This window comes from Python bivittatus, unplaced genomic scaffold, assembly GCF_059951505.1.
Source record: "Python bivittatus isolate LINGU-HERP-01145 unplaced genomic scaffold, Pbiv_v1 ctg000480_np1212, whole genome shotgun sequence".
NCBI classification, from domain to species: Eukaryota; Metazoa; Chordata; class Lepidosauria; order Squamata; family Pythonidae; genus Python; species Python bivittatus.
In genome coordinates, this window is record NW_028277075.1 from 31,384,280 (window position 1) to 31,456,368 (window position 72,089).

At 39.1% G+C, this 72,089-nt stretch overlaps 1 long non-coding RNA gene across 1 annotated transcript; it reads left to right on the plus strand.

The window, feature by feature from the left end:
- Window positions 1-16,537: 16,537 nt before the first annotated feature.
- On the plus strand, window positions 16,538-45,732 carry LOC148214945 (uncharacterized). The gene is made up of 3 exons (XR_015796887.1): window positions 16,538-16,745; window positions 42,782-42,947; window positions 44,223-45,732. It is a non-coding gene; the product is annotated as an uncharacterized LOC148214945 (long non-coding RNA).
- The last annotated feature ends 26,357 nt before the right edge of the window (window positions 45,733-72,089 follow it).

Genomic DNA, 72,089 nt, shown 5'->3' on the forward strand with positions numbered 1-72,089 from the left:
CAATGGAATCAGTCATAGAATATTAGCACCAAGCTACAAATGAATTGACTGGAAAGTTTGTTCAGAGTTTCAAGAATACCACAAGCAGTGTCTGGCAAAAACTGCTCCCTGAACCAAAAGCTTGCAAATTTTCTATCTGTATATCACAACACATACAATAGCAAATCAAACAGCAACCATCTCATTTTTAGGTTGTAACTTATGTTCAAGGGTGGATCTTCTCAAACCTAATTTGAGAAGTGTTCAGGACAAACAACAAATTGAGTCACCCTTTTTATACTGAAACATGATATTTTTCCGTTGAACAAACTGTACTAGCTAGAGCCCATGCAGGGGAGTTTAGGTGGACAACTGGAAAAATCGAAGAAAGAACCAGACATTTTTCTTATACTGGAGACTAGCAGCTACCTCCAAAGTAGACTTACAACCAGTGGTTGTTCCATGTTTTTCATAATGTGGTCACCCTGAGTATTCCTGCTTGATGTGGCAGATGTTATCAGCTTTGCATAAGCACAAAAGTAACCACATCTCCTAGAATATAATATGGATTTGGATTTGTACATTGTATCCAGTTATTCTTGTCATTGATTAAGTATGCCAGCAATTTTGTGTTGTTTGATTAACTTGGGCTGCCTATATATGTTGAAATTCTTGCAGGCTCACTGGGGTTAGTTCTTCTAGAAGTTTCAGCAAAGCAAGTAGAACTGACTCTAGCGTCTTTTATTTGATTAGTACAAAAGGTACAGTAGTATCTGTTTCTGTCAAGAGCAACCAGGGAAGTGATTGCTGAGTGGAGGTGATTGAAGGTATGTGGAGGCTGATGGAGAAGATAGGTTAGTAGGAGAGCACTCCCCTGAGAGCAAGGAAGGGAATGGGACTTTTGGGAGGTGGGGAGGTGAGGGCTTATAAGGCTTCTGGCTTCTGCAGCTGTGGCTGAGTGTGGTTTGGAAACAATTATGGCTTAGTGCAATGTGTAAGCCCAGCTAACCATGGTTTCTTCAATGAACAATGGTTATGGAAATAAGGAGTCAATGAGTTCTTTGAGTCCTGTCAGGTTCGTTGTGCAAACTCTGCACCTCAGAACTGTTTCCTGACCCCAAACGTGCTATATACAAGAAACAGAAGATGCCACCTTTATATGAGCTGAAACCCTAAAAAAAATGAAATTGTTGTAAAGATTAGTTGAAAGTTGACCCACAAGCATTAGAAGGATTATAAAATTCTTAGTGGAACTGCTAAGAAAATGTTTGAGTCCCTATGTGTCACAGACCATTTGCCAGATCAGTGATGCAAGATTTATTCCTCAAGAAATGGGTCATATTCCCTACTGGGTTAGGCTATCTCTCTTGCTTTTTTCACCATGATCCCAGTTCTATGAAATAAACAATGTCTTCTTAGAAAAGGTTCATACTTATCATAATTGTCAGAATCTAAAAGAGCAAATGATTGCCCAACTGATCAGGATTCCTACAGTATTGGCAAGGTCCTGAGACTTACAGGATTGCGGTGTCTCTCACCGGCATTGGCTGCTTCTTGAAGAGATGGAGAAGACAGAGGAGGAGGCAGTGTGATAGAAAGTGAAGGCAGGGGAGCAGGGGAGGACTAACGGCAAGGCTGAAGGTTAACTCACACAGAGTGCTGCTTCCATCCATTTTGTTTACTAATGTTTGTTCTCTGGAGACCAAAATGGATTATTTAAAGTTGGATTTTACAACAAAGCGTGAGGTGAGAGACTGTTGTGTTATAGTGCTGATGGAGACATGGTTAAAATCATCTGTTCCTGAGAAGGCTGTTGGTATGGAGGGGCTAATGATGTTCCCTCTGGACAGGAGTCTCGCTCTTAGTGGAAAAACTTGAGGTGGTGGTGTATGCATTTATATCAATAACAGATGGTGCATTAACTCAAAGGTGGTTTCAACTTATTGTTTGCTTGATGGAGAGTTGTTGACTATCAAATGCAGACCTTTTTAATCTGCCCAGGAACTTCACGGTTAGTATTATTACAGCTGTGTATATACCCCCCTTTGCAAATACGAAGGAGATTTTGAAAGTCCTTTATCACACCATCAGTGACTTGCAAACTATCCACCTGGAGGGTGTGTTTATTGTACTTGGAGCCTTTAATCAGGCTAATTTGAAAACAGTCCTCCCTCATTTCCATCAATATGTGGATTTTGCAACTAGGAGTAGGAACACATTGGATTTAACCTATTCTAACATCAAGAGTGCATTTAAGGCTTTTCCCCACCCCAATCTCGGTTCCTCAGACCATCTCACTGTAATGCTAATTCCAGCATATAGGCCTTTGTTAATTAGAGAAAAACCAATTGTGAAGCAGGCAAGAGTTTGGCCTGAGGGAGCAATGGAAGCATTACAAGGCTGTTTTGAGTGTACAGGCTGGGATATATTTAGGGAAGCTGCAGCGAATAACCAACATACGAATGTGGAGGAATATGTTTCATCTGTAACTGCATATATTCAGAAGTGTATGGCGGATGTCAGTGTTACTAAGAACATTATCTTATGGGTAAATCAAAAAGCTTGGATGACTCATGAAGTATGTGAAGTTGAAAGTGAGGAACGCTGCTTTTAAGTCTGGTGATATGGGGGCTCTTAGAACAGCCAGAGCTGATCTGAACTGGGCTATAAGAACAGCAAAGTAGGCTTATGGTCAGAAAGTTCAGAATTTCTTTCAAGATCCTACAGATACCAGGCGGATGTGGCAGGGTATTCAGACTATTACAGATTATAAGGCTACTCTGACATCATGTTAGGAGAATATAGATTTTCTTAATGAACTTAATAGATTTTTTGGTAGGTTTGAAGCATTTAACAATACTCCTGTGAGGAAGGTTGTATCTCATCCTGACGAGCAGGCACCTACCCTTGATATAGCCTTGATGTTCTGAGGACCCTGAGAAAAATTAATATTTGAAAAGTAGTGGGCCCAGATAATATTCCAGGGCAGGTACTGAGGGACTGTGCTGAACAGCTGGCCAGTGTCCTCACAGACATATTCAATATTTCCTTGTACCAGGCTGTGGTCCCAGTAGGCTTTAAGACTGCGACTATTATACCTGTGCCTAAAAAATGTACGATCACGTGTCTTAATGATTATCACCCGATAGCATTCACTCCCATTGTGATGAAATGTTTTGAGAGACTGATGAAGGATTACATTGTTTCCAGACTCCCTCCTTTTTTTGATCCACTTCAATTTGCTTATCGGCGGAATCGCTCCGTAGAGGATGCAATCTGTTCTGTTCTTCATTCGAGTCTGGTACATCTTGAGGAGAAGAACAGTTATGTGAGATTACTGTTTGTAGATTTCAGCTCAGCATTTAATGCAATTGTTCCCCACCATTTGGTGGACAAACTGGGTTCACTGGGTTTTAGTACTCCCTTGTGTAACTGGCTACTTGACTTCCTTACTGAGAGGTCTCAGTCAGTGCGAGTTGGAAATAATATCTCTAGCTCTATCTCTCTGAGCATTAGCTCCCCACAGGGCTGTGTCCTTTGCCCATTGCTGTTTACTCTGATGACCCATGACTGTTGTGCTAGGTTCACCACCAATTCCGTTGTGAAATATGCAGATGATACAATGGTGGTAGGTCTTATCAGGGATGACAATGAGTGGGCTTATAGGGAGGAGGTGAAGGGCTTGGTGGAGTGGTATAATAAAAACAGCTTGGTCTTAAAGTTTTTCTTAAAGGAAAAAACTAAGGAGATTATTATAGATTTCAGGAAGAACTGGTGTAGTCACACTCCACTTTTTATTAATAATATAGCTGTGGAGTCAGTCAGTAGTATTAGATTCCTAGGGGTGCAGCTAACGAATAGTCTGACCTGGTCCCTTAACACCGCATTTTTGGTAAAACGAGCACAGCAACGTTTACATTTTTTGCGCCGGAAGAGGAAAGTACATCTCTCATCTTCCATTCTCCTTGCTTTCTATAGAGGCACTATAGAGAGTGTCTTTACTAATTGTAGTTCCATCTGGTATGGAGGCTGTAGTGCCTCAGACAGAAAGTCTGTGCAGAGGGTAGTAAGGGCAGCAGAGAAGATAATTGGGATCTCTCTGCCTCTCATCCAAGACCTAGCATATGCGCGCTGTCTGTCTAGAGCTCAAAAGATCGTCAGTGATCCCTCCCATCCTCATCATGGCCTGTTTTTTTTGTTACCCTCTGGGAAGAGGTTCCGTTGTATCTGATGTAGAACACCCAGATTGGGAAATAGCTTTGTCCCCTAGGCTATTAGATGTTGAATGTTTAATGTCAAATGTGTATAGAATGTATATTTTATAGCAACTATGGTATCTCAATTGTTTTTTAGTGTATGATTGTAAGCCAACTGCAACGGAATTTCCTTTTATTATGCACTTGCTATATAGTGTATAGTGGAATGACAATAAAGCTATTCTATTCTATTCTATTCTATTCTATTCTATTCTATTCTATTCTATTCTATTCTATTCTATTCTATTCTATTCTATTCTATATAGATCCACCAAATTGGGCCTGCAAAACTCCAGTGGAGTACTAGATGGCAAGCAGAGATCCAGAAAACACTTAAGTCTTCCCTGCCATCTAGTGATCATTTGAATGTTGCAGATCAGATCTGGTAGCCCTGTGCTTTTTGCAATGAAAGACCTGCCCAGATAAAAATACCTTTAAGCAGCCACTGAAATATTCACTCTTATGCTTCCACACATTGTGTCTGATTGGCAGAAAAAGGGGTGAGAGAAGGGCTTCTTCCAAGGTTCTTAAAAGCAAACAAATGTATAAGGGAGAGTGTAATCTTTCAAACAGCTTTTCAAGTAGCTTTTTAAAATCTTACCCAGCTGGCTATTTTGGATAATTATTTAGTATCATTACTGATGATTGTTGAAGTGATGCAACAATATGGTTTCTATTGTTTTGGCTACCTTATTAATTTGCAAAAACATCTAATTTTCTTCCTGTAAGATAAAAAGTATTGATAGACTGTTGTAAGAAATTGGGCTTTATAATTTGTACAGACTGAATAATGTATTTGGGATTGTAATTTTCTAAAAATACTGTATATCACATTATTTTTGAATTAAATATGTCTACATGTAGGGATATGATTACAGGGGATACAAGTTGTTAGTTAAAATTGCCACTGAGTCTCTGGGGCAAGATTAATGTAATTAAAATGGATAATGCATCTAGAGGGATTCCAGTGTTAATTCCTATTAAATATTTTACAGATATTGTACAGATAAATTATTGAGAAAAAAATTATGAGAAGCTAAGACCCCCTCAGATCTCTTTGGCTGAATTGAGGTTTCTGATAATGATGATAGCTATATCTTCCAGGCTGGTTCTTTATTTTAACATCTATATTTCTGCAGAATGAGAGGTTTTCTGAGTATTTTATTTATGTATGTATTTAATGTATTTCTATCCTGCTACAATCAAAAAGACACTTGACAAGCATTTCTAGAATAAACAGTACAATTTTAAAAACCCCACAGTATAAATAGGAACAATAAAACAACACTAAAACAAAAATAATAACACCATAAATAAAATCAAGATGACAACATCAAATCAAGAGAAGGTTCTTGGTTTGGTTTTCTTTTTCTTTCTTTTTCATAATTTTTATTAAATATTTTAATTATAAGAAAACAGCTTGGTTTTCAAGAGTTGTTGAAAGATCAGTTAAGAGCAGGCCAACCGGATCTCCAGAGGGAGGCTATTCATACGATTGTCCCAGAGAAGCAACATCTCCTTGCTTCAGCCCCCCTCTCCCCCGCAAATTCCCAGAAGTGTGGAACTTGTAGTAGTTTCTCCCTAGTAGATCTAACCCATTGGGTCAGTACTGGCTGGAGTAGGCAGTTCTGCAGGTATCTGGGTGCCAAGCCACAAAAGCTCAAACTCTGCACCTTACTTTGGACCCAGAATATTGTCCTCTTTGGGCTCAATTAGAGAGTAAGTGGGTGATTCCTTTGAAATCTTAGCAAACTTTCTGGCTTTTTTACAAGTCCACCAGGCATGATGAAACGACCCTTCATGTTGTCTACATTTCCAACATAAATTTGAAGTACCTTTATACATTCTAGATAATTTTTCCAGAGTCATATACCAATGGTAGATCATCTTATAAAAATTCTCTTTTAAATTATAACAATGTAAATTTCAGTCCCTTGAACCACATATTTTCCTACTCTTCTATCAATATGTTATGTCCAAAGTGCTTAGCTTATTTTATCATACACTCTTTCACTTGTTTTTCTTCCGTTTCAAATTTCAATAAAAGTTTACTCATTTTAGTTTACATGTTCATCATCTGTGCACAGTTCAGTTTCAAATTATGTCTTCTGCTGCTCAATTCCAAATGTCCTATTATCTGCCTAATATCTTTCTCTTAACTGTGCATTTGAAAACCATTGAAAACTAAATCCCTCTGCAGCTACCTGTTCTTTTCAAAATAAATGTTCTTTATCAATGTTTGAAATATCTTTATATTCTAAACATGAGAAGATGGAACTACTGTATATATTTCAATATGGTCTAGATTTATGAATAAGCTTTATCATTAAATTAATTTTATATTAATATTTTGGATCCTTTTTTAAAATTTCTTTTTCTCCTTTTATGATTAGTTTATTTCAATCCCTGTAATGAATTTTTTTTTTAAATTGTAATTTCACTGAAGTATTTTTATTGCTTTTAAAAAATACTTTACTAATAGAGTAAATCTTATCCAGCATTCTGAATTGTACTTAGACCAGGAGAACTGTGGAGACAAATGTTCCTTATAAATGGCCTTGGCCAAGAGTGGCCTCATTAGTATAGCAAACTAAGATGATGAAAAGAACAATGAAAGGGGGTGATGTGATGTCACAATGCAACCACCAGCCTTTCTTACTAGCATTCCAACATCAAACACAAGTACGTAACTCAGGTAGGTTATATTGTGATGCATATTTCATCCTTCGCTTCCTTTACCGCAAACTGTGGACACGTATGCATTGTAGGCTAGCAACATTAATTCTCCAGTAGTAGGTACCTTCATTCATCTAGCTGTGCTGCACCTTGGAAGTAACACTGTATTCCTAGACGGGTAGCTAGATTAGTTTCAAAGGAATCAATATCACATATTCATATGTTTTCCTGCAAGCTTACTAATAAGGGAGAAAATGGCACAGAGACCAATTCCTGCAGAGGGCAGCAGTTCTTCAAATTTCAGCCACGGCCTGTAAACAGTTATAAATGGAGAATGGTTGTCACAGTGTATTTTTTATCTGAATACTAAATAATTCAAAAAAGTTGACAAAAGTTGACAAAGCATCTGACAACCCCACCATCATTACCAACCCTTTTCTGATACTTGTTGTTGTTGTTCAGTCGTTAAGTCATGTCTGACTCTTCGTGACCCCATTTTCTGATACTAAGAGGAGACAAAACGAAAATACATCAGTTCTGAGCTTAAGTCTATATGCTTCCTAGATCTTGCCATTTTAAACAGGCAGTACTTCTAATATGTGTAAAATCACACTCCATTTTCAAAATTCACCCATTGTTTCATCTAAAGAACCACCTACAGAATAATCCCATGCATTTGTCAAGAAGGAAAACCTATTGTGTTGAAAGTCAATATGATGTAGTGGCTAGAATGCTGAACTAGAACGAGGGAGACTATTTCAATTCACCATTCAGCCATGAATCTCACCTGGAGACTTTGGACCAGTAATTACCTCTCAGCTTAATTTATCTCACCAGGTTGTTGTAAGGGTGAAATTGCAGGGTTTATGTGTGCTCTGTATGCTACCTTGAGTTCCTGGAGGAAAGGAAGGATATAACCATCATAACTATTCCCATCCCAAGATAAATTTCAACCACTCCGGCAAAAGAAATAGAAAGAGGTAGTGAGGGAGGCAAAAAGAAATTTTGAGGAACGTATTGCCAAAACTGTGGAGACAGATAATAAAAGATTCCTCAGATACATTAGAAACAGGAAGCCAGCCAGGGAGGCTGTTGGTCCCTTGGATGAAGAAGGAGTCAAAGGTGTGCTAAGAAAATAAAGGGAAATTGGAGAGAAGCTCAATGAATTATTTGCCTCTGTCTCCATAGGAAAAAAATTGGGGCAGATCCCTGAATCTGAGCTCCTACTCTCAGGAAGGGAGTCAGATGAACTGAGATAAACATACAGTGGTGACATGAGAAGAAGTGCTAGACCTTATTGTAGTGTTTCTCAACCTTGGTAACTTTAAGATGTATGGACTTTAACTCCCAGAATTCCCCAGCCAGCAAGGAATTCAAGGCTGGCTGGGGAATTCTGGGAATTGAAGTCCACACATCTTAAAGTTGCCAAGGTTGAGAAACACTGCCTTATTGACAAATTGAACATCAACAAATTATTAGGCTGTGATGGCATCCACTCAAGGGCTATTAAGGAACTTCAAGCTGACATTGTGGACATTCTAACTAAAATATGCAACCTGTCTTTACACTTGGCTTCTGTAGTTGAGGACTGGAAGGTGGCCAACATAACTCCAATTTTTAAGAAGCACTCATGGGGAGATCCAGGAAATTATAGGCCTGTGAGATTAACATCTGTTCCAGGGTAGACAGTGGAAACTGCTATTAAAGATAAAATTACCAAACATTTGGAGACACAGGCCTTGCTCAAGGATACCTAATATGGCTTCACTAAGGAAAGGTCCTGTCTAACTAATCTATTAGAGTTTTCCAAGGGTGTTAATAAACATGTGGATAAGTGTGAGCCAGTAGATATCATCTACTTAGATGTTCAAAAAGTCTTTGGTCAAATCTTTCATCAAAGACTTCTCAGTAAGCTTAACTGCCATGGAATAGAAAGGCAGGTCCTCTTCTATTCTGGCTAAAGAACAGAAAACAAAGAGAAGGAGTAAACGGACATTTCTCACAATGGAGGGATGTAACTAGTAGGGTTCCCCAGTGTTCTGTCCTAGGACTGATGCTTTTTAACATACAGGTATTTATCAATAATATGGAATTGGATGTGACTAGTGGTATAGCTGAGTTTGCTGATGACATTATATCGTTCAGAGTGATAAAATCAATAAGGGACTGTGAAGAGCTCCAAAAGAATCTCTGCACATCAGGGGAGTGGGTATCAAAATAACAGGTATCATTCAATGTGAGCAAGTGTAATGTAATGTACACTGGAGGCAAAAATCCTAACTACTCATACAGACTAATGGGATCAGAGCTAATAGTGACTGATGAGGAAGGAGTTCTTGGAGTAACAATGAACAGTTCAATGAAGGTGTTGACACAGTGTGCATCTGCTATAATAAAGGTCAACAGTGTGCTAGGGATAAAAAGAAATGTTATTGAAAATAGAGATGCCAATACTATAATGCCTGTATATAAATCAATGGTGCAACTATATCTGGAATATTATATGCAGTTCTGGTTGCTGCACCTTGAAAAGGATATCTTTGTAATGTCTGGTTTTTATAACTTTTAATTATGTATTTCTGATTTTAGTTTGTTGTAAGCCACCCACAGTCCCCCGTTGTGGGGAGATGGGCGGGGACAAGTCTATTAAATAAATAAATAAAATAAATATAGTGGACCTAGAGAAAGTTCACTAAGATGATCAAGAGGCTGGAACAGCTTCCCTGTGAAGAATGGATGCAACATTTGAGGCCTTTTAGTTTAGAAAGGAGGCGAATGAGAAGGGACATGATTGAGGTGTTCAAATTATGCCTGGTGTGGATAAAGTGGACAAGGAGAAACTATTTTCCCTTTTCTAAAATACTAGAACCAGAAGTCACCCAATGAAATTGAATCCTGGAAGAATGAGAACAGACAGAAGGATTTTTTTTATACAATGTGTAATTGTATTTTGGAATTCACTATCACAAGATGTTATGTGCTTACTGTTTTGCACATTCATAGATGTTTATAAATGACTTCTCATTAGTTAAGACAGCACTGTCAGGAAAAGTTGAAAAAGTTAAGAGTGCTTACAGTAGTCTGCTAGCAAGAAGATATCCATCACCACATATCTGAAGGCTCTGTCACCAGAGTTGATGAAGCAGACTTGCTTTCTCTTCTTCCAGAGAGTAGAGCCAAAATTAAAAGGTTCAAATGGGAAAAAAAAGTAATCAAGTAGAATTTTAGAAAAATTTCTGATGATACAAATTATTTGATGGTGGAGAACACTGCTTTGAAGAGTAATGCACTATCCTTCATTAAAGGATTTTATGCAGAGTTTGGATAAATTATAACTTTGGAAAGCTGTAATAGAGTATTTCCATTTATGTAATTCCCAATATTATGATTCCATATGTGTGGTCATCCATTTGCTAGCATTTGTTTTCTGGCAGTGGTAATTCAGTGAAAAAGCAGTGATATAACAGTAATATTACTTGCGATCCTTAAGACATAACCTGGAGATTTAGGTATGGAAAGCCACTGAACCTGTCTTCTTGCAATGCTTTCCTAATTTCCCCCTTTTACGAACATATTATTCTATTTTTAGTCACTGGAATGTAGGGTGCTTGATTAGACTTGAGGATCCAGTCTGTCTATCCATCCATACGCGCATGTATGAAGCCTACACTATGGCTTCATAATCTGCTTGATTTATTGCTATAATCCTACCATATTCTTCTCTTGTCCTGACAGATTTAGGAGGTAGCCTCCATTGTGAGTGGATATTTTGGTGGCTCATAAAGTCCTTATTTCATTAATGGATTTCTCATAGCATAATAGCAGCTCTACTGCAGCATGTAGTTATGAAAAATTGCTGTAATCTACATCTAACAACGTTAGGAAAAACTTTTTCTGGTGTATGCTTTCTAAATCAGTATACAGGTATGTGTGCTTTGGTAGATAACATGGTACAGCATTCTTCTGGAATTTTTGAGAAGAAAAAATCTCTCTCCAAGTGCAATGCAACTGGGGCCTTGAAACAGAGAACATTCTACATTTGCCCTAGTTTGGAATGCTGTGCCTACCAGGGACACTGCACTCTCAGTGGAAAATTCAGGGTGACATTTACTATTTTGATAACGGGCTGAAGAAAATACTCTTCCCTGACAAACAAGTTACCCCTGATGTAGAAGAAAACTTATGTGAGGAGCAGATCTGTTGAAAAGAAGTGTGAAAGTCATCAGCAAAAGTGCATTTGATTAATTCCTTGATAGGTCTGCTCCCTATATTACCTTTTTTGGGGCTGTTGTTTTGCTTCTCTTCAGGCTGGGAATAATTGCAGGCTGTCACACAGATCCCCCAGTGATTAATTTCTTCAAGGAGGTTACAGCACAGACCAGGGCATTAGAAGGAAGGGTGCAGGTGTCGGTAGAGAGAAACAGAGGTTGCTCTAGGTTGGAATCTAGGCCATTCTTTGTGGGAGCTAGATGATAATGAACGTAATGTGACACCTAGGAGTGGAACGCTTTTTGTTTGATAAAAAGTCCCGCTATATATCCAGCATTCTTTTTCGAGATGATAAAGTGCTTGTCTTTTGAAAGGGGAGAGAGAGAAAAATATAATTGCAATGACACCTGATTTCTTGATTTTCACAACTTTCAGCCTTTCTACATTTCAGAGTAAGCCTATTGAAACAGATCAGCTTTCTAATGACTATTACCTATCCCTACAAGCACTGGAGTGTGTGTGTGTGTGTGTTTTAATATTGTCAAAAATCTAACCATTGCCAAAGATCCATGGAAATAAGATATGTAGGTACTGTTTTGGGAGGAGCAAGAATGCTCACATAAATGCACTGTATGTAAGCCAGTGCTATAATTAATTTCTCTTTCCCCATTTTCTCTAAATGGCTTCTAATTGAGGCTTTGCCAAATATACCATCAGCCTAGTTAACTTTAGCCAGAGGAGAAGTGGCGTTTTTGATCTCTTAATGCAACTAGTACTAACCAAAGACCTTATGAAGGTTCAAGCCTACTCTTGTCATGGAATTGCAGGCTTTACTAATGACTCTGAGATAATGTTCTATACAGTATTAAAATGCAGAGTGTGGAGCCACCCAGTGGGCTTTAGGATAGATGACAAGCATGTTTGTAAAGCAGGTTGTGCTTGCAACTATCATTTGAATGTCTTTCTGATGAAATATACAGCAAGGACGGTCTTATACAGCCAGGATGGTCTTTTGTTCTGCAAGCCTCTGAATGTCTGCTCAGACATTTGTTGAGTGGGACTTACTTCTCAATAAGGGATTTGCAACCCAAATCACTAAATACTCAATAAATGAAAACCAAGAATTTTTATGACCAAAAGCAAAACAACAGAAGCCAAGGCTGAATCACTGGAAACATAACATTAGATTTAAAGAACAGTCAGATGTGAGGAAATAGCTTAACTCTTTCTCACTGAGAAAAGAAAATGAGAATCCCATGGCTGTGAATTAAGTAGCTCCGAATGCCTCCTACTGTATATATAATTATATAGTCTGTCTATAGACTACTGCAATGCGCTCTACATGGGGCTGCCCTTGAAGAGTATCCGGAAACTTCGGCTGGTGCAAAATGCAGCGGCATGAGCAGTTATGTATATTTCTAGTAGAACATATGTTATACCTCTGCTTTGTGAGCTGCATTGGTTACCAGTTTGTTTCCAGGTCCAATTCAAGGTGCTGGTGTTGACCTTTAAAGCCCTTCATGGAATGGGACTGGGCTATCTGAGGGACCGCGTCTCCCTGATTTCATCTGCCCGTCCTACCAGATGCAGCAGAGAGGGCATATCATGGGTTCCATCGCCTAGGGAGATACATGTGGCAGGCCCCAGTTGGCGGGCCTTTTCTGCTGTGGCACCTGCACTGTGGAATCTTCTCCCCCCTGAGGTGAGGTTGGCCTCATCACTGTTGAGCTTCCGGAGGTCCCTCAAGACCTGGTTGTGCCAACAGGCCTGGGGACTCCAGGGGACGGGGGAATTAGTGAGGTGGCTCCCTTATTTTTAACTTCTTTTTATTCTCTATTTTATTTTGTTTTTATATTTTTAATGTATTTGACTGTTTTTAGCTTTGTTGTACACCGCCCAGAGTCACCTGTGGTGAGATGGGTGGCTATATAAATTGGTTTAATAAATAAATAATAAATTTCAGATAATGCATAATAATACTCACATAGTCTTTCAGAACTGTCAAAGATATCGGGAACAAGAATACACAGGGTAAAAGCAGTCATGAGCCAAAGTTGCCCAAGATTACTTTTCACTTTAACATACTTTTATTCCACTGAAAAACTGGTAAGTGAGCAGATTGCACCCAAAATTGGAATGAGGCTTATTTGAGAGAAATTGTACTTCCATACTTTCTTTATTTAACTTTGTCTCATAACAGTATGCAAAACATTTTAAGGCCCAGGAAGTGCGAGTCATATGCTTTGTTTAGTGCAAGGGGGTCCAATGGCGTGGTTAAAAAAGTCACGATGGTGGCCATAATGGTGCAATTGAAGTTCTACTTGGTTTTTATGCATGTGTGATAAACAAGCAGAACTTTGTTTGCACTGTTGCAGCTGCCATCTTGACATTTTTCTTACCATGCCCTATAGATACCTCTGATTTAGTGAGACAGTGATTGAGATCTTTGTTTATCTGTTTTATTCCCCCGCAAGGAAAACACATAATTTTCTCCACCTCTACAACTTAAATTCATAACTGTCATATTTCTCCTACTTCTAGGATTTTAAATGTTTCAAGATGATGAATAGTCTATATGAATGTTCTTTTGAAATTCCTCCAGACTCACCTCCACATTTCAACTGTTGTGATTTGTCTGCTTTGCTGCAGGTCAAATGTTCTTTTAAACAGGTTTTATTAGATAAAGTATTATATGGCAGGGTAATTTTGATCATGTAGACCTCGGGCTCCTAGGAGTGTTATACTGTTATGTCTCCCTTCGAATCTCTGTAACTCTGAGATTAAATGGATTAAAAAAAATAATCTTAGAATATGAGGTACTTAAAGCACTATTTAATGAGCTGCCAACATATATGGTATGTTTAATGCAGAACCATCTTAATTTAGCAGTTTCATAAATACACAAAAGAATGAGAGACAACTGCAGTTTCTTCTCAGCCATTGCATGTTACATTTTATATTCAAGAACCTATATCCAACTCCAGGGTAAATGCAATCAGTGCCATTTATTAATGGCTATCAAAAATATAAATACAGTAGAGTCTCGTTTAACCGACCTTCGCTTATCCGACATTCCGTCTTATCCGACGCCCCTAAAAAAAACACAACACGCATAAATTGGCGACGAGAAAAGTGTGCCACTTGTTTGCGAGCGTGCGTGTACTCTTTCTTGTTGCTCCTGATGCGCCGCAACACAAAAATCGATTGCAACAGGCGCAGCGGATCATTTTTTTTTTTTTTTTTACTGCACTCAATCATTACTGTGTGTTATCCGACATTTTTGCTTATCCGACGTTCTGCTGGCCCATTTATGTCAGATAAGCGAGACTCTACTGTACTAGTTTTTCTAGCAAAATATATTTGAAAGAAAGCCCAGTGAGAATATGGCCCCAGTGCAAGAAAGGAAGCTGTGCTGAATATTAATCAGACTCAAATGACCTTGTGATGGCAGGTAATGACTATAACTGTTGTCTCACTAAATCTTGTCAGTTTCATCTTAATTTGATGCTCTCCATGTTCTAGCCATATTTGATTGGAGGTGTATCACCTTTAATTGGGCTTTTTTTATATGAAAAAGTGACAAAGTCTGCTTTTAGGACAATCTTAGATTATTTCACATATTGCTACCAAATGTACACTCAAACAGCTCATTGGCTTCTGGATGAAAGTACCAGGTATCTCACCAGGAGATTTCACCAAGATGTCCTGGGGGGATATGGTAGAGCACATCTTTTGTATGCCAAAGTTTTTATGTTCAGTCCTTGTTATCTATGAATCAGGTGGCAAATGACATCTGTGCAAGTTCCTGGACAGCTGCTTTCCATAGGAGTACATAGTATTGAGCAGGGTGGCAAACAATCTGTCTGGCATAAGGGAACTAAAAATTTGGCACTCATTGATCAACACTGTGGCAGTCTACGGTTGCAACTAAAATTAATCTTATTAGTACCTGGTTTAAGGTATTTGTTGTTTTCAAGGCAATTCCCAAAGTCATTTTGCTGCCATGGAATAGTATAAGGCACCCTCTCATCACCAAAGTCACCCAAATTATGTTGGCATATGTGGTAGAAACCTCACAACCACTGTCTTCATATGTAATGGTATGTGGGAATGACCTTGGGAGACTGGAGGAAGATCTGCAGCCTAGGGAATGGTCGGAGATGAGGCAGGTGGGAAAAAAGCATGGGAAGCATTTCAGGAGGAACCTTCCCCAGTTTTCTGGAGACTAAAAAAGAGAGGAGGGGAGAAATATAGTAATACCTCAGTTCATGAATGCTTCTGTTCACAAACAATTCAGTTCGCGAACAGCAGCGTTTGGAAATTTTGCTTCTGTTAGCGAACTCCGCATTGGGTGACGAACACGACCCATGGCTATCTTCCCTGCTCTGACACGTGGTCGTGGCTTCTTCTAGGTGAGATCGCAATCGCAGACAGACACTTGCTGTGAAGCTTTTTGGTGTCGCTTCAAGCAAGGCTAGTGTTCTCTCTCTTCATACTGTACTATACTGTACTTTGTTTCATATTTTTGTGGTTAAAAAAAAAAATACATATGGTTCAGAACGGATTAACCTTATTTACATTGAACCTTATGGGGAAATTTGATTCAGTTCGCGACCAGAATGGTGGAACGAATTAAGTTTGTGAACTGAGTTCAATCTTGCAAGATTCTGTTAATGTAACCTTACAATAAAGTAGGATTAGTTCATCTGGGTATGCTTCTTGTCTGGATTACCTCACAAGGCTGACATTATCTCTAGCAATTTGCTGTTCTTTCCTGACACTTAAATTTTCTGGCTGAGCTGATTACTGTACTCATCCTAATTATGAGGCCAGTCCTGGGAACTTCTCTTCCTTACTGCCCCTGAATAGTTTGCCATACCTCCCAAAACAAGAGATTACAAGAAACAAGAACAAAACAATTATAGAGAGTTCTGGTTTCTCTCATCTCTCTTGCACTCACCTCCCTCCCTCCCTTCCTCCCCCCCCCGCCTCTTCTATCAGTTCTGCTGTGTCCATGCTGAGAACAAGTCCTGTGCCCTTGTGCGAGAATCAGCACTGCTATTTTCCATTTTTCTTAATCTGTTGTGCTACTTTAGCAACTTGACAGGCCAGTTAGCTCCCCTTGCACAAAACATATTGGGAGTTTTTTGGCTTGTCTTTGTGTGAGCTTTGAAGTTCTGGCTTTTGTGCCTGAGATTGCTGGCATTTTGTCATCTCCATGAAATAACTTACTATTTTCTGATAGATAGCCTTTCAGTTAATTAAAATGTTTCACTGTAGCATAGATGCTGAGGTGACGTCTTGGCCAAAGATACTTCCTTCCTTCCTTTGTACATATATTTATTCTCACTGACAAGTTCTTAGAAAAATCTGAGAAAGGCTAATTACATGTCTTTTCTCTCTTTTTCAGGGATGCATCATCTACCTTAAGAAGTACTTGTTTTATCTTTCCTCTTTTGTTAAGAAGGCCTATGGAACCATCACAACATGTGCAGCTTTCTGAAGGATTAATTCCAGTTCAGATCAGCAAGCTGGTGAAACTATGGACAAGTAGGCCTTCCTGTACAGTAGTCACCATTTCTAGATTCATAAACTTTTAGCTGTATCCTTGATTGCTGAGCCCAGGTAAGTCAAAATAAAATTAATCTTTCTCTTAGGGCTACATGCATACTCAGGCCATTTCCTGACTGCAGGAATGGATGATAACAACCTCTATCTATTCTCAGCTCATCACGAAGGCACATCCCACCCATGTTTTGAAGCTCTGCTTCAAAAATACTTTTTTCTATCCTAAACTACCTTCAGCCTTTCAAAGGTGTTAGTCTAGTGCCTTTCATTCCAGCCTAGAGACATCCCCAACTCCAACTGGTTACAGTCTCTGGGACTCGCCCTTCCTTCTAGTGGTTGGTTACTTCCCTGACTGGGCATTTCACCCTGGGCTGTTCTCAGCTGGCCAGCAGTTTCCTTTTTTTCCCTTCAAGTTGATCCAAAAATGGCTCATAAAGATCTTGTGTGTGTGTGCCTTCAAGTTAGTGTTGACTCCTGGCAACTGCCTGGAGTAGTCCCTGCAGTTTCCTTGGCAAGGTATTTCAGAAGCGGTTTGCTGTTGTCTCCTTCCTAGGGCTAAGAGAGAGTGATGTCAGAGTGTGCAGCGCACACTCCACACAGTGGTGCTCCGTGAGTGAGACAAAATAAACAGTCCACAGGTCAATGTAGAAAACTTGCACACAGACGTTTACTGTACAATATATACAGAATGTACACCATCAACCTGCAAATCCCTAATTACTTCCCAGAACTCCAACACCAGCCACAACTCCTATTACCAGCCACACAATAACCCATGGTGCACTTTGCTATATACAGTGGTTTGTGCTGTGTCATGCTGACACACCCTACAGGTGTGTGCTCTGGGCAGGTTGCAGGGATTGCAAACACAGTCAAGCTGTGCTCTGTCAAGTGCATATTCTCATTGAGAAATTTTTTACTCTAGAGTAATACCCTGACAAGTGACTGGCCCAAGATCACCCAGTTGGCTTCATGCCTTAAGGCAGAGCTAGACCTCATGGCCTCCCAGTTTCTAGCCTGATGCCTTAACCACTACACCAAACTGGCTCTCTGTAAAGACCTCGGAATCCTGTAAAGTCTCCTGGGCCACCATGGGACCCTATTTCTTCTGCCAGTATATTTCTGTTTCACCCTTGTATCTTCCAGTGGGCATCCTTTCTGTTTCTGCCAAGGCTGAGCCATGCATACTCTCCTTTCTTTCCCACTTTGTGTGCATTGAACTGCCATGGTTCCCTTCCCTTCCCTTTGTTTTAAAAAGTCTTGTAAATAGGCACAAAGCTAGGATGTTTCAGTGAATGGTACTTCTTTGGTTCTATACATCTGAATCTTCACTGCCACAACATTTCTATGGCTCTACAATGAATGACGGAACAACATGTTCCATTTGCTCAATCACTGTAGCATTGAAGCAAGGAACAAGCAATCAGGGCACATAGCAGCCATAGCCCAGACTGCAGCACCAACCCAGTCCCATTACCAAACCACTGGACTTTTTTTAAGTTGGCTTCAGGAACAGCTGGGAGCAGCATGGGAGACAAATAGCTTGGGCTGTGATGCAGAATTGCCCTCAGTCTCAAACTTCAGAGCAGCCTTCTCCAACATGATACCTTCCCTGATATGTTGGAAATCCTTGAATTGTATGTCCAAACACATCTGGAAGGAACAAAGTTAGAGAAGGAGGCCAGAGGGCAGCAGACCAAATTACTTCATGGACTGACAATCTGTTTTATGACTCAGTAGTATCACAGCCCTGAGGTGTTATGAGATAAATGTACCAATAAATATAGGTTGTTTAGAGAAGAGTTTATTTTAGGGAGGAACTGAACTCACAGCTGCGTTCTTCCTCTCTCATTACAGCAAATCATATGAGAAACAGGATAAAGTGGTCTTTTGTGTTAGATTTATCTATGGGAGATGGAATGGGGGTGGCCAGCATATATTCAAAACTGCTGGCTAAAAGACATCGGAGGACACTGTGCCGTCTGGGAATGGGCTACTGCTTGTCCACCAACGTGGGGCCTTTTTCTAGAACACTTCTATTTTCCAAACTGTTTAATGTTCCATTTTGGGGGTTTTCTGATACAGAATAGAACTTTCAGTTTCAAAAATGTACTCATTACTCCAGATCTGGGCTTTTTTTGGTTTTTTGTTGCAATATGCTTAAAATAGAAAACCAAGAAGAAGCATCCTGAGCTTACATTCAGTTTCACATCTTCTGTAGAAGGCAGGTGGTTTCTATAGCCGTCTTGGGGGGGACGGACCCCCCCACACATGCTGTTTGTGAAATGTATGCTATGATCTCTCAGTATTCGATGTGAATTTGATGATATAAGGGAACATATAGCTATTGCCAAGCATAAGACAAACGTGGAAAGTCAAAAGAGTTTAAATCTCCCCCAAAGCATAGAGTTTTTTGGTTCAATCCATACCATCCATGCTTAAAGTGTCCTGCATAGTCTCTGTAATGCCCTGGTCTACAATATTTATAACAGAGGCATATAACCCAAAGTTTCTGGCCACATGAGCCCTTTGATAACCTTCGGATGGGTCCCCCAAGACTGCAAAATTGATTAACCACAAAAGTTACAGTAACAAAGTTATTACCAACACAACATTGAAAATGCTGAGGAAATCATTATCATCATTATTGCATTTAACTGTATTTTATTTTATTTAATTATGCTCTTAATGTCGTATTAGCATCATTGAAAACCCCAGTGAAGGACTGATTTAAAAAAAAAGGGCGAGAGAGAAAGAATTCATTTAACTGAAGGAAACACAGATGGTCTAGGAATGAATGAATAGGGGTACTGAGAAAAAAGAGTTGAGGGAAAATAGAAGGAAAGCGAGTCAACAGATGTAATGCAGTGCAGAAGGCTTGTTTTGGTGTTCTAAGGTCCCTGAAAAATAGAAAATTCCATTTTCAAAAGCTGCTTTCTTTATGGAAGGAGATAGATGAGAGAGAGAGAGAGAGAGAGAAAGAAAGAAAGAAAGAAAGAAAGAAAGAAAGAAAGAAAGAAAGAAAGAGATTGTAATTTATATACCCCAGAACAAAAGTGCCTTGCCACTTATAGTTTTGGGGGGTTGGGGAAGGAGTGAATGTTTTCAAGAGATGCCAATTTCAGAAGGGTGAGAGTTAATTTACCCTGATTGCCTGGTGGCATCTTTCCACACAGCTGACACAGCGATAATGTTCTTGAAGTGATACTATATCATACCTTATCATCTAATGTTACCACAAGAAAAAATTTAGTTAAAAAAGCAAGTGAGTGGTGTCTGCCATTTTATTTTCTCTCACAATTCTCCTTGGAATGACACATGTCACAACTTTTGGGGAGAGAACCACAACATATTGTTATACTGAAGTGAGCAGGGGAAGGGGAAAGTCAGAGCAGGAGGATTTCTTCCACAAAAATGATGGTGGTGAAACAAAATGTTTTAAAGAAAAAAGAGTGAAGAATCACACTACTTCTGCTCTTCTTGGCAGGTCCTATTAACCACTGAGCTGAAAATTCAGTTTTGGCTTGCTTTTACAGCCTCATCCCCCAAGCAGAGCTTTTCTATTATCATAAAAGTAATACACAGTAGTTCACACATCACACTAAGCTATGACTTGTAGTTTACAAATCATATCGCCTAGAGTCACATATTGTGCTAAGCAAAAAAGAAATGACATTACAGCTTAGAGCAATATAGGTAGTCCTTGCTTAACAACCATTTGTTTAGCGACTGTTTGAAGTTACGACGGCACTAAAAAAAGCTACTTACGACTGGTCCTCACACTTACGACTGTCTCAGTGTCCCCACGGTCACGTAATTGTGATCCAGGTGCTTGGCAACCAGCTCGCACTTACCACAGTTGCAGCATCCTGGGGTCAAGTGATTGCCATTTGCAACCTTCCCAGCTGGCTTCTGACAAGCAAAATCAATGGGGAACTACATGATTCACTTAATGACCATGTGATTCATTTAATGACCATGGTGATTTGCTTAACAACCACCACAAAAATGTTGTAAAATCAGGTGTGGTCATGTGATGCCTTGCTTAACGACTACCCTGCTTAACAACAAATTTTCCAGTCCCTATTGTGGTCATTAAGCAAGAACTACCTGTATGAGACTATAGCCAATATATATATATATGCAATATTTCAGGAGTACAATACTAAGAAGAATAAAATATTTTCAAAATATGTAAGTCCTTTGTAGGATCTGACAATACAATATATTATGTAATCCTTCCTTTTTTTCTATTTTCTTTTAACTTAAACATTTTAAAGGAAAAAAGAGGACAAACAATTAAAAAGAAAAGAGGCAAAAAAGAATAAAACACAAATAAACAATAAATTTGCAAACTTCATGAAATTGAATAAAATGGAATACATTAGATTTTTTTAAAAATAAACATTGTAAAGAGAAAAGAGGACCAATGAATATAGAAATAGAAGACAAAAAAGAATAATATACAAAAAGGATAAACAATAAATTTAGAAACATCATGGAATTTAATAAATGGAATTTATTAGATTTTTTTCTTTTTTCTTTAAACATTTTAGAGGACAAAAGAGGTGTATTATTTCCAAAGGCATCTGTTATTTCTCCTGAGTTACTTAAATACAAGAAGTTGGGTAGCATTCACAAACTGAACTATCCAATACAAAAATATTTGCAATAAAATTATGGTCCCCATTATCTCAGTAATACAATACCCTTCCTGTCTCTTCATCCTTACTATTAATGAAATATCATATTCACAGCCAGCAATGGACAAGAAGGAGAACTGTAAATAGGTCTACCTTCTACAGAGCCAGGATAAGAATGTCTAAAAAAAAAATTAGAACATTTGAACCTGATTGGCTAGATATTTATTTATTTATTTATGTATTAAATGTATATGGCCACACATTCACTATGGAATGTGATATTTCAACAATGGCTAGTTAGACCACTGAGCAGAGAGGAAAAATCCTTCACCGAAAGCTGGTTTATGAAGCATAGAAGAAGCATCACACAACATAAATTGTTGTGCTAAAGTGGGAATCTGGGTAATTTACAAGATGTGTGACCAGCAGCATGGGTGAGGATTGCTTTGTTCATGCCTTAGGCTTGTCCATATATTTGTCTCAACTGGACTATAATACACATCCTCTTGTGCAACATCGTTTGATGTCACGGATTGTTTCAGGAAGAGCAAACGCTCCTTAAGATTTTAGATGGGGTTTAGAAGTTTCAATGGACTACAAATAACTTTCATACTGAACCTGGGACCTTATCATTTGGCAGAGGTTTAATTTTGCTTCTCCCCTTACATTGCAGCATACTGTTAATGCTAGAGTGCTTGACATGGAGGACAAAATGAGACTATTTTTCATTTCTTTCCTTATTGGCTTTTGAACTGTCCTTATCTGATGGCTTTGTACTTAATGGAGGGCTTTTTCTGAGTGCTGAATATTTATGCAATCATAACTGTATTTCACACCATTGATGCCAAGCATAACTTGTCAGAAAGCCTTCTGAAAATGCAAAATGCATTTCACAAGCAGCTTCATACAACATGCCACCTGTTCCATTACACTGAGATGTCTCCATAAATCCACTGCTATTAGTTATTAACCACCTTGTAAATCCCAAGCCAATAATCAATTGGCGCACACCCACTTTACGGTAATTGCTCTATAATTAAACCATTAGCACTTCGAACAGGGCTAACATTAGAAGTTCTTAATCAAATATTTCCTCCAGGCTTTCTGTCCATAAAAATACCTGATGATACATGACGCTTGAACCATGTAATTGAATATTGTTAACTAGACCACCATTATTTCCAGTGACTCTTTTACTGCCCAGGCCTGTTAATGTCTTCATATTATTATTAAAAGAATTCAGTACTATCTGTTTGGAATACTATTCTTGCTGCAATTATTACCTCCTTGAAAGGCGCTGGGACTGAAATCTAGGATTAAAATAAATATATAGCATATTCATTTCTTCTTCATCGGTTTGCTGTTAATGGGCAACTTTAAGCTTTTTTTAGCCTCAAACTACACATGAACTGCATGGTTTCCAGCAGAGGACTGTAAACTAGGCACATGGGCACCCTTATCTGTGATGTTTAAAATCAGAAATGGGAATCATCCAAGCACTCCAGATATTGTGGAACTCCCATTTCCTATGAGCCTTAGACAGCGGGCTAATCATAAGAAAAAAATGTTTACTGCAGTCCAAGAACATCTGGAAAGCCATATGTAGTTTAGCCCGTATTCAAGAGAAGGGATGTATGTTTTATCTATTTATGTAATTTCAGTGCTGTCTTTCAATCGGAAACTCCTAATATGGCTTACATTAAACTGTTCAGCCCTTAAAACATCAGTTAAAACATTCAGGAAAATGATTTATGAAAACATCTAATTAAACAAAGTGCCTGGATATGTAACACCTTTGGGATATCACCAGCTATCTCAGTTAGTAATAGTTTTCTATTAAAAACAACAACAACAACAACAACAGACAGAAAAAGAAGTGTCAGCCTTCTTTAATTTAGGAGAGAATGAATCAGTTGGTTTCTTTAGGCAAGACGCTAGAGAGATAAACAGGCCATCAGAGAGGGGGCAAACCTCAAACAACTACAAGACTTCTTGTAACAGAACTTAAGCAAAGGACAAGTTTTAATAACATCTTAATCAGGGGCAATGAGATTTGATCTTCTTCACCAGCGTTCTATATCTGTAAGGTCTAAAGAAGGCTTTGGATGGAAGAATGTAAACCTTTAAACACTGGGAGGCAGGTAGAAGCAGGACTTGCCACAACCAGTGCTCCAAAACTTCAAAGCATAGCTAGATGACCACTTTAGAGCATGTTCAGGCTGACAAAGGGATTAGCCAATCAGACCTGTGCCTCTGCCCCCTCTCTTGATGCTTAAAGGGATAGAAATTGCCCTTCTCCTTCTATCAATCATGAAGCAGTGGTTGTGAGTGATTTCCCCAACAAATGATCTCTTTGTTTATCCTCCATGTGACTCCTGTTTTGAAGGTTCCCTCTTATATGTAAAGTGCATTATCTAATATCATGCTTCTTGTAATTTCCTTTTGTGAAATTTAAAATTCTTGAAGTGAGGCCCTATAAAATGTTCACATAGGAAAGTATCTTCTCCTAAGTTGCTCTAGTTCCGTGTTTCTTCAACCTTTTTCTCTTAGGACCCCTTCCCGCTTTTAAAAATTATGCAGGACCCTAAAAGAGCTTTTGTTTGTATGGGCTATATTTATTGATATTTACCATATTAAAAATTAAAATTGATGCATTCGCTGCCGCTACTGCTTCTCACAATTGTTTGATGGGGTTTTAATATTGTATTATTTTTCAACATAGGCTGATTTTGAGGACCTCTAAGAGGGACTTGGGGGACACCCAGGGTTCCTAGGACCACGCTTTAAAAAAACACTGTTCTAGTTGTTTACCTAGGCAATGGGCAGAAGCTTACTGGGTGATTTTGGGCCACTCACTACACCATATCCCACAGGATTGTTGTTGGGGGTATGGGATAATGGAAGAGGGAGTACATGTAAACTGTCTTGAGCTTCTGAAGGAAAGGTGGGATATAACTCTAACAAATAAAAATAAAATAAAAAATAGAAGGAAACAAAATACAGTATCTCTCTTAACCAATATCAATACAGAAATAGGACATTCCTGACCACATCCTCCATGATCAGTACTACCAGATTGGAGAAAGGTGACTGAGGCAGCCAGTGACAGTCCCTACCACTCATGCAGACTTTGATTTTGATGTGATGACAACCTCATTTGGCAGCTGAGCCAAACATAGCAATATTGATGATCATATTTTTCCTCCGCTCTGTCTAGGTCCTGGCACTGAAATACTGAGTTGAGCATATATTAACCCCTCCCTTTTGTGTGACAATGGAGTCACACAGCACCTGAGTTCAAGCCAAACATGCATATTAAGAAGAAACTCTTACATTTTATCTACCCGGAGCAATAAATGCTCTCTACTTCCTTAAGTTTACTTCCTAAGTATGGTTAATTGAGAGTTCCAGAATTCAGCAGTTTGTGCCTTCTTTCTAGAACTCACATGCGTGATAAACAGGATTTAAGCATTAGGTTTTTGTAGTCTGTGCTTGCAAGGTGCTGTTATTTGGATCTCAGTTTCTATACATTTGTTTGAGATCATGTGAGTACAAGAAGAGTTGTTTTACGCTCACCAACAAATTGTTCTATTTTTACCATTGCTGCTGCTGGTTTTCTGAGTATCAGTATCTGGGTATCAGTTTCACTTCTGACAGTAAAACCAAGAAATCCACATAATAACTTGGTTAGACTAAAGGATGCGACTGGACTGCTATTGTTGCTACAAGAGGGAAACATAGTTAGTGCTCTGTAAATTCTTAACTGAGTAAATGTTCTGTACTCAATCAAACCAATCCAAATATCATGTATTTGACATTTAAATATATTGTAGAAACATCACTAAAATAAGTTTTGTGTAATAGTAACTACAAAATGGGACCAAGCTGCAGTTGATTTTTTCTTCCACTAAGGGGAACCATTTCTCATTTTTCTAAGTTACAGTATTTTTTGTTTCTTCCCCCTTTTTAGTAAAACTATTCAGTACAAAAGCAACTCAAGTCCCTTATGCATGTTATCTTAGAGGGACATTGTGTTATATTTATTGAGGCTTAGTCCTTGATAGAGAGCCAAGTCATTGGTTTGAAATAGTCCTGAAATGTTCCTAAATTCTGAACACTCTTAGAAGGGTAGAAGCCCCATTGAACATACAGAGATATAAAACAAATGTCCACCAATTCCTATGGGGATGGAGTTCAATAGGTAGATTCCACCAAGCTCCAGTCATATGAAAAAAGAATGTTTCTGAGCACTGTGTATTTGTTGTTGTTGTTTAGTTGTTAAGTCGTGTCCGACTCTTCGTGACCCCATGAACCATATTGCGCCAGGCCTTCCTGTCCTTCACTGCCTCCCTGAGTTTGCTCAGTTTCATGCTCATTGCTTCAGTGATGCTATCTAACCATCTCATCCTCTGCCGTCCTCTTCTCTTTTTGCCTTCAATCTTTCCCAGCATCAGGGTCTTCTCCAAAGAGATCTCTCTTCGCATTAGGTGACCAAAATATCTGAGCTTGAGCTTCATTATCGATCCTTCCAATGAGCAATCAGGGTTGATTTCCTTTAAGATTGACTGGTTTGACCTCCTAGCAGTCCAGGGGACTCTCAAGAGTCTTCTCCAGCACCACAGTTCAAAGGCATCAATTCTTCAGCGCTCGGCCTTTTTTATGGTCCAGCTCTCACAGCCATACATTACTACTGGAAAAACCATAGCTTTGACTATGCGGATCTTTGTCGGCAAGGTGACGTCTCTGCTTTTTAATATGCTATCTAGGCTTGCCATAGCTTTCCTCCCAAGGAGCAAGCGTCTTTTAATTTCATGGCTGCAGTCTCCGTCTGCGGTGATCTTGGAGCCCAAATAAATGAAGTCTGTTACTGCTTCCATTTCTACCCCTTCTATTTGCCAGGAATTGATGGGTCCAGATGCCATGATCTTAGTTTTTTTAATGTTGAGTTTCAAGCCAGCTTTTGCACTCTCCTCTTTCACCCTCATCAAGAGGCTCTTTAGTTCTTCTTCACTTTCTGCCATTAGGGTGGTATCGTCCGCATATCTGAGGTTGTTGATGATTCTCCCTGCAATCTTAATTCCGGCTTGTGATTCTTCCAGCCTGGCATTTCTCATGATGTACTCTGCATATAGGTTAAATAAGCAGGGTGACAGTATACAGCCTTGTCGTACACCTTTCCCTATTTTGAACCAATCGGTTGTTCCATGACCGGTTCTAACTGTTGCTTCTTGGCCCGCATACAGATTTCTCAGGAGACAGGTAAGGTGGTCTGGTACTCCCATCTCTTTAAGAATTTGCCACAGTTTGTTGTGATCCACACAATCAAAGGCTTTTGCATAGTCAATGAAGCAGAAGTAGATATTTTTCTGGAACTCTCGTGCTTTCTCCATGATCCAGCGAATGTTGGCGATTTGATCTCTAGTTCCTCTGCCTCTTCGAAACCCAGCTTGTACATCCGGTAGTTCTCGGTTCATGTATTGCTGAAGCCTAGCTTGTAGGATTTTGAGCATAACCTTGCTAGCATGTGAAATGAGTGCAATTGTGCGATAGTTTGAGCATTCTTTGGCGTTGCCCTTCTTTGGAATTGGAACGTAAACTGACCTTTTCCAATCCCGTGGCCACTGTTGCGTTTTCCAAACTTGCTGGCATATTGAGTGCAGCACTTTAACACCATCATCTTTTAGTATTTTAAATAACTCAGCTGGAATACTGTCATCTCCACTAGCTTTGTTGTTAGCAATGCTTCCTAAGGCCCACTTGACTTCACTCTCTAGGATGTCTGGCTCAAGGTCAGTGATCACACCAGCGTGGACATCAGGGACATTAAGATCTTTCTTGTATAGTTCTTCTGTGTATTCTTGCCACCTCTTCTTAATCTCTTCTGCTTCTGTTAGGTCCCTGCCTTTTTGTCCTTTATCATGCCCATCTTTGCACTAAACGTTCCTTTGATATCTCCAATTTTCTTGTAGAGATCTCTAGTCTTCCCCATTCTATTGTTTTCCTCAATTTCTTTGCATTGTTCATTTAAGAAGGCCTTCTTATCTCTCCTGGCTATTCTCTGGAAATCTGCATTCAGTTGCTTATATCTTTCCCTTTCACCCTTGCTTTTCGCATTCCTTCTTTCCACAGCTATTTGTAAAGCCTCATCAGACAGCCATTTTGCTTTCTTGCATTTCTTTTTCTTTGGGATGGTTTTAGTTGCTGCCTCCTGTACAATGTTACGGACCTCCGTCCATAGTACTTCAGGCACTCTGTCTACCAAATCTAATCCTCTAAATCTATTCATCACCTTCACTGTGTACTCACAAGGAATATGATCTAAGTCATACCTGAGCGGTCTAGTGGTTTTCCCTACATTCTTCAATTTAAGCCTAAATTTTGCAGTAAGAAGCTCATGATCTGAGCTACAGTCAGCTCCTGGTCTTGTTTTTGCTGTCTGTATAGAGCTTCTCCATCTTTGGCTGCAAAGTATATAATCAATCTGGTTTCGGTATTGACCATCTGGTGATGTCCATGTGTAGAGTCGTCTCTTGTGTTGTTGGAAAAGAGTGTTTGCTATGACTAGCTTGTTCTCTTGACAGAACTCTATTAGCCTTTGCCCTGCTTCATTTTGTACTCCAAGGCCAAATTTGCCTGTTATTCCGATTACTCCTTGACTTCCTACTTTAGCATTCCAATCCCCTATGATGAAAAGGACATCGTTTTTTGGTGCTAGTTCTAGAAGGTGTTGTAGGTCTTCATAGAAGCGGTCAACTTCATCTTCTTCAGCATCAGTGGTTGGGGCATAGACTTGGATGACTGTGATATTGAATGGTTTGCCTTGGATACGCACTGAGATCATTCTGTCGTTTTTGAGGTTGTACCCCATTACTGCCTTTCCCACTCTCTTATTCACTATGAGTGCAACTCCATTTCTTCTAAGGGTTTCTTACCCACAGTAGTAGATATAATGGTCACCCGAATCAAATTCACCCATTCCCGTCCATTTCAGTTCGCTGATTCCCAAGATGTCGACGTTCTATCTTGTCATCTCATGTTTGACCACATCCAGCTTGCCTTGGTTCATAGATCTTACATTCCAGGTACCTATACAATATTGTTCTTTACAGCATCGGACCTTCTTTTCGCTTCCAGATACATCCACAGCTGAACGTCCTTTCGGCTTTGGCCCAGCCGCTTCACTCTTTCTGGAGCTACTTGGAAATGCCCTCCGCTCTTCCCCAGTAGCATATTGGACACCTTCCAACCTGAGGGGCTCATCTTCCGGCATCATATCTTTTAGCCTTTTAACATTGTCCATGGGGTTTTCTTGGCAAGGATACTGGAGTGGGTTGCCATTTCCTTCTCCAGTGGACCACATTTTGTCAGAACTCTCTGTCATGACCTGTCCGTCTTGGGTGGCCCTGCACGGTATAGCTCATGGCTTCACTGAGTTACGCAAGCCCCTTCGCCACGACAAGGCAGTGATCCATGAAGGGGGAGCACTGTGTATACAGAGAGTTATTTTTAAAAAGAGTTTATATCATGGAAATTTCAATTAAAATGAATCACAGAAATTCAGATTCAAAAAGAAAAACAGGAAAACTAATATAAATAGAAGAATTTGGGGAATATATGTGTTAAAAATATGTATATTGGGGAAAGCTGCATAGAAAAGTTCTCTGGATTAGGGAAAACTGTTAACATTTATAGATGCAGATTTTTAATGGAATGTTTAAAAAACTCAAATAGCTCAATACATTAGAATGCTCTGTAAAAACTCAATAGATTAGAATGCTATGCTATTAAAGAAGACCATTAAAATGATCAGATATATGAATATACATATGGGAATACTAGGATTGTAAGGAAACATAGAAGTCTATTAAACATTTCCAGTAGTCCAGTTCTTTGAGATTTTATTCTGAAGAAGGGGAAATATAATACAAATCTTGGAATCAAGTGCTATTTTTGTTGCACTTTGTAGATTATATACACTTTTTTTCTAATAATATGTAATATCATCTGAGATATATAGTTTGACTGAGGTAAGTCATTTCTTCTATAGGTTATCCTCTTAAGACTGCATAATTTAAGCTGAATCATTTTTTTGATAATACTCAATAGTTTCATTTTATTGACTATAAGATATATTTTTTATCACCTGTCAGTTGATGATTAATTATATCAGAAACTCTTGATCATAAAATATTTGATAGTTCCATTCTTGTTACTGGTTGCATCTGTAGTAAACTGTTGTACATTAATGCAGGTATTGGAAACTACTTTTCAATTATAAGAAAAGCTCTGTTCGATCAGGCCAAGGGCCCAACATGTTCCATCTTCTGTGTGACACACTTTTTTCCAACTGGAAGTTCACAAATATTGATGGGAGGGAAATAAAAGAATTATTGCTGGGTCTTAAACACTTACCAGGACACCACTGCCAGTGTCTATTCATCTTGATGTCTCTTTACTACCTCCTGGAATGGGGCAACTAATAATTAAGATATGTTGCCCCATTCCAGGAGGTAGTAAAGAGACATCAAGATGAATAGACACTGGCAGTGGTGTCCTGGTAAGTGTTTAAGACCCAGCTCTACCACTTCCATTGCTACCAGCATGCTGCACCACAAGCTGTGGAACTGCTGACTGGTGCACTGGGTGTAATGGCTCAGCTCTACTTTCAACCGGCTGGCAACATTTCAGAAAATTTAACAAACGGCTAAACGTAGCTTCCATGTATTGGTGCAATCATCTTTTGAAGCTGCCCTAGTTGATGCATTGTAATCAATCAATCCAAGACAACTGAACAAAATTTCCTTGCTGCAGTGCAATAAGGAATGTGTACTATACTGAATTCGCTGGTGGACTATGCTTCTTCCCATTAGATATGGAAGCAGTTGTAGGAGAAGAGTGTATTAGAAGTGGGACTTAGTGGTCTTATGTGTGGGTGTGCGTGGGTGTTTGAACTGTTTAGAAACTATTTCGACTATCTTGAAACTATTCACGATAGTGTTACAGATAATGATATTTAAAATAAAAATTATGAAATGAGATCTATAACTATGCATATGCCATCTCTTGATTAGGTACAGAAAGAATAAAGAAAGGATGCTTTGATGAGGAGCAACAAATCCTCGAATTCTCTGGCATGCTCATTTTAGCCCAGATATTGACACTAGCCTGCTTGTGTTGTCCTGATGATCTGCCACTGACCTTTTGAGTGATCATGTGGATCCTTCTTGGCTTTGGGGCCCTTGACTTCAGTCCTGAGGTCCAGCTCTGCACCACTGTGCAGAAAGTGCAGAAAAAGATAATACAAATGTTTAGCTTAGAGTGAAGACAAGGAAAGAAGACATGATCACTCATACATGATGTTAAAAAAGATAGATAAGACCTTCTCCCTCTACCTCACAACTGAAACAAAATATGGGTAGGTTCAAAACTGATATCAAAAAGTACTTATTTATAAAACTCATAGCTAACCAAGGATTGCACAGCCATCATATGTGGCGGAGAAATCCAATTTAGATAGTTTTAAAAGAAAACTGAATGAATTCATAGAGGATCAAATCATCAGTGGTTACTAGTCTTTATAGTGATATACAGTACTGCTTCCTGAATAACGTACTAACTGCTAAGGAGCATCTATTGTAAAGGGCTATCACTTTCCATACTTGTGAGCTTCCAGAATGCAATTAATTGATTTGTTGTGCTACACAACATGCTGGGCAAGAACTTGGCTGGATCCCGAAGGGCTGTTTTACCATTCTTACAGAAACTATTCTCCTAGTATATTTAACATCTATTTTGGATCACAAAAATGAAAATAAAATTATTATCTCCTGCAAAAATGAAATATTATTTAAAGACAATGACACCCATTGTGGTTCTTCTGAAATATTAATAGTTCTTATGAACAATTAATTTTTTTTTAAATTTTCAACTCTCTGAAAATTTAATGAACATTATCCTTAAAAATATGAATATTGTCCTGCAACTAACTCTATAATTCTATCTGTCCAAGCATTACTAAAATGTAGTGAAGATTGACAAATGTAATGATCAGCAACTTCTTGGAAGCAGTAAGAGATGTCTAATGCATCTGAATCATTGCCCCAATTTTGAGTTGTGACGGCTTAGCAATTGAATGGCTTCAGATAGTTTCTTTCATGTCAAGAAGGAATAATTCACCATCAAGAGCTATTTTCTAATGATTTCAAATTGCTGACACAGTGATGTCAGTGCTGGAAATAAAAGGATTAATTGAAATGGGAATATTGTGGCTCCATCCTGACATGAACCATATACAGATGAAAGAGTACGAAACAGTTACTTAGTTTTTAAAAGCAAACATAATTTTAAAACTAAACTTGTTTTTAATAAAATGGCACAAATGTAAGTAAGATTCCAGGGGACAACCTTGTCAATGAAATGTATAAACCTAACATTGTTGTTTCCTGAAACAGAGAGCTAATCTTTAGAAATCATTGATCTTCTTTCTGCCAGTCTGGGCACTATTCTTTATCAGGACAGAGAGAAGATATATTGAAGCCACTACCACACTCTGAAGTTGACATGGGATGGAACAAACACCAATCCATGGGCCATATGTGAACCCCACTGCCAATTTTTGCAGCCCAATCCTCCTCTAGGTTCATGCTGGCAAAATTTGATGGCACAAGGGCTACTTTCAACAGAGTAATTTAAAAACAAGTACTCTTCTAATGTGGTGGTAAAAAGTACCCCTCCACACATATGTGAGCTGCATTCACTATCAAACCTATGAGATTCCCCCCCCCCCCCCAATACCTGTGAACTGCTTAAAGTGCCCTTGTAAGAAAACATTCACAGCAAGCTGAATTGGCCAGACAGGGCCCAGTGGCCCAGTAAACCAAATTGTTGGTATTTACTGGCCACATCTCAGAGATAATATAACTGCCATGCTGACTTAGGAGGATGGGATAAATAAAAAGAAGATCACCCAGATGGGTTTATAAAAAACATTCCAATATCATGCTGTAATTTACACCGTGTGTCTTTTTTTTAATTTGTTTCTGAAATGTAATAGGCCAAAGTTATATAAGCTATGGTTCTGTTTTTGCTCAGAGTTGCTCAACAAGCTGGCAATGCTTTGCTGGGAGCCCAGTGTATACTGTTTTGTTGTTTCCATGCCTAATAAAATTATGCTGTATGTTTAAAGTGATTTGGTTGCTTTAGGTGAGCCAGGTTTTGGCTATGACATTCAACTAAAACTCTGTCACCTGTTCATGAGATAAAGCCCTCCCCAATTAAAAAGCAGGTCCCCAAATACTGCCCCATCCAGTGCAATGATGTTCTTCATGGTGCTAGCTATGCACCCCGTGGTCCCCTGAGACTAGAAAAGTGCAAAGGAAAGTACTGCCCCCTTCTGCAAAAAATATTTAGAAAATCACAAAGGAAGAACTTGCATGTTTCCTGAGAGAATTGCAGAAAATTTTGCAAGGACTGAACAATATACATTAGGAAAAGATCTGCTAAATAATGGACATTTGCTTGAACTTGGCTATGATCTGCTTTACTGGCTATATGATGAAAAACAAAGACTTGGAATATGGTGATATATTTTGGGGCCTCAGGAAAAAGATTACATTTCTCCAGGAATAAGGAGCTGAATAGATCTGAATGGTTTCATTGCTGGCACTGTTTTTTTCCCCCTTTTCCTCTTTTTGTATTCTGCTAAAGCATGTAGGATGTTTGCTGAAACAATTACCTTTTCCTGATATAAATTCTCTAAGAAAGCAACTGTACATGAGTAGCATTTGAGCCTCGATGTTTTAATCTCATGGGAGTCTTTCTCCACCCCCAGTGAAGTTTTGCTTGCTACCATCCAGGAGGCAATGAGCAGAAGCAGCTGCGATCACTTCCAGTTGTACTTGAGAACTTCATTATGTACAGAAAATGTCTTCATAAATAAAAGTGAAGGTGGGGGAATATTTCTCGCAATTAGCAGGATGGATTGAGAGTTCTGTCAGTTGATTCTGGTCTGCAGTTACTGTCTTAGGCAATCTAAATATGCATACAGAGGGTTAGGAGACATCAATATTGTATTTGTGCTGAGACTGCCTTGATGCCTCATATTACATGAAATCATCCTTGAGAAATTTATCTTTTCTATTGTGAAGGGATGCGAGAATTCGGCAGTTCCCCTCTCTATGATATGAAAATTAACTGTTATTTTTTCAGTACTTAGCTTACCCAAATGTTTTTACATTCCCTTTTCTTTTAACCCTCTGTAAGATAGGAAAGCAAAAAACTACAACCTAATGCAGATTTTTAAAATTCATCTTTTTTTTTTTTTAAAAAGCAGTGGAGCAGAATATCCTCTTACTAATGTGTACAATAAAATGAATCACTTTCCTAGTTCATCCCATTCTCTTTTAAGGACTACATTCACTGCTTGGGGACTCACTGATCTTGCAGTCACAACCAGGAGTATCCCCAATGAGAAGTTAACAATGTCAACATGATGGGTGTGACTGGGTGATCAAAGCCTGTCCCTTTTTAATGTGCATTGCATGCATCGCACGCATGCAAAATGGGGTGAGGCATGTGAAATAGGGTGAGGCTAGAAATGGTAGCTCCCATCATGTTGATGTTGTTGACTCAACTGACCAATGTTTCTGGTCACAACATATTGTTTTCAACTTTGGCCATTTCGCTGACAGAAGGTACTCCCGGAAGCAGATAGCCAGGTTATGGTGATCTATATGCTGTGGAAATCTCTGGGTTGGATTGCTGCTATATGTGAGGCTTCCCTTGAATATGACTTGGAATCTTCAAGCACAGAGATCAACTGTCAGACTCATATATTTCACATCAATTATAAAAGAGCTATACTGTTTCTAGAATCTAGAATCTGCCTGCTTCTGGGCCAAAGTCAAGTGTTAGTGGTAACTTCTAATACCCTGGAAGGCTTTGGACCCAATATCTGATAGAGTATCTTTTCATATATCAACTCCCCTTGCCTTAAAACCTGCTACAAAGAACTCCTAGTGCATCCCCTATACAGCAAGGAAGGCACCATATCGACAGAAGACAATGTATTGTGTTGGTGCCATAATTTTGCAAGGAGAATGGCATGGCAAAGAAGAAGGCCACAGTGCCCACATTTGAGAAGAAGACAGAGACAAAAGAATATCTTAAAAGGTTTGTGGCAAAACATCAAGCTATTAATAGTGTTCTTTCCTAGATTGTAGATGAAATGTTCTGTGGCACTACCAAATATTTTGATCATAGCATAAGGACTTGGTGTCTGAATGCTAACAAAAAGAAAAGAAAAGAGAAAAGAAAAGAAAAGAAAAGAAAAGAAAAGAAAAGAAAAGAAAACCATCAAATACCCATTTTGTCTCCTACAATGATGCAAAGGATAAGCAGTACTATGGAGAGGGCAAAAAAAGCCCTTAGGAGAACTGTCTGTACTGTTCATTCTTGGTTTTCTGCCTGAAATGCCAGACCCATTGCCCAAGGAGTTCCCTGATATCTAGAAAAATATCTTTTGTCTGCATCACTTTATCAGGCAGTAAAAATGTATTAGCAAAGGCAGAAGTTTACATGATAAATGAACCAAGCATAACACATGATTAGCATGTTATTTTTTTCCAAATGAAATACATGAGAAAGAAAATCAGCCTGGTGAGGAATTTTATCTCTTCTCTAATTCTATCCCAGGGTGGTATTATTAAACTGGGCAAAGGGCTTCAAGAAAACTTTCCTATTTCTCTGGGTACAATCTTGGCAGCCACAGGAGATGATTATGGATGATTATGGCCTAGTGATGCTTTCCATAAAAAGTTAAAGAGTGCTATATACAGCCCAACACTGGTTATAGATAAACCACTAGGCTCAGAGCTGCAGAGATCTGTCATTGATTTATTGCAAGAAAATACTGTAATTATGTATTGACAGGTGATAATTCCTTCCAAAACGGAATAAATTGGTGGTGATTGAAAATGAACTTCAACCTGGATAATTCCAGAGAAGAAAACAAATATGGGTGCAGCAATATTACCATCTGATCCTTATCGATCTGCCTTATATTGAGCCAGACTGTGGATCCATTGCCCAATATTGTTTCTCTGATTAGCACTAGCTCTTCTAGGTTTTAAACAGAAGTATTTCCCTAATGTGTTACTTTAGATCCTTTCAACTAGAGATGGGAAGAAAAAACTTTTGTGCACAAAGCAAGCGCTGAGCCATTGAAAACAGCAGTCTCTGTAGCCAACTGTGATGATAGCCACATGACAATACACATGCAATGATGTAATCACAGATGGTACAATTATGTATTTGTGTCAGGACATCTGACACAACTATGTAAATCACAGCATTTGTATAATGTCATTCTGCATGTATTATTCTTTGTCCCTCCGCCCTTGTCTCTCTGAGGATGCCATTATTGAAACATAAGAGTTCTGCCTCTCCTCTACAATTCTCAATGGATCTGAAGTAAAATAGACAATGTGTTACAGCTACCTTCACCTTCACCCTGCATGTATACATTTTTAAGCTAATATAATCCCTATATTAGCTACCTAGGTTTCATTTAAATATAAGGTAAAACTTGCTGATGGTAAGATCTTTATAACAATAGAACGTCCAGCTATGGAAGTTGTGGATTCACTTTAAAGAAGAGGATGGATAGCCATCTTTCATGAATGGTTTAAATGGTTGTCCTGCACACTGAAGAACATTGGACTAGATCAGCATTTCTCAGCCTTGGCAACTTGGCATGGCTGGCTGGGGAATTCTGGGAGTTGGAGTCCATGTATCTTAAAGTTGCCAGGGTTGAGATTCTAGGAGACAGATAAGCTGTATAGCTTGTGAAGAGAGAGGAAGAAAGGCAGGTGATGACCATCACAGAAGCCTCTTCAGCTGGACTTTTACTTTCCTGCAATCTGTGGGATAGGTCCCTGAAAAGTGGAAGGAAATGATGATCACCATGAAAGCCTACACAGTTGAACTCTACCCCTCATCCCACCTAAAGGACCATTGCCACCAACTGCTTTGTGAGAAAGATTCTAAAAGGTGGTTTATGCTTAAATAATAGTGATTCCATTGGTATTTTAAATTGTTTATATTATTTGTAAACTACTTTGGGAGGATTTTTATCCTGAAAAGTAGAGATAAATAGCTGTAATAAATAAATAAATATAACTCTGCTGTTCTATGCTTATGGAACAATTTTTCAAGAAGTCAGTTTGTTACCCTGGTTCATGCATTTAAGAAATAGCACAACTCCTGGTCCAGCTTTCAGTTCACTTTTTCATGCATGGGGAGGGGGAGGGGGAGGGGGCAGGGCTCTATATGTTTATCACTGACCTTGCAGAGTGTTTAGTCATGCAGAGAAAGTTATTCATGAAGTTGTGATGAGAGCTCCTCTTTAGGCCTCAGTGCTAAACCCGGCAAGATTGGTGACTGAAGAATTTATGGGATGGAGGAGTCAGCATGCGTGGTTCCATTTTTCTTATATGTGAATTAGTATCTGTTTCAGGAGGGATATGTCCATCTCTTGTTAAGAGAAAATTTAAAGGCAAAGATTATTGCAGGTTGAGGCATTCTCTTTCTCTGTGTGTGTCAGTGTTCCTGAGAGTGGGAATTTGACCTGAGCAAGATTTAGGGAAGCAGATTTTGTAACTGTAACCAAAAGAAGATTTATTTACAGGAAATAATGATAGGGATAAGCAAAGGCACCTAGATAACTACATTGTACAAGGAGGACAGTTCAAGAGCACACACTCCATGCATGTTTACCTGGGAAGAAAGGCAGAAGGAAGTGATATGTTAGACATAGATCAGGAAGAGTGATAGATAAAGAAGAGACACAGAGAAAATCCTTCACTATCTACCCACTGTTGACCCCTTGTGGTCACTAGATCATGAGGTAGTGAAGAGTCAGTGCCAATGGAACTGGACTCCCAACAAAAATGTTCTTAAGTCAGTGTTTCTCAACCTCAGCAATTTTAAGATGTGTGGACTTCAACTCCACACTGTGGTAACTGCAGGAGTTTCCTTGGGAATGTTCGAGAAATGATTTGTCACTGTATTCCTCTGGGAGTTTTTTTAAACTTCCCTATCTAGCCAACAGCCCTAGAATTCCCAGGTGTCCCAATCCAAATACTAGCTATGGCCAGACATGTTTAGTTTCTAAGATCAGCTCTGTGTTTCCATCTGGTGAGGCTTATTAAAAGAACCCCTCAAAAAGTAAGATGGTTCTTCCCTCCCACTCCTTGTCTAAAAAGAATTGAGAGTTGGTTCCCTTGGGAGTTCCAGCTTACTGAAAACAGAAAGAAAGCTCTCCACCTTGAAAAAAACATATACAGTTATTTTTTTCCCTTTAGTTCCTCACAGTTAAATCTAGACAATTATCTTCCATGAAATAGGTTTTTTGTTATTTTTATTCTTTAGCTATTTCTTGTAACTAAGTGAGAAAATAAAGAGACATGAAATAGAAGTATATAATAGGAGGGCAGGTTACAATTCATTCAAAGCTTGGGGGGAAACACACATTAGAAAAGCTCAGGAATGCTTTTGTTAGGTAGAATCATAGAATCATAGGGTTGGAAGGGACCTTGGAGGTTTTCTAGTCCAACCCCCTGCCCAAGGCAGGAGTCCTCATACCATCTCAGACAAATGGTTCTCCAATCTTGAAAACCTCTAGTGATGGAGCACCCACAACTCCTGGAAGCAAGCTGTTCCACTGCTTAATAGTTCTCACCGTCAGGAAATTTCTCCTCATTACCAGGTTGGATCTCCCTCTGGTGAGCTTCCACCCATTGCTTCTTGTCCTACCCTCAGGTGCAATGGAGAATAAATTGATGCCCTTTTCCCTGTGGCAGCCCTTCAAGTATTGGAAGACTGGTATCATATCTTCCCTCAGTCTTCTTTTCATTAAGCCAAACATACCTAGTTCCTTTAGCTGTTCTTCATAGGATTCAGCCTCCAGACCCCTTATTATCTTTGTTGCTCTTCTCTACACTCTTTCTAGGACCTCAGCATCTTTTTTGTATGGTGGTGTCCAGAACTGGACACAGTGTTCCAAATGTGGGCTCACCAGTGCAGTGAAAATCGATATTATCACTTCCCTTGATCTTGATACTATCCCTCTGTTGATGCAGCCCAGGACTGTGTTGGTTTTTTGGGAGCTGCAGCACACTGCTGGCTCATACAAGTGGTGGTTCACCAGGGCACCTAGATCCCTCTCATAGGCACTACTGTTCAGGCAGGTACTGCCTATCCTGTACATCTGGTTTTTCCTGCCTAAGTGCAGTATGTTACTTTTCTCTCCACTGAACTGCATCTTGTTGGATAGGGCCCATTGCTCAAGTCTGTCAAGATCCTTCTGAATCGTGAATCTATCTTCTGAGGTTTTAGCAATTCCCCCCAGCTTTGTGTCATCTGCAAATTTGATGAGTGTCCCTTCAATCCCCTCATCTAGGTCATTTATGAAGATGTTGAACAGCACTGGGCCCAAGACAGAACCTTGAGAATCACTGCATACTTCCTTCCACATAGATGTAATTTCATTAAGGACCACACACTGAGTGTGTTTGGTCAGCCAACTGCAAATCCATCTGGCAATGGTACTGTCTATCCCACATTGTTCTATCTTACCAAGAAGTAGGCTGTGGTCTACTTTATCAAATGCATTACTAAAATCTAAGTATGCTATATCCACAGCATTTCCTCGGCCCACTCACTTAGTCACTTTATCAAAGAAGGCAATAAGATTTGTTTGGTATGACCTGTTCTTAACAAACCCATGCTGGCTTCTAGTAATCACCTTGTTCATTTCTAGGTGCTCACAAACCCACTGCTTGATTACCTTTTCCAGGATTTTCTCAGGTATTGATGTCAAGCTGATTGGTCTGTAGTTTCCTGGATCACTTTCCCCCCTTTTTTAAAGATTGGAAAAAATCTTTTTAAAGATTTTTGTTAGGTGTAGGAGGCCAGGTTTGATCATTCTCAGGTTCTAATAAATCTTAGTCAAAAGGAGGAAGAAAGATTATCTGTGGGATGCAGTTGTGGTTGTAAAGATGGGCTTTGTCCCTAACTAATTACAGTTGCCATTTCACCAGAAATTGCAAGGAGGTTCTGTTTGGGCTTTCACAAAAATGGCTCTCACAAAAATGCAGCCTCTTCCTCTGACTTTGAAACATCAATCATTCTACCTAAAAGAAGGAGTCTAGTAGCCCCCTTGCCAACTAACACATTTAATAAAACAATAATAATTAATAAAGAGTTGGCCAGAAAAGGTGCTACCAGACTCCTTCTGATGTTTTGCCACCATAACATGGCTCTCCTCCTACAACATTCTACCTAAAGCAACTGCAGATCTGAAGAAGGAAAAGAAGGTCCTTAGCAGAAGATCCTGGCATGATCCTGGCATCCTGAGAACAGACGTCATTCACAGGCCACTTCTGCTACAGAAGGGAGCAATGATTTTCACTGATACCCTCATCCTTTTCCAGTCTTCCTTTTCCTCCAGAAATCAGTTCCAAAGGGTTGGAATTCTCTTCAGACCAGGAGTGGTCGCATTGAAATGCTGAGAGTATGCCGCAGGCAGTTGCACGACATGGCTGTCATGCAAAATTTAGCATTCCCTCCTGCTCCCTCTGCCCCCTTATCACCCCAGCTTAGCTTTGTCTTTTTTTCTGGGCAGGTGGGCACATCTCCAAACAAAGTGCTGGGCTGAACCCAACCATCACTTTTATTTTCTAAAAGTTCTGCGATGTATATGATAAAACGAATGAGTAGATGAAACGAAAGGATAGATGAATGGATGCCTGGTCAGGTAATATTGCAAAAAACAAAGATGCTGAAAGATGATATGTTGCATATATATTTACATTAAAAGGAACTTAAAAAAAGAAAGTGGGGTAAGGCATACAGGAGTGAGGCTTCAGAAGGTATGGGGCAAAAATGCTTGGCTGCTGAATGCTACTAGATCAATGGCCTTTATAAAGTTTGAAAAAGCCTTTCTGTTCTCAGAAAGGCACATGCAGATCATAAAGGAAGCTTTGCCTTTATGTAACTCAACATCAAACCATTTTTATTATACTGACCAGTGTGTTTTTTCATGGGATTGAAATTCTTTTTCCCATCTATCTGTAACATTTTTTCTTGACTATGATAGAAATGTAAAATGTAATACATTTTCAAAAGAAGGTGTTATTCAGGCAATAAGTGATAAGCTTTTGTTTCTACTGCTCCTAAATAACACATAGTTTCCTAAATGACACAAGAACATGTATAAAGAAGAAAAAGAATTAATTAGTGCGAATATGTTAACAGCAAGCTGAAGGCAAAGAGCAGGAAAAAAGCAAGAGCCACCTCTGGAGGAATAGCTTTGAGAAGGCTGACATCTCATGGTAATGTGTCAAATCAGACCATTTATTATGAATGTTTCCTGACAGAATTTTCATTGATTTTGTAACATATCCACCTGCCCTTTCTTAATGAATATTGAAAACCTCCCTGATTCCTCATACTGCCAGCTCTTGCTTTAGCAGGGGAGATGTTTTCTTTGCAGTGGCCAAGGCCCCTGCCCAGCTGTGCTGAAACTCAGGTCTCCTCCTTGGAATAAAGTAGCTGCATGGGTTGGGCTCTGGAGATAAAGACTAGGAACAGTCCTAACGTGGAATCTTTCCTCTGGTCTGCTGAGAGGCTATACAGTCCTGATTGGGTTTATGCATGACCATGATGACTTCTCTCCATCCTTGACTAGCAGAACTCATTGTAGTTGCCCCAGATCAGGCTGAAGGGCTGGTTGTTGGGGCTGGTGACATTTTTTATTCAGGATTCATAACTAGCTTTTGGTTGTGTGTGTGTAGATGTCTGTGTATGTTTGGTCTTTTTCACAGATATGTTTTCTATAATATGTAATGTTTCATGATGATACTGTCATAACCGTTTGACCTGTGACAAAGGTCCTGGACTAAAGTCATACTAAACCCAGTTTGTATAGGCTCCCTCCTCCTTACAGGGGAGGGGTTATATTAATGCCCAGCCTGGCTCAGGCTTACCTGTAATGCTGCTGGGCTACTAATGACTTCTCCCAATTCTGGTCCACATCATGGTAGACCTAATCATGCACTAACCTTTCCAGATAAGTTGACTTATCAGTTGAGCTGCCCTTTGCCAAGATCTGTGCCTTTGGCCCTGCCAGATAGTGTAAAATAAAAATTAACCCCATTTAATTTCAAACTCATTTCCTATCCTATAGTAAATTTTGGGCTGCTCAGTGATACAAGGATTCTGCTATGACCTCACCTCCCCAGGTCACTGGATCTTTGTCCTTCAGTGACAATGCAGGGAGAATTTTGGTGAATAGGTCAAAGATATAGGATATCCAAGCATTTATGGTGTATGTATATACTTTAAGGAAATGGAAAACTCAGTGCATAGAGTATATATTATGATTAAGGAAAACAAATATGAGGAGGAAAACACACACCCATCCCAAATCAGAATCTGTGTAGTGAGTATTGTATTTTAGCATTTCTATTTGTATTTGCACCAAAACATACATCTCTGTTTTAAACATTCCTTTTGTTAAATAAAAAATTTCTACTCTTCTAATAGCATAAAAATAGAGCAAATTATACTTACTTAGGTATTATAGATGCATTAAACTTGGCTAGTAAGGAGAATGTTATCCTTAGCATGGGAAAATATTCCTTGCATTTTATTACCTACCATTTAACACATTCAGATTGTTCTCTGTATTCCATTGCTCCCAAAAGGATGTTGTGAGAAACATTTTTATACCTATAAAAATGGAGACACAATGGTATCTGTACCATCTCTTTGATGTATTTATAGGGCACTCTGGCACAATAAAGCAAAGCTAAACTGTACGCCACCACATGTAAACTACCAGTTCAGAACTGTATGGTTTTATTCCGTCTTCCACCTTGGAAAGTGAATTTGCCTTGCTCTTTAATAAATCATCTGTAGTTCTGGTCTTGCTCCAGACTTCAAAGTATGAAGGTCAAGATTGATTGAGATGAGAAAGTTCTAGCATACAACTTTTCTGTCCAAAAATTTGAGTATGCTTGCTAAGTATGAACACATATCTCAAGCTCCTGTATAATAAACACACAAATTATAATGGCAATAAATTTATGATTGCTCCTTTATTAATTTAATAAAAGGGAGGTGAGAAGTGTTTTTTAATACTTCAAAAAGCTGAAGGTAGCAAATTGGTTATTAACATGATTTTGTAGTATTACCAAATTGGTCTTATCTCTACAAAGGACACTTGTAGAGGCAGTATGGGTGGAATTAAAGATTAATTTTAAATGAATATTTTCCCAAGAGTTCATAGTAGAACTGCATATGCAACCAGGGCAGGTGTGAGAGAGGTTTTTTATTTCTTTTTTTCAGACTGGATAATCTTGTTCAAAATATTCTCTCCCTTTGTTTCAGTGAGAGGAAAAACAATGATGCTGACTCAAGGACTAATATTTTTCTGCTGTATCAGGGGCATGATATCTTATCAGGAAGATCCTGGAATCTGCAGATTTGAGACCTCAACTGAACTACCTCTCAACCCATTGTGTTTTAGCCACCATATGATCACTGTGGAGTTTTGGTAAATTACCTCCATTTTATGGGCCTGTATTTCCCCTAATGGAATGAAAGATGTGTGATGTTCAGTGGCCTAATCATTGCCTTCTCTAGCATTTAGGAATTTTCCTTTAAGATGTACTTTGTTTAAAACTATGGAATTTAAGTCATGTGGGACTTATCTCACTGATTTTAATGTGTGCCAAGTTCAGCTGAATCTGATCTACCTCCATAGAAAACTACTCAAAACCACTATCCTCTTCTCTCTGTAGTATGGGTCTTTCTCATCCTAAAAAAAATGTCTTTCTCTTCCTAAAAAAATCCAGTAATATTCTTTGCTAATCCACTATTTGCACATATACAAATATTAAATAAATAGAATCTAGAGGAACCTTTACTTTATATCCTAAAAATAACAACCCAATTAACCTCTCAGAAGAATGTTAAAAAGAGTAAGAGAAAAAAAAGAGGTAGTATTAATAATAGAAAAAAGGAATTGTGTTGGTGGGAGAATAATGTCAGTTCTGCACTGATATCCAAACAACATAAGAAAAATGTCAAATCAAGCAATGCATATTTAATCAAAGATTTTGACATATACGTAGAAACAAGCTTCCATATTTGAAAATCTTTACTGAGAGTGAATATAGAGAATCACATCCTTGTAAAATAATTTTCTTGACCAGTTTTGTGTGTCCATGTAAGAATTTTCAGATGTATAATATGACACGGAGCAGAATACTTTTAATAGTGGAAAGGCTATTTCTAACACCCAATTTATCTATATTATCATGAATAATGTATATGTGTTAGAAAGGTGCAGAATATACCATTTTGGATGAACATTTAAATAAATGTTGGGTGAGTGAACAGGAAGAACAAACAGTTTGATCTGGGAGTTTGACGGAAAAAGGGAATGAAGCATAAGAGAAGGAAAAACCCAGGAGTGGGAGAGACTGCTGACTGTTTGCAGCTGTTGGATTGCTTCCTGACAGCTGTTGATTGCCCATTGTGTGTAATTGGAGCATTGCTTTTTGCTGAGCTACTTAAGGAGGCATATAAGCTACTTTCAGGAGGCATATAAGGAAGCCAGTTTCCAGATAATGAATTCACAGAGTAAGCAAATGGGGAGAACAGGAAGAAACTGGAGTTTGATGGAGGGAATCAAGGAGAGCCTTTTTTCCTGCTCATTTGTTCATCTAAGCAACATGGAGAGAACTGTTCTTATAGCTTACAAAAGATGTTCCAAGTTTGTTTTCCTCTTTGAAGATGACATGAATTACACATGCTTCAATTGCAGGCAGATTGCCCTCCTGGAAAAGAAGGTGAAGGGACTGGATATGAACTGTCCACCCTCTAGCTTATTAGCGAAGATGAAGAATTTCTGGACTGGACACAGGAGGTGCTTGTGGAAGGAGAAAAGTACCAAGAAACTCATAATATAGAAGAAAATCAGAGAGAATACAAAAAGATAGAGGAAGAACGGGACATGAAGGACCAAGACTGTCAAGAAGTGCTTCGTGGGACATGTGTGTGTGTGCACTTTCAAAACAGAATCCCTGTAGATGATGCTATGGTACCCCTGGATAGATAACAGCTGCTCCAAGTTTCAGGAACTGAGGGAGAGGACTGCAACAAGAAAGAGTCCTATCTCTAACCTAAAGAGCAATCTGTCAGCTGGATAGTCTTTCAAGTGATGTACTGCCTTCCTGGGACTCATATTTAGAATGGAAAGACTCCAACACTCTTTAAGCCCACTTATAAATATTCCTTTCCACTGATCCATGTGGAAAAGTGAGACACTGCAAGAAACTATGAAACACTGGGAAGAGGGGAAAAGATGAGGGCAGAAGTGATGCGCACTTCATTTTTTCCTCTTGAAGGATATGACCCAGGAAGAGAGAAAAGACTATTGAAAGAAACAAAAGAGAAGAATATCGGAAGAAATTGATGAGGGACTCTGATGATATTCAAGAAGTCATTGACTTCCCAGGACTAGGGTAGGTTGATGGTGGAGCCCCTGTTGGATGTTTTGTGTGCATAGATGTTTGTCTTTGGGCTGCTTATGAATTTTTCTCTCTTTTATAGTATTGTTCCTGCTTTTTGGACTGTAAGTCACCCAGAGATGTTAAGAGTCAAGTGGCCTTTAAATTGTTTGTATGTAAATGCATAGCTCCTCAGTAGTCTTGCTGATTGCTTCATTTTCAAGAAGGTTAAAGAAGAGGCAAGGAACTGACTCTCCTATATCTGATCCTAATGAACAGGGAGAAGCTGGTTAAAAAGGTAAAAGCAGTGGGAACCTTGGGTTGAAGGGGACTGGGACATAATTGTACATACGTAAATACACTAGATTTCATGAGAACCAGCTTCACACAAGCTTACAGAAGTACTAGGTAGAATCCTGTGGACAGAAATCCTCAGGTAAAAGGGAACATAAGAAAGTGGGGAACTTCTCAAAAATAAGATGTTAAAAGTACAATCATCTACTATTCCAACGAAAATCAAAAATGGGGGGGTAGCTTGGGAACATATTGTAGATGCATAGGGAGCTGTAGACTAAGGTATAAGTTAGAAAGACACATGTTGTGAAAAGCCACAGAGATTACCTTGGAGAAACTATGCAGAGATTGTTATAAAAAGATGTACCAAAACATATTTTAAGCCCCTACACACACACACACACACACACACATTAAGAAGAAACTCAGAATGGCTCTGCCCTAACTCCCTGGGGTTTAAGAGGGACAGAAGAGAAAATACAATCAGGCTTTCAGGTTTCTGTTACTGTTTTACATTATCAATAAAATATAGTTCCAGTCAAACTTGTACAGTTGGTTTCCTGGTCTGGCCTACTCAAAGGACTGATGCATGTATAGGAAATGGAAGATGAGTATAACCTCCAAGGAAGTTTAGCAGCAAGTGGCTAATATCTGCAGAAAGAAAAGTCAGAAAGGCAAATGCGAAAAAGGAATTTAAGCTTACAGGAGAAGACAACACAAGTTAAAAGATAACAGATGGGGAAGAGTGGAGTTCTTTGCTTTGTTCCTGTCCCTAAAGGAAACAATGTTCCATTGATGCCTGGCTATTATGAATTAGTTTAAATCCCCAGGACCAGATCAATTATATTTGTGAGCCTTGAAAGGGCTCGTGTTCTGTACTAGCTGAGTGGAAAGAGGAAATTAGCAGGTTGGGGTTTTTTTTTTATTAGCTTAGCCATAAATATATTTACACAGTAAATACAGGTAACACACAAAGTGAGGATTATAAATTAGGCAGAATTATGGTTAGAAAGACAGTTTGGAACAATGGACAGAAACCAAGAAGAGGAATTTCAGAAAAGACAAATAACAAACTCCTTTGGATAGGAAAAATCACATACATGAATATAAGGTGGGAGAGACCATAGCAGGCAACAGCACGTGAAAACATTCTGGGTGTCTTGGTTGATCACAAGCTGAGTATGAGCCAACAGTGTCATCAAACTGCAAACCAAAAACAAATGCAACAGTAGGCTGCTTCAACAGAAATGAAGTGTCAAGGTCAAGATAGGTCACTGTTCCTTTCTATCCTGCATTGGTCAGACCTTATCTAGAATGTTTCATCCAGTTCTGGGCATTACGTTTTAGAAAGGATGTATTTATATTGATGAAATAGAGCTTTTTCAGAGTAGACAACCAAAATGTTTAGGGACCTGAAGAATGGTTGGACGTTTGGGGGAGTTTAGCCTGGAGAAGAGAAAACTATGGAGGAAGATGATAGCAGTCTTCAAATATCTGAAGGACTCTCATATAGAAGATAGGGCAGAACTGTTCAAAGCTTTTCCAGAAGATAAATTGAGACAAGGCAAAACAAGAGAAGACATGACAACAGAAGACAAGAAACAATTGGTTTAAATTTCCAAGGAAGTAGGTTAGAGTTGAGAGCTAATTTGGTGTAGTGGTTAAGGCACCAGGCTAGAAACCAGGAGACCATGAGTTCTAGTCCTGCCTTAAGCACAAAACCAGCTGGGTGACCTTGGGCCAGTCACACTCTCTCAGCCCTAGGAAGGGGGCAATGACAACCCACTTTGGAAATCTTGCCAAGAAAACTGCAGGGACTTGTCCAGGCAGTCACCAGGAATCAAGAATGACTTGAAGGCATCAAAATAAATAGATTTGGACATCAGGAAGCATTTTTAATGGTAAGAACTCTTCAACAATGGAACAGACTGCTTTGGGAGGTCGTGGGCTCTCTTTGGCTGGAGGCGTTTCAAGAAAGTCTGAGAAGCTATCTGTCAAGGATCCTGCAAGAGTAGATTCCTACACTGGGCCAGGGGTTAGGTTAGATAATTTCCAGGGTACCTTCCAGGACATATATTCTATGGTTATGTAAAGTAAAAAAAAACACAATATAATGAAATATAAAATTTAATATTATATATATTAACACCTATTTTGTTAATTTACTCCTTTCTCATCTATAACCATGTGTGTCCTCTCCTGTTCTCTCTGTCTCTGACAAATAGACACACACACATACCTCCTAGGAAAACTGCTTGTGGTACTCTGATTTCTCATGATAGAAAACTAAGAATTTGGAAATTGGGTGAGAAACCTTGTTGATCCCCCCTTAATAATCATGAGATTTCTAAATGTTCACAGTAGGCAGGACATGGGAGAGACAGAGCCAGGCAGCGATGGGGGGTATATAGACTAAGCCAGTGAGAATAAGGCAGTGAGAAAATAAGCCAGGCAGATGCAGGGAGAGAAGATGGAGCACAGGGACGGAGGAAACAAGTGGAAGAGCACCATGGAGCAAACTGGGAAGGAAGATGAAATGGGAGACTGGCTATGGAGGACAACAACTGAATAGAAATGGCAGGGATTACAACAATCTGGCAAGCTAAGGCTTAGCTCTGAAGGGTTAAGAATGTGGAGAGTCAGTCACAGATATCTTGACTTGGCTATTTGACTCTAGAAGTTTTTCTACTTGGAAGGTGCTCTGCACAGTATTTACATGCCTGTTGCTTGCCCTTTTACCAAACTTATTTACATGCCTGTTTGCTTAAGAGTAGTTTGTTTCAATAAAAGCTGATAGTCTTGTTCTATCAGGACTACAGAGTATTCCTTTCACTCAGCCATTTCTGCTCACAGAGGGCTCCAAATCCAGAAGACTCTTCTGGCTTTCCCAAGTGATAGAGGGAAGACACAATGGGAAGACTTTTAGGGAATGTGATTTGCTTTGCCTCAGTGAAAAACATCCTGGCACCTCTACGGCATGAAGCTGTTTGTAAGGCAAATCTACTTCCATAGGCCTATACTATTCTTCCCTCTCTCTGGTCATGGTTATCACCTTACGCATATAGAAACTGGGTCACATTCCTATTAATACCTCTTTTAAGAACAAGGAAAGGTACAGTTTTTAGGAAAACTGTGCATACATTGGTGCTATTGCTCAGACAAAGCTGCTCTTTAATCTTTTGTGTGTGCCTATTTTCATTGGTGATGATGAATATTGGTTAACAGATAGCTTTGCTCAGTGGAAAGAGTGCCTGTAGAGAGAAACACAAATACTTGGGAAATACTCAGGAGGCTAGTGCTTGTGTAAAAGAAATTAAGATAAGCTTTACTGAGGAAGGAACACAGTAATGGGAAGGCCAGCATTACTTAAGTCTACCTGTCATTAAGGGCCTGTAGTGGGCTCTCCTCCATTATGGAGAGAAACCAAGTTGGGTGAGATACTGTAGAAGAAGAAAGAACCAAATTGAAAGGAGAAAGAAGGGATCAAGCAAACATAAGCAAAGCTAAATCTTTTAGACAAGGAAAGGAGATAAAGGTGCTATTTATACATCTGTCGCTGCTAATTATCAAAAGTTTTATAGATATGGAAAGCTGGTGCAAGCAAATTTGAATTCCAAAAGAAAACATCACTCTTGTTTGTTAATTTTTTAAAAAACTCCTTGTGAAAATGTTCACTTATTCAGTTACATTAAACCCAACTGTCCTGGCTTATCCTCAATAAAGTTTTTATGTAACCAGACGGGATCAACTATAACATGCAGGGTCCTACACTTCATTGTATGATTCCTGATCACTGGATGATCCCTGATGGGATTTTGTTCAAAACCTGTTGCCCCCTCCCTTCTCCCTTTAGCTGCTGTTGTGCCTGCAGCTGTGCCTACTGGTGGGGAAAGCGCCTGGTTGCATAATTCTGTGGCATGATATCATGCTGCTTTCATAGCTGTCAGTAAGATCCAGAGTTTCTGGAAATGTAGGGGAATACAAGTAAAACAAACAAACAGATAAAATTTAAATGCAGAAGGAATGATAGTTTGGTACCTTCACCTGATTTTAAATTCTCAGCTTTTTTTGTTTTGCAAATGGCCAATCAATTGCACACAATTTGTATTTAAAACCAGGAACGGGGAAGAACAATTTTATTGATTTGATTTGTAGCGCAATCCAACCAATCAGCCAGCGACTCAAGCTACATAAAGAGAGCTAAAAACACATAAATGAAAGTATCAAAATAATAAAATAATGCAACAACCTTTTGTTTTATTTCATTCCTTTTTCTCTTTCTCGTTCACTCTTTTTGTGTGTATATCAAGTGGAGGTGAAAAGACTTCTTGTTGTTCCAGAGCAGCCATACTTTGGGCAGATCACTGATGGAATAACATTTTTTGTGGGCTTCTATTGGGCAGTTGGAGGGAGAACACAGATTGGCCCATCGTCTCTGCAGTGTATTTTCACTGAATTGGCAGGTCTGCTTCAAAGCACTTTGAAGAAATTGGGGAGTGGAAATGGCCTTAAATGCTGCCCTCCAGATGGCTGAATCTGCTTGTCAAATAATGAAGTACCTATTTCATGATGCTTCCTGATAAGGTAATTTGCAAAAACAAAACAAAAGCAAAACAAGACCGACACCTCCCCCCTTGCAGGTTTTTGGGTCTGTTTTCTTCTAAAATGGTCTCAGCTCTGTAGGCTGCATGCAGAAGCAAGTTGTGTGACTATAGGAATTTTATGGAAATAACTGCTGGAGAAACAAAAGTATGGAGTCTATCTTCTATAGGATGGATGTGGCTCTTGGAATTGGTTTTCCCTCTTCCTTGCAGTTTCCTCCCCAAAATCTGCTCTTACCAGAGAACTTTTCAAAGTTGGTCTGATTTGCAATTTGGCTGACATAAGATACTTATATATCCAAAATGAACTGGAAAAAGTCAATTCAGACTAGAAAAATGGCTCCCTGTGGTCTTCATTATTTTGCTTTATTTGCCCATAATTTTCAAGGTATGCAGAGCTTTATAGCATAAGCAGTGAGAAAACAAAAGAGACGTCCCTGTCCCACAAAACTTGCAAAAAATCAGTTGTCTATATTGGTAATCATATACATTTAACTTCTTGCAGTTGTCGGATTCCAACTTCCTCCCCCCAGTTTAAGTGCACATGTACTCAAAGTTTCAACTAGTCATGGCATTTTTATGCAACTGCTAAGAAATCTACCTACAAAATACTTTACTAAAATGCATTGCAATAAAAGCCTTATAGTTTCAATCATGACTTTTCTAGCCCATCCTTTTGGCTCAGTTTCACTCTGTGTCTGTGAATATTAATTAAAGATACCAATCATTTAATAGCAAGTGAAAGATTTCTTATGTTTCCAAGAACAAATGGTGACAGGCAGAATGTAAAAGTACACTCAGGGTTTAAAGTTTCTGCACTCCAGTTAATTACTCACTGTGATATTTGTTTTGCATGAAATTCTTTTCCCAGTAATTGAATGTATCACTGAGTGACTTTAATGTAATGCTTGTTGGCTGACTATATTTGTTATGTATCACCTGGTACATGTGGTGTATAGCTCATCTGGATCTTGCTTGGTGTCTGTTGTGCTGATAATTCATTACTAGTTTCACACATCTTTTAGTACATAGTAGGAAATAGATAATTTCAGGAGGCATCAAGTCTTTACTTTTTTAGTGTGTGTGTGTGCAGATGTGTGTATAATTAAAGCAACAATTTGATGCACACTTATCTAAGAGCTAATATTATTCAGCTAAATGGCACTTGTCTCTGAGTAGACTGATAGAAGAGCACAAGCTTTGCATGCAGAAAATTTCAAGTTCGTCTTTAGGTGGTCCTGGGAAAGAGGCCCATAGACAACAGGACTGATGTAGCAAGGCAGCTCTCTGTCTTTTTCTTCCTTGCAAGAGCTTTGAAAAAGCTGGTGGACAGCAATCTTTTTCTGGCTATTTTCAAGTTTGAGGACTCTCATCCATCAACTTTCTCAAAATGTTGTGAGGAAGGAGCAACATATTTGCATGACTTTGCTCAATTCTCTTTCTGGACTGAAGATGCTTCCTTTTTCACTGCTTTCCTTTTCCTCTATCAAATCAGATGGTCCTTGAGAACAGTGACTACTTTGGTATTCAGCTACAATGGGCCATTGTGGCATGGAGGCTATTGAAAGGCAATTCAAATGTTGCTTAGCAATGTCTTCATTCTCCATGAATCTGGAAGATTTTATCATTTTTAATAAGGTATATCCAATTATATGGAAGATTTTCAGCTATAGCCCATGAAATACCTAAACAGTACTCTACGAGGGACACTTTGGATTTTACTCCAAATGAGCATTATTTGTTTGGCATGTCCTTTTTGATAACAATCTATTGCAAACAAATCAACCCCGAGTTCTTATTCAAGGCACAAATGACCAGGCTGAAATTATCTTACTTTGGACATATTATGTGAAGATCCAGCTCTCTGGAGAAGGCTTTAATACTGGGAAAGGTAGAAGGAAAGAGAAGAAGATAACCATCAGCAGCAAGGTGGATAACTGAATTATGGTGGCAATGAGTACCCTGTTGGAAGACCTGAAAGACCAGGTTAGGGACAGACTGTCATGGAGAATGTCATGTAGATACTGTATGTAGATGGCTTCTAAGAGTCAACTTGATAATCAGTCATGAGGGGCATTAAACTGCTCGCTTTTGGGGTAGTAACAAATGCAATACAATAGGGCTTCCTGCAAAAGCATAGTATGCATCTTCATTCCAGATGTTTCCTCTGAAAGCCTTTAACTTACTTATAGATTATCTGGCATAAACCACAGTATCCTCCTCTTCTCTTCTCTTCTCTTCTCTTCTCTTCTCTTCTCTTCTCTTCTCTTCTCTTCTCTTCTCTTCTCTTCTCTTCTCTTCTCTTCTCTTCTCTTCTCTTCTCTTCTCTTCTCTTCTCTTCTCTCCTCTCCTCTCCTCTCCTCTCCTCTCCTCTCCTCAGTTGCTTTTGCAACAAAGCATCCATACTAATGCATTTTTCTTCTCATACATATTCTATTATGCTGTGTCCAGACTGTGGGCATGAGATTTCCTCTTAGTCCCTCACAGTTGCTGAGTCATTTATCACTACAATTTTGACAGCTGTTCTCGACACCCAATTTGAAGTAATAAAGGAACATATATAGAAAGGGTTTCCTTCTAGTGATTTCCTTCTAAAAAGAAAGGGCCATGTAGTTGAAACAAGACTAGTGTGAAAGAGTTGAGAATAGGCATGGTAGCACCATCAAGGCTAACCAACTTTGTTAGGGCATAAGCTTTTATGAGCAATGCTGAAGGTACTATCAGACTCTGTGTCTATCTTCTTGCATAGACTAACACAGCTTTTTCCCCCATCTAAACAATTAGAAAGTATCAGTGTTTCCAGGTGAAGCTGAATGCTTGCAAAAAAGAAAAAAGATAGGCAAAGAAAAGTTAGGACGTCCTCCTCAAATTATAGCATAATAAAGCAAGGACTACAATCCAAGAAACTAGGGAGGGTCGCTTCTGAGGCATTTGCCATGCCCCATGGCTTCTGCAGGCTAAACGGCCTCTTATCTGATTGTTGTCTCGTCTGCTGCTGCTGCTTCTGCTGCTCCTTCTGTCTCTGAAGGACATTCTCACAGACCATTACAATCATATTGCAAAGAGAAGTTCTGATACGGATTATATGCTTCTTGAAAAGATCTTTCTCATCCACAGACATGGATAAGTGGGATCCAGCCTAGTATCTGTGGTTCTCTACACGCTCAGTGTAGCTGTCATATGGGTATGTTTCCTGAAGGCAATTCATGACCTGGTGAAGACTGAAATCTGATTTATCTTATAGTCTGATGTCTGATTATAATTAAAAGCTGAGGCCTTATTAAAGGTCAATGTTCTCCAGCATTTGCCATCAGCAGAAGTTCACCTGGAAAGCAGGAACTGACAACAAAGCCTCTGATTAAATGGATGGTGCTTATGCTGAGGACCATAGTTATCAAAACGTTCTTCAGTAGAGATAGTCAAGTTTACTTTTTAATTAAGTTTCATAGCCTTTACCATAAGTCTAGGTCTGTGCATGGTTGTTATCTGACCATTGCCTCGTCTGCTGCTGCTCCACCTCCTGTCACTCAAGGACATTCTCACAGACCATTGCAATAATACACTGTGGTTGAGAATTATGGGAGTTAATTAATTTCCTTTTTAATGCCATCCATCATTTCACTGATATAACAGTAATGAGAATAGGCTTTATATTCCTTTAATGATTGCTGGATGATTGGTATAAAGATGTTATAAGCCCCTAGTAAGGAAGAGCATATAGTCTAATATATCTGGAGAACATCAAGTGGAGAAGACTATATTTCGGTGAACTGTGGTATGTGTCCTTAGTCAAATACAGCAATTTCTATAGGTGGTTGCACCTCCAGTTACTGCTATTACGATTACAGAAGTGAGTATGGCTACTATAATGACAGAAACAACTGTGGCTGTCTTCATACGTTCTGTCTCTAGTCCACACCAATTTTCATCCAAGAGACTCTGCACTCACTTATCTTAGAAGATGGGACAAAAGGCTGCTCTCATACCAAAATGCCACCTATCAAGACCGGTGTGGGCCAATGCCTGGAGTAGGTAGATGTCTGGGTTGATGCCTAATTCAACTTTTCTCTGCTTTCCTAATTCTCAAGTAGCCAATATGACCGGGCACTGTATTCTTACTATGACAGACAGATCTATTCCCCAGAATGGGAAAGGGGGAAGTCCACCTGTTGAGCTCTTGCCATACAGCCATGAACTTTTTCAAACCAGCGTGGGGGAAAGGATCCTCTATGTCAAATCACATCACCTTGTGAGTAGGGAAACAAGGCAGGCTCAGCACGAGAGAACAGTCTGTTTCTTCATGGGATAAAGGATGACAGATCTCTCAATACATACGCCTAGGAGCGGAGTGGGATGAACATTTGGGGTGGCCCAATTTTTCCAGGGCTAGAATAAGCAGAGTGAAATGTGTATCCATTTGCCAAAGATCACAAATGAACACATGACACTCTTACACAAGGGTAGACAGACGGGCTATCTTTCATCCTGAAGGCTTCATTGGCTTTTTGCCATTATCCAAACCCCGGGGAAGGCAGAAAACCCTCTGCTTTCAGTCTGCATTACAATTATTCCATTTAAATTACTCTCCACAGTGAATAGAGAACTGTGGAACGCAGAAGCACTGGGATGACAAATGCCCCTTTGATTTTTTATTTCAACCTGCAAACCTAATACTGTGCACAAAAATGCCCTGCTGAGTCTATATATGCAGACGAGGCTCCTAACTGGATTCCCCATCAACCCAGTAATAGGCAGGCCAGATGGCAAAGTACAGCGATGCTTGTTTAACTCCATGTAGCTACAGCAAAAGCCGTGAATGTCCCGTGTTTCAGAGCAGGATGAAATACTTCAGAGATGCCATTTTGTGATGGAAAAGTTTGGCTCATTTTCTATCGAAAAGCAAAGCACCATAAACATGTTGTATTGAAATGTTTAAAGACTCTGATGAGGTCACGTTGTGAATTAAAGCCTGGGGTCACTGATTGCACTAAGCTATAAATTGGTTTGTTTGGGCCTGTCTCAGTGCTATCTGGAAATCCAGCCATGGTGATTTATGAACTATGGCTTGTTTTATTTATTCATAATTTTGATCCCATTCACTCAGCATGAAAACAAGTGCAATGATTAAGGCAATAATTTATACTTAGAATTATGTATAAAACAGGCTACTACACTTTAGTCAGCAAACACTGTTAAATAAAACCATGTTTTTAGAATTTTAGAAAAATACTTTGTTGGATTAGATTGTGTGTGTGTGTGTGTAGTCCTGTTGACCTCTGAATGTTACTGTACAATGCTCCTGTCAGCATCACCAATATTTGAGAACTATTAGAATTGAAATCCACATCAAATTTATGAAATCCAGTATCTATCATATAGTAATATTTTGGAGGAGCTTGCAAAATCAAACAAAATCCCATCTCCCCTGCATTGTTTCCTGCGAGAACTTGGTAGTTAAAGTAATAATTCCTCTGAACATGAAAGTTCTGTTTTGTTATAACAACCTACACACTGGTAGATTTCAATATGCCGAATTCTCTTAAAAAGCAAATGAAGCTAACAATCATGAATTCCATAATAAAATACCACCATGGGCTTCCTTTTACCTGCCCTTCCTTCTGAATCTACGATAAATCTATGTCCTTGAGTTCAAGTAATCTGAAAGACAGAAAAGCTTTTCTGCAATCTCGCTCTCCATTCCACTCCATAAGCTTCTGTGATAATATCCTCCTGCATCTCTTTTCTAAACAGCCTCTCTTTACCTTTATAATAAGGAAGACATTCCGATGGCTGATTTATTTTTGCCATTTTGCTGTTTTCGTAGCTTCTTCACTTCTACCGTATGGCTTCTGAAATCAGAGTAACCAGTGTGGTATAAAATTATTGTGCATACAAAATTAGGATTGCCTCATAGAGTTACAGTATATAATATGGCACAATAATCCTTCCTAGTTAAAAACTATGTAGTGGGACTTGAAAGCAGCTTCATTTCTGCCCAGGCTTTAGTATAGCCATTACTCAAAGATGCTCCTTTGATGCCCAACTGAGGAATTTTGACAGTGAATAGTCACTAAATCCTGGATACACTTCACTCAGTTGGATAAGTGCAGGAGAGAATCAGTTTTACAGCTGGTTGGTCAGAGTCTTGGGAAATAAATGAATGAAGCTTTATTACTGTCTTTAATGAACCAAACAAAAATCACAAACACACTTGCAGAGCTGCAAGGGTAAGCTTTTAGGGGGGGAAAATGATGCTTTGAAGGACATTATGAAAAGATGCCTTTTGCACCGGTGATGTAGCAATTATGCTAGCCTTGTACGCCATGCCTGGAACAGCAATGCTCTGCTTGTATTAACTCTGGACAATAACAAAATGTTTTGTTTCCCTACAGCTATGTAATTAAGCAGCGACCCTGTCTAACTTGAATCCAGGATTGCTGTACTGAGTATTTCTTTTTAATGAACTCTAATGAATGGACATTGAATGCTGGAAATGACAGGATAGGATTAATAAAGCTGATCATAATTCTTAAAATGTAGATACTCTGCAAAACTCAGAGTTTGTCTGGGCACAAGATTTCCAAAGGAGTTTTGCCCTTAAATGAGAACCGCACAGCACGTACATCGTGGAGAGATACACAGAGAATGAGAGATTCTTTCAGCTTCCTGCTTTGAATTCTAATCATCTGTTTCTCTTGAACTTAGCAAGCCTTCCTATAATTTCTTCCTATCTGTCTTCATCATTTTCTACACTGTAGTGAAACTCTTCTAAAGAATCCTATTACAGCCTGACAGTCTTGCTGTGGGCTGTTTCCAAGGGGCACGTGAAATTCAAATCTCTCAGGCAGTTTTACCTGTGGCCAAACTACACTGAATATTGATAAACTTATTATCTTCAACTTCAGCATAAATTCAGTAGACTGCAGAAGTGTGAATATTCTCTAAGTGCTATTAGAGGCTCCTCCTTTACCAATTTACCCTGTTTCTCCTTCTGCCTTTACATTTTTATGGTCATATGCCACATATCTACTTTCAGGTTTCTTTCTTTTCCTCTTCTTTTAACTGAGGGTCACATTTGGTCTCTGAGAGGTGTGGGAGGCAGCACGCTCCAAAATTTATGACAAAACCTAAAATTAATGTTAATTGAATTGAAATGAAATAGATATAATGATCATATGACTATTTATGAATTCAATGGATTTTCCCTTCTGTTTCATTAAAAGTATAGTTTGGCAGCAAGGGAGCTGATGGAAAAGTTGGTTGAGCAGAGATGAAACCTAATGAAAGAATCCAAAGTGAAAACAAAAGGTAGAGTTTTCATTTTCCTTCCTTTCATTAGTCTTCGCCTCTGCTCAGTCAACTTTTCCATCTGCTACTGGCCTGTGGTGGCATGACAAAGAGTTTATAGCAGTGATAAGAGTTGTTGATTTAAGAATTTTTGACCACCTAGAATTCTGGAAATAGAATCCTGACACATCTGGAGGGCATCAAGCTGGGATAGATTCAGACTCATGGTATTGCTTATCTGATGGCAAGTGGTGGCAAATAAAGAACTAGTATTTAAAGCTTAAGTTAAAGTGAATGCAGCAAGGGGATGACAGCAACACAAGCATTTTCCAGAGCCAGCTTGCCCCCAGTGACTGGCTTTGTGGAAAGATCTCTTCCACAAGGCATGGCCCGGTCACGGTATTTGGGTCTCACCTATAATCCTTCACAGAACCACATATCTGTTGCTGCTGCAAGAAACATCCAGCAGTGCTTTGACAGGGTCCCTGAGTTTGACTCAGAGAAGAGGAAAGGGAATGCCAAGCCATTACAGAAAAGATATCTGAGCCCTAGAAAAGCAGAAAGTGTGAAAAAGAAACTCAAAACAACTCCATCTTGATTGTGTTAGGTATAAGTTGAAGTAGAGATAGGCTTTGAGAGGTTTTCAAGATTACATTTCCCTAACTGCATCAAAGAATATCCCAAGATTCCCAGTGACTCCTATTTCCTGACATCAGTCTTGATGGCATCATTGTTGATTCATCAGAGAGGCATTGGACTTTTCCTTCTCATTCTCTAATATGGCAATGGATCCTTGAGGTACCCTGCTGTCTACAGAACAAGTGGCTGAGGCATTGTTACAACATCAACAGCAGGTACTGCTATACAGCCAGTGTTGCTTCATTCTCCTAGAAGTCTACTGAAGAAGTTTTGGGTTGCGTGGGGGCTCAAGACCATTTCCTGATTTTTACAGCCTAGTGTGAGTTGTTCATGGCAGGCAGGGAGTGGAATTTCCTACAGACCAAACCAAGATCACCTTTGTTCTTAGCCTGCTGAAAGAAGGAGCATTCCACTCATTAAGAACAACTGTGCCAGCTCAGACAACTTTCAGAATTTCATGCAAAGATTTCGAGCTGTATTTGACAATTTGGCCAAACAAGCAACTGTGAATCAGGAAAGGCAAGGAACTTGCTGAATTTGTGATTATCGCTGATTTCCAGTTGCATGCCAAAGATGTATGTTGGAATAATTTTGCCCTGATTCACCAGTCTCAGGAAGGACTTTCTGAAGAATGAATTGGTGAGGTGAGGCACACCAGAGAATTTGGAAGAGTTATTTCAGCATTGCATGGTAATTCGTGGTAGAGTTGTAGAATGGAAGGAATAACAGAGGGAGATGGTTTCACAGCCTTTTGTCAGTCCTCCCTCTCTCCCTCTTGCCTGCCATCTCGTGGCCTCTTTGGATTCCAGCAGTGCAAACCCATGCTGATAAGTGCAATGAAGAAGTGGAGAATTCTGCAGTGGAAAAACAACAAAGGTGGGACCTTGGATTGTGTTTTTACTGCAGTGAACATATAGTGGTGGGTTTCCTTGCTAAGTTTCCTTGCACATTTTCCTGGGAAAGTGTCATGCCTATGAAAATGTGGGCCACTTTGTGAATAAATGCCCAGACCATGCCAACACTTTGATTTTAGTAACTTCACAGCCCCCTCCTTCCAAAAGCTCTGTGGGGTGGCCTTCAGATAATTAAAGGAAGCTCCAACATCCAGCACCAGTTAATTGCATTTTATAATCTCCCCTAGTCTTCGTATCTCCATGAGCTTGGAAATCCAGCTCTCATCTCTTTAGGCCTCTCATGCAACTGCCAATTTCATAGATGAGGTTATTGTTCAACAGTTTCACTTGCTCACATAATTGCAAAAAAAATCCTATAGAGGTGAAGATGATTCATGGCAGACCTCTAAAATCACGTCCCATGCTGTAACATATGACTCTTCTATAGCTGAGAATAAATTACCACAAAGAATTTTTGCAACTGTGTTTGACTGCTCTTTGCACATCGCAATTATCTTGAGGGTAAACTGGCTTCAGACGTGTATTTCTGATATTCACTGATACCAAGGAACTATTTCTTTTCCTTTTCAAAAATATCAACAGCACAATTTGCAAGCATTTGCCTCATATCTTGCTCTGTTGCCTGCACTGCTTCTTCAACCTCCTTTCTTGCCAGAAAAGAATGCAGATTTTGCTGTTGTTTTGGGCGAAGAGGAAGCAGCTACCTTGCCTCTTCATTGGGCTTGTCATTGTACCACTAACATAATATCTGAACCCAGATCCCTGCTAAGAGGCAATATTCCATGTCTACTCAAGAGTTAGCTACTTTACAAAAGCTTCTGGACAACAATCTGAAGAAAGGATTAATGCTCTCTTCTTCCTGTCCTGCATTTGCACCCTTATTTTATATAAAAAGGAAAGTTAAATTCTTCCTGACCATGATTACAGTATAGCCTTCTAAACTGTGACCATTAGGGACTATTATCCACTGCTGCTTTGCAGATCTGCTGGACTGTATAATGAAACATGCATTGTCTTTAAATTGGACTCAAGAGGAGCTTACAGTTTGATCTGGATGTAAGAGGGACACGAATTCTTAACAGCCTTTGACATTCAATATGGCAAATTTGAATACACCTTAGCTGCCCTGCCATGATCTCCAGATTAATGAATGAGATATTCTTAGATATTTTGTCCATTTATGTAGTGGTTTATCAAGAGTTTGATTGTTTCAGAAAATGTTTGTCTGCATTCTACCCAGGCGAACATCTATGTGAAAACAAACTCTATACTAAGTTTTATTTATATTGTTATGTTTTGTTATAATATAATAATACAATACAATACAATACAATACAATACAATACAATACAATACAATACAATACAATATAATATAATATATAGTTTTGATGGCCGCCCATATCAAATTCATGACTCTGGGTGGCTAACAACAGTTAAAAACACCATATAACAATATGTAACAATAGAAGTAATACATATAACTGGCAATCGAGGTGAAAACCAAACAATAGACAGATCAGCATAACCATTGCATGGGCTCTGTTACATATCCAGACCCCAAGTTTGGTGACACAACCATGTCTTTAAGGCCTTGGGTCAGGGCCAATCTAATTTCCAAATGATATTTCAAAGGGCAGGTGCCACAATGGTAAAGGCTCCTTTCCTGGGTCTCGTCAGATGACATTCCCTAATAGATGTGACCTGGAGCACATCTCTTCTGCTGGATGGGAAGGGATGGGTAGACATAACTGGGGAGAGACAGTCCTTCAAATAACCCAGCCTTATGACATAAAGGGCCTTACTAGTCATTACCAACATCTTGTATTGAACCCAGTAGCCTACTGGCAACCAATGCAGCTTGCAGAGCAGAGCAGAGGTATAACATGCACTGATAGAGAAGTGTACATAACTGCCTATGCCAATGCATTTTGTTCCACATACTCTTCAAGGGCAGCTCCATGTAAAGCACATTTCAGTGGTCCATTCTGGTGATGATCAAACCATGAGTGACCATGAGCAGCGCTTCCTAGTCCAGGAACAGGCACTATTGGTGCACAACATGAAATTGTGCAAAGGTCCTCCTGGCCATGGCTGCTACCTGTTCCTCAAACAGGAGCCACAAGTCCAGGAGAAGCTTCAAACTGCACACTGGTTCTCTTTTGGGGAGTGCAATTTCATCCAAAACTAAAGGTGGAAATCTCCAGAACCTGGGGGCCCTGGAATCCAGAGCCACTCAGTCTCCTGAGTTGAAGCCTGTTGCTTTCCATCCAGCTTCTGAATAAAGGATGCTAATTTAAATGGTCTACTCAAGAACAAGATACCTTTCAGGGCCTGAAGAGTCATTTTCATCCCAGCCCTATTCAGACATCTGAATACTAGCCACCTCCTTTGTTGTGCAAACTGCTGCTTTGAATTTTGTTTTGGGAGCTGTTCTCCTCCAGTTTTTTTTGGGGGGGGCAGGATGTGGGGAGGACCTCTTACCCTGAGCTTTTTACTCAAGATTCCTCTTGGATGAACAGAACTCTGATATTTTCAATAAATAGTTGCTGGCACTAAAAGCAGTATTTCAATAATGGAGACATTTCTTAGTGGAAGCAACTCATCCAGCAAAGGTGTGGATAGATCACAAGAATTTGAAACACCTACAAAAGGCACAAACCCTCATTCAATGTCAGATCAGATGAGCACAAATTTACCTGTGTGCCCATGTTTATATTACCTAATATTTCTAGCTCATAAAATAAACTACTAGATGCCCTACCATGCAAACTTGAATTTGGCATTCCCTGCCTGTCCCTCACCACAATTTTGAAACCTAGCAATTTTGCTGTTCTCCCTCCAAAGGGACACGCCAGAAAAGCTAGGGGTAGGGAGGTAGGCAGTAGATCTGTTGGACTGGATTCACTTAAAACATCAAAGACCCATATACTCTTGCAATACAGAGGGCACAAAGTAATGAAGACAGGGGAATATCCACTTTCTTATCAGTGCAAACATGGGTTATATATTATTTTGGTTGGCATCTGACACTTTGCCCTGCCCACTCTAACCTTCTTAATCCTTAAGAGTAGCAAATGAATCCACCTCAAAAGCTGAGCATAGCTTCAGTCAATAACAGAGGAGGAGCCACTGCACTAAAGATAGGCCATTTCTCCAATGGCAGTGTCCACTCCTCTGCCCATTATCATGCTTGGACAAGTTATAGCATTCACATGGACTAAGCTCACTTTCCCATCTATTTTCCCTCTGACCTAGGAGGCAGAGATTCATTCTCTCTCTCTCTCTCTCTCTCTCTCTCTCTCTCTCTCTCTCTCTCTCTCCCCCTCCCTCCCTCCCTCCCTCTCTTCCCCCCCCTTTTTTTCTCTCTTGCAATCTATCCCAAGCAGTTCCTTCATGCAGAAATGTGTGTTTGCTATTGAGTTCAATACTTTTGAGGACTGCAGTTGCAATCTGATTTCCTGATCCTCAGTCTCCTCCTTCCAAAATACATGGAAAGATACGAACCTCACTGGCTTTTTATATTGTTCATGTGTGCATGTTGAGATATGGGAGGAAAAATATGCTTCTGAGGCAAAAGCATTTTTATTTCTCTATGCTTCATAGTCACAATCATCGAATGAAATCAAGAACATGTCATCAGAAAGATGGTTTGAGGAATACATTGTATGCTTGCAGAATGAGAGAGACATAATTGAAGATAAGATAATGTCTTTGTAGAACTGGTCCTAAATAGATCAATTGCTGCAAAAAGAGTGATTTTAACATTTATCTCAAAATTTCAGAATGGGCCTGAAATGGAACTATAACAAGAACATAGTCAACATCTGTGAAAACTAGTGTTTGCACGGATGCTGATAATGGAAGGAGATAATTACATACTTGAAACTTAATAGTTGCAGGACATATCATGTTGGCTTTGTGTCTTCTTTGGAAGTCACAACCTTTTGTGTATCACGTTAAAAATAAGAAACCACAGGATAGGTCTGGCTATAGATAGTGAAGGTAAAAATGGTGGGATTTCCTAGCTTTATATACTGTCATTATTTTAGCAACCTAAAAAGAAATTTCCAAAAGATTCCATTAGGGACTGGACAAAGGGCTCAGAGGGAGGATTCCTTCACACCATCTTCTGTCAGAGTCACTCCCTTCTCCAGCATGCAACCATGGGCCTGGCAGCTTCTCAAGGTCAATGGACAAATCAGACAGAAAATTTAGACAAAGCGGGAAGGTGTCCCCCTTTGTGCCCAGCAACAGCAATCAGAGAGACTGAGGTGGCAGAAAGAAGGCCCCTTCTTCCTAATGATCAATGTCTGGTAAGTTTAAAGGCAGTTCAGGGGGATGGGGCTTGTCCGGGTATTTCATGTGAAATTGGCGGACAAGTTGTGGGGTGTGCACGTTCTTTGCCACTTCCCAGGATCGCTCGATGTCAGAGTAGCCCTTCCAGTGAATCAAATATTCAAACCTCCCCCTCCTGCATCTAGAATTCGAAACATCCTCCATCTCATATTCCTCTTCCCTGTTTATAAGAACTGATCTTTCTCCAGTACAGTGGATCCTTCAAAAGCTGTGCTCGGCTTTTGAGGTGGATTAATTTGCCATTGTTAAGGATTGGGAAGGTTGGAGTTGGCGTGGCAAAGTGTCAGATGCCTGCTGCATCTGTGCAGCCAAAATAATATATATAACTCATGTTTGCACTGAGAACAAAGTGGATATTCCCTCGCCTTCATTACTATGTGCAAGAGTGATAGGAGCAAATATTGTCAACAGAACCTCACAAGGCGTCAGTGAAAAGTCTTTGTGTGAATTTATGCTGGCATTAAGGCAGATGGAACTCTGGAAGGACATTTAAGGACATTTGAGGTTGATAAGACTTATGATTGCTGATTTCTGTGCAGTTTGAAAACTAGTACTCCTTCACTTGCATATTTAAATTTGCTTAAATTCTACCTCATTCTCTGGTGCTCATATCATTCCCAAATACCATGCTGAGGAAAAATAGTGCATGAAATCAGATCTATACGTTTTTGTACTAAGCTATGGAGAATTAGTCTTTCCCTCCTTAGCCTGCAGTGTGATGTTGACCTCGGCTGATCTCAGAAGCTTAATTGTAATACATCTTGGATGGATACACCCCAGTAACTAACAGAGAAGGCTAGATTGGGAATTTGAAAAAGCATCCTAGATAAACCCCATGGGAACCACTTCTTGGTTGTTACCAAGAAAGTCACATGGACATGTCCAGAAAATCACAAGGAGTTTACCTTTATTTTCACTTTCATCCCCGAGCATCATCCTGGCTTCCAGACACTGACACCCAGTCTCTAAGCCAACGTTCTTTCCCAAATAGTGTGTGGCATTCCATTAGCTCTAATGTCCTTTGATCTTTCTGTCCTTTTATTCAGCCAGCTGCAGGATTTGTTTTCTGCAGCGCTCAAAGGCTGGCATGGTCTTTCAGAAATGATGATGTGCCATGACCTTTTCTTCCTTGCAGTTTCAGCAGGAGCAGACTGTCAGAAGAGCTTCTGTAACACCTCAGTCAAGATATCTCTTTTGTGAGTACAGAGTTTCAGCAAAAGTTTTCAGGAGGTTAAGTGGGGCAGCTACTTCAATAGGAGAACTGCTTAGTGAGGACTTGCATAACTTTTTTACCAGCACACTGGCAAAAATGTCAGCTGGCTCTAATGGGGTCTTTTAACTGATCTCGGTACACAACCACCTACTGAGCAGCTGCAGATGATCTATCACTCTGTACTCTGCATGTCCTCAAGGAGAGAAAGGAACCACTGAGAATATATAGACTGCTGGATTCTTTCCAACTCATTATACAAGAACCCAGTTTTAAACAGTAAACTGTTAATGTAGGAAATATTTCAAACGATGCTCCGATTTTAACCATAATGCACTGGTGGTTTCACATTGTCAAAGAAATGAGAACTCAATTATTTTGTTCTGAGTTTGGGTGCTGGGTAACATTCAGTGTTCTGCAGGCAGACCACGACTCGCACAGCAGGACCATACCTTTTCTCCTTTCCTTGCAACCCTTTTGTGCTTTCAAATTCTGCTCTGACAGATCCGTCAATTTTCTGGAGCTGTTTTTTTTTTTGGAGGGGGTGGGGGCAGAGTGGGTGGAAATACAGAGGGAAGAACCTGCTGTCTTGGAAATGCTGCTCCCTCTCTACCTAGCTCAGATTATCAACTCAAATGACCTCACATTCTGGCCAAGGGAACATGCACCAGAACGAGGAAAATTTGAACTTGAAATTATGAGAGAGAGTAAGTCACCACACGCCTACTGTAGCTATTCTTCTTCTTATAGTCTTTGCAACGTGTTCTGACCACAAGGTAAAACTATTTTATAGGATAAGTGATGAAATCAAATCAGTATGCCTCTTAAAGCATTTGTCTGAGATTGTGTTCATTATCTGGTAAGTGTAGATCCCTACTTACATATTGATTAAAGGTCTTCACTTTCTCTTCAAGGGCCTGCTTTTTTCAAGCATGGTTATACACTGCATTTTCTGCTGCTAATATTGAAGAAAAATGGATTTTGCTGGGAATGAGTAATTGGATGGAAGAAAACAAATAAAGGAAAAATACCAGTTATTGTGTGCTTACACAAACCCAAAAGACTCCTTTCTGAGTTTTATTTTATTTACAGCCTTTTCCCTTCGACATAATGGAAAACACGCTCATACCCATCTTTGCTGATGTATAAAAACTGCCACAGCACCTCGCATTACCCAATAAATTCACAGCAGAAACGGGAAGGTAATTGGCACTTGACGCCACCTATGAATCGATGCAAATCACTCACAGTACATTGATTGCAGAAATTAGTTAATTCAGGAGGAATATGATAATCCTCAAATCCAGGCATAAATCTTTCCAAAACCTGCATGCATTACTGCCATTGAGCCAAATGATAGATATCTATCAGGCTGCTCAACTCCCTGCACTCCTGATTTAGATGCTAGTCATCCTCCTGCTTTCACTGAAATGGATATATATCCCTATTAAATCTGCCAAAGAGAATCCAAATGGCAGCATTCAATAATATTGGGGTAATCTGTTGCATTTATTTACTGAGCCTCTTCTAAGGATTATAAATCCCCAATTACATGGTGTTGCTTCCCTCATTATTTATTTTAATGAGAACTAATGATGTTGCAAGGGTATCTGTAAGAGCGGTTGTCTTCCTCTGCTATCAATCTACGTCTGTCATGGCACTCTCATCCCCCTGTTGCCATGGAGGTTTGAAGAAAAGATGCTAAACTCTTACAGAATGGATTCCTTGCCCCATTAAAGACCATTTGTGGCCATCTTAGATGGTCTTTGAAATGACCCTGTCAGAACAGAACAGAAAGCATTTTATGTACTATAAAATGTTGGAGCTACAGCTATCAATCTCAGTGATACTTGTGAAGTCAGCTCATTTTTAAAAATAATATGATATTTTTAGATAATGCTGGTGCCACCAGTGCTGGAGCTCTCTCCATAAGCCAAGCATGCTTGAATTTTTTCTCTTGGCCCAGAGGTTACAGGGTTGACTCTTTATTATTAGTCTTAATATATTGTAAAACATCTTTTAAAAAGTAATTTGCCAAGTTGCATAAGGGGCTGCCTAGAACTCCAAAGACCTCTTGAGCTCATGTGCAATTGTGTAATTCTTGGAATCCTGGCCTATGTGGACAACTTTGTCCTCTGAAGAATATTCTCCCATTGATTAGAAGATTTTACTTTAAATGTTTAGATTAGGGGTGCATGTTTATTCATAGAAGGGTAGGTGAACTAGCAAAGCACTCTATTTTTCCCAAGATCCATCCTCTCCTAGGAATCTTACTTCCCTTCCCTTCCCTTCCCTTCCCTTGAATATACAGTCATAGCACTATTCTGATGTTTTCCTAACAGCATGTTCTTGTTGACTCTTGCTGCTTTAAAGTCCCTGAGAAATCATCTCAGATAAATTGGCTTTGGAGGTCTGAGGAAGCTTTGATGTTGGTAATCAGAAGAAAGAGAGGGAAGGAGAGATCAGAAAACCTATGAGACAGATGGCTGCCTATAGTTGCTGATGTTTCACAGAGTCTGGTATTCCTTTCTGAGGCCCTGTCCAGTGCTAATGACCACATATCTCCTGGCACCTTCTAGATCTTGAACATAATTTAGTTTACTAAAAACTTTCATGCTTGTTCCAAACTGTTTTATAAATGTGATGCTCTAAACAATTATACATTGCAGTACTAAACCCATGTACTGAACGCATTAACCAGAGATACAGTTCTTCTGTGGAACAATTAACAGACATAAAAGTATTAATAGTGGAAGTCATAAAATTTAAGATATTATAACTGAACACATGCAATATTACTAAAGTTAGCATTCCTACCTTTCTTCTATGAAATGACTGATAAAGTTTTGAAGTATATCATTAGCCTCCTATGATTGACCCAAACTCCTTCTATTAACTAATTTTGTATGTGTGTGCCTTCAAGTCAATCCTGACTCCTGGCAACTGCCTGGACTATTTCCTGCCGTTATCTTGGCAAGATTTTTCAGAAGTTGCTTGCCATTGCCTCCTTCCAAAGGCTGAGAGACAATGACTGGTTTCAAAGTCACCCAGCTGGTGAAGACTTCTGTGGAAGCAATGGCAGACTAAAGATAGCTCTGCTTTCAGTGGAGCCAATGACCATGGTGGAATGAGGGGCTGGTGAATGGATCTGTACCTCTAAATTTCTCTCCAGATAAAGGGAAGACCTGAGATTACCCACAAGCACTCCATATAGAGGCTCCTCATGAGGACACCATAAAACAGTGGTCTCCAGCAAGTTTTTTTTTGCTCTGGGAGCTGAGAGAAAGTCAGCTTTGCCCAAGCCATGGTTCAGAGCCTTCAAACAGACACTGGGTTTGCCCACTTTCTTTCTTAGTCACTTCTGGAAATTGCTTGTTAACTGCTTTTTGGATATTAAGAACCTTCAGAACAACAGGTTTCATCACACTGGTTGATTCTCCTTCAATCCTTAGTGAAAGAAGTTTCATGTAAGTTTAAGAAAAAAAATCTGAAATAAACAGCAAAAGGGTTGATTTTGGAAAATGTTGATTTTGGAAAGTTATAAATGGAGCAAGTTGTCAGATGGATTGGAAATAAGATTTTGAAATTAATTATAAGAATCCTTTCTGTGAATCTAAGTTTAAGAAATCTTCCCATGGGAAAATGTTGTGGATTTGAGAAAAACATGATAAGAGGAGGCTTTGAAGGCTGGATGCTAGAGGCAACCAGAAAGAACTAAAGATTATAATTAAAGGAAAAGAGACACACTAATACAGAATGGAGAAAAATATTTTAACTTTGGACAAATTCAAGGATATTTGGGAACAATGCACTCAGAAATTTCTTTTAAGACTGTCTACTACCATAAAAATTGGTTTAAAAGAGAATACAACTGGGTTTTTCTTGACCAGGACTAAATGACGAGGCTTTAAAGATTTGTTTATAGATAAGATATGGGAAGAAGAGAATTTTTGTTGTATTTTCAGAGAAAGTGATAAACTATGATGTTAAAAGTGAAGGAAAATTACAAAGTTGGCTTATTTGATTAAGGTTAAAATATAGATGTTATTATTTCTGGTATGTGTTAAACTTATGAAGGAGTTTCTGAGAGAAGACAAAGAAAATGATAAGAAATCAACTTGTGGGACACTATTTGAAAGGATTAAAGATCAAGTTTCTTAATATGTTGTTGTTTCTGGTAGCTCTTAATGGAGTTTTCTTGACTAGGTTTGAATGAGGAAGCTTTAAACATTTGTTTATAGATAAGAGATAAGATAATGGAAGAAGAGGTTTTTTTGTTGTATTTTTAGATAAAATGATAAGTTACTGTGTTAAAAGTAAAGGGATATAAAACTGATGATTTGATTAAGGTTAAAATATATATGTTGTTATTTCTGGTAACTCTTAATGGATGTTTGCTGATTAGGAATGAATGATGAGGCTTTATAATTTGTTTATAGATAAGAGATGAAATATGGGAAATATTATAGAAAAGGTGATAAGTTACTGAAATTGTACTTGACTTGATGAAGGGGGAAGTCATTTCTTTATATATCTTTTTTCTTTTCTCTTTCTCTTTTTTTCTTCTTTTCTTTCTCTTTGCATTTTTCTTTTTGTATTTTTCTTAGTGTGTATTAGTTTTTTATCTTTGTATTTTTAAACTTTAATAAAAAGTATTTTTTTTAAAAAAAGTGACCCAGCTGGCTTCATGCTAAGGCATTACTGGAACTCACAATATCCCAGTTTAAACACTACACCAAACTATCTTACATTAATTTTAGGTGTGTAGAATGAGCTTTGGGAAGATCTGGGTTGACCTGCAACTGCATATGTAATTTACATTACTGCAAATAAGTAACCTAAAGTTAATGATATAAATGCAATTACTCCTATTTTCTTTTATTTCTACGACCTATAAATCTCTGATCCTTACAGAGCAGCCAGTCCTTGTTGGTAAGCAAAAAAAGTAAACATGTCTCCTCTGATATAAATTAGAGACACAACTGACAAAGATCCCATTGAAATAAACTATCATCTGGGCTAGGGCTTGCTCCCTGTTTATATACTGTAGCTTGCCCTGCCAGTTTTGGTGGAAGTGTGGTTTTCTCCTTGGTAGTTTCTTGCTTAGGGTATTGTTTTCTGCTTGATTGTTTGCCTGGTGTCAATCCCTGCTTATCTGAGTGTTGGCTGCTGGAGAGGATATATTCTGGTCTTTTTGTTACTACTACTATAGTACTGTATATAAGCTACTGTATATAAACTACTATATATAAACAGGGAGCAAACCCCACACTCTCTAGCACTGATGATGTTACCTAGTCAGGTAATGAAATGTCTGCAAGCAAACAACCAAGTTCAGAGAGCACCAAGGACTCCACAGTTCAACCCTGAGCTACGTATATTCTCTTCTATGCGAAGGTGATGATGATTATTGTGACAGTAACAAAAAGGATTAAAAGTCAATAAAAGGCTATATTAAGGCACAAAATTCTAACTAAACCCCTATTAAACTTTTGTACATGATAGCAGAGTAGTTGGTTAGCCAAGATTACCTCTTTCTGTAAGTTCATTTGTTTCAAAGACCAAATTAACATAATTGTCATACTCACTTTTCTATGCAAGCCACTTTATAATTCAATTTTATGCAAATTTACTAGTGTGTCTTAGAAGTGTTTGGCCAAGAGCTAGAAGAGAGATTGAATTTTAATGTATACTATATGGATGCATTAGGGCTAATCCACAAGTGAAATACTAAGTGAAATTTCATGCCATTCATCCTGCTTTTATTGTAGTTGTAAAACCCTGACTGCTCTTCTGACATTTTTGCTGTCTTACTGTCTGTAAGCCACTGAGACAATATAAAGAAGTACCCAGCTTCCCTATGTGCTTGCAGCTTTGGAAAGTGCCTTCTTGGTAGTGCCCCCCCTCCCCCTTAGAGAACACCTTATCCCCAGAAGTAAAAGCAGCCCCAGTGCTCCTTGCTTCTAGGAAGAAAGTTAAATCGGTCCTTTTCAGAGAGATTTTGGCCGTTAGTTCTGTTTGGATGACTGACACAGATGATTGTTGTTGAGGGTTTTTAGAGTTGTTGTTTTGTATTGTATTTTGAATTATTGTACATCATCCAGTTATAGATGGGGTGTGTGTGTGTGTGTGTGTGCTTTCCAGTCAGTTTTGACTCCTGATGACTGCCTGGACAAGCCCTGCAGTTTTCTTGGCAAAATTTTTGGAAGTGGTTTGCCATTGCCTGCTTCCTAGGGCCAAGAGAGAGTGACTGGCCCAAGGCTCCCCAGCTGGCTTTGTGCCTAAGGCAGTACTAGAACTTATGGTCTCCTGGTTTCAAGCCTGATGCCTTAACCACTACTCCAGACTGGCCCTCTCTGGGGGCATCTTAAAAATATTGTTAATATTGATGGGGACATCTTAAAAATATTGTTAAACAAACAAATAAATATGATTCCTCAAGGTAACTGAGACATGGCTGATAGACTTATATACAGTGGAACTGTTATAACTCCACCGGCAGGTTTGCCTTCAAGTGGAAGAAAAAGAGCATCTTTTTAGTTTTCTCTCTTTCTACAAAAGTTGTCATCTTTGTGGCTCAACAGTGAAGTGAATGAGCAAACAAACACTCCAGGGTAAGAGTGTATAGCAAATATATGCCACATTTTGCTTTGTTTCACTGGCAAAAAACAAAGCAAAATGACACATTGGGTCCACTGAGAATGCATCCAGTCACCTGAAACAGCAGGATCAAACTGGAAGAAGGAAGCTAAGGCGAATAAGGTTATCGGGTAAATATGCTACATCAGTGGCAATGACCATAGAAGGTTGGGCATCTTTCGTGGATTAGAATCTGGCACAGATCTTCATTCAGAAGTAAGCCCTGAACTAATGCAGGAGATCCCCAATGGCATAATGTAGCATTTGTAATCAGAGGGGTTGTTTCATATATATAACATATGATAAAATGTTGAGTAATAATAGTGGAGAGCCTTTAGTGGAATTAGCAGACTATGGTTTGGAGTTCTGTCAGGGACAAATGGTGCCCTGAAACTGTTATGAGTAGATCTGACTCATTTCTTATCATTAGATCCTCATCCAATAGTTTCTGACCTGCCCAGGGAGTCCTTTGTATATTTGACATTTTGGGCACACACATTTCATTTCTCTCCCCCTCTGTAATGCTGCATACTTAAACCTCTATGCATCAAATCTTTATGTATTTTCACAGACCTGGTTCAGGGGACTTGTTAGGTAAGATCACCTTTCACTTTGCTTCCGTTATAACCAAGAAGCAGCAAGAGCCAGGTTGAAATCTTTTGTTAGCTTCAGCTTTGCATAACGATACGTTCGTGCCAGTTCTCACTGGTTTGTGAAGAAGACAACTTCCTAGGAGGAAAGCAAGCTGCTACTGCAATCTAGGCAAGTGTCTTATTATTATTTTTCAATATATTTATTTCTATTTCTATTTCTATATCCATAAACCTCAGCACAGGATACAATCAATAACATCAATCAACATAAAACCATATACTTCTAATAATAAGTTGCAGAATAAATTGGCAAATAACATACAAGTATATTATAAATAGTAAAACTCATAGACTTTGTGAACAGTCTTAACTTCACACTTAAACAAGAGTAAGAGCAGGTGTCCTTGAGGAGGGCTTTCTATAAGCAGGAAGTCATAGCTGAGAAGACATTCATATTATACTGTTATAATGTACTATAACATGCTGGTCTCACTGGGAAGATAGCGACGAGTTCCCAATCCTGGCAGATGTTAATACTTGGACAGGTATGCTCTTTAAGAAAGGAATCACACATAAGCTAATATATCTATATCTATATCTATATCTATATCTATATCTATATCTATATCTATATCTATATCTATATC